This window comes from Sorghum bicolor, chromosome 9 (genome assembly GCF_000003195.3).
Source record: "Sorghum bicolor cultivar BTx623 chromosome 9, Sorghum_bicolor_NCBIv3, whole genome shotgun sequence".
Classification (NCBI taxonomy): domain Eukaryota; kingdom Viridiplantae; phylum Streptophyta; class Magnoliopsida; order Poales; family Poaceae; genus Sorghum; species Sorghum bicolor.
In genome coordinates this window covers 7,080,792-7,152,880 of record NC_012878.2, presented here as the reverse complement: position 1 = coordinate 7,152,880, position 72,089 = coordinate 7,080,792, and the positions used below count along the sequence as shown (strand labels likewise).

At 43.1% G+C, this 72,089-nt stretch overlaps 4 protein-coding genes and 1 pseudogene across 4 annotated transcripts; 3 read left to right on the top strand and 2 right to left on the bottom strand.

The window, feature by feature from the left end:
* LOC8072722 (UDP-glycosyltransferase 75D1) lies at positions 3,868-6,433 on the top strand. The gene has a single exon (XM_002440663.2). The coding sequence runs from the start codon at positions 4,097-4,099 to the stop codon at positions 5,672-5,674; it is 1,578 nt and encodes a 525-aa protein (XP_002440708.1). The 5' UTR covers positions 3,868-4,096; the 3' UTR covers positions 5,675-6,433.
* LOC8080964 (strigolactone esterase D14) lies at positions 13,892-15,878 on the top strand. Its single transcript, XM_002440662.2, has 2 exons — positions 13,892-14,241; positions 15,282-15,878. The coding sequence occupies exons 1-2, from the start codon at positions 13,892-13,894 to the stop codon at positions 15,724-15,726; spliced, it is 795 nt and encodes a 264-aa protein (XP_002440707.1). The 3' UTR covers positions 15,727-15,878.
* Positions 18,268-21,747, bottom strand: LOC8072721 (nucleolin). The gene is made up of 3 exons (XM_002439337.2): positions 21,051-21,747; positions 19,060-19,318; positions 18,268-18,892 (listed from the first exon to the last, which is right to left on the bottom strand). Exons 1-3 carry the CDS (start codon positions 21,405-21,407, stop codon positions 18,528-18,530), a joined length of 981 nt encoding a protein of 326 aa, XP_002439382.1. The 5' UTR covers positions 21,408-21,747; the 3' UTR covers positions 18,268-18,527.
* Positions 42,273-43,067, bottom strand: LOC110430620. Its single transcript, XM_021448457.1, has one exon. The coding sequence runs from the start codon at positions 42,978-42,980 to the stop codon at positions 42,570-42,572; it is 411 nt and encodes a 136-aa protein (XP_021304132.1). The 5' UTR covers positions 42,981-43,067; the 3' UTR covers positions 42,273-42,569.
* On the top strand, positions 54,960-55,652 carry LOC110430619 (annotated as a pseudogene).

Below are 72,089 nucleotides of genomic sequence, written 5' to 3'. Positions count from 1 at the left end.
TTTGTTAGGTGCATGACGTCGATCGCATTCCGGACCTCTAGGACTTGCCAATAGGGTAGCTCCTAAAATATTGACTTCTTCTTCCACATGGGTGCATGACCCGCTGCATCTTTTGGAACTGGTTGGCTGCCTTTTCCCTTACCAAAAACTACTTTCACATCCTTAACCATCTCAAATACATCTTCTCCTGTTCTGTTGCGAGGCTTGCATCGCTGGTCTGCCTTACCTTTAAAATGCTTTTCTTTCTTTCTAACTGGGTGATTCATAGAAAGAAATCAACGATACCCAAGGTACACGACCTTTCTGCATTTTTTCAAATCTATACTATCAAGGTCATCAAAACAATGTGTGCATGCATTATATCCCTTGTTTGTCTGCCCTGAAAGATTACTTAGAGCAGGCCAATCATTGATTGTCACAAACAACAGTGCTCGTAGGTCGAAGTGTTCCTGTTTGTACTCATCCCACACACGAACACCTGTTTCACTCCATAAAAGAAGGAGTTCTTCAATTAATGGCCTTAGATAGACATCAATGTCATTGCCTGGTTGCTTCGGGCATTGGATGAGCACCGACATCATAATGAACTTTCGCTTCATGCATAACCATGGAGGAAGGTTGTAGATACATAGTGTAATAGGCCAAGTGCTATGATTACTGCTTTGCTCACCAAAAGGATTCATACCGTCCGTACTTAAAGCGAACCTTAAGTTTCTTGCGTCTTTTGCAAACTCTGGAAATTCCCTATCTATTGCTCTCCACTAGGACCCATCAGCAGGGTGTCTCAACATGTTGTCTACTTTACTGTCTTCTTTATGCCACCGCAACAATTTTGCATGGTCCTTATTTCTAAAAAGACGTTTCAGACGTGGTATTATAGGAGCATACCACATAACCTTTGCAGGGATTTTTTTTCTAGGACGTTCTTCCCCCTCAACATCGCCAGGGTCATCTCGCCTGATCTTATACCGTGATGCTTTACATACGGGGCATTCATCTAAATTCTCGTAGTCCTTGCCACGGTATAGGATGCAGTCGTTAGGACATGCATGTATCTTCTTGATTTCTAATCCCAAAGGACAGACGATCTGTTTTGCTTCGTACGTAGTAGTGGGCAGTTCATTAGGCTTTGGCAGCATTTTTTTTGGATCTTCAGTAATTGCCCAAATGCCTTATCGGATACACCATTCTGTGCCTTCCATTTTAACAATTCTAGTGTTGTACCCAGTTTTTTTTGCCCATCCTGGGCAGATAGGTATAGTAATTTCTTGTAATCTTCTAACATGTGGTCAAACTTTGTCTTCTCTTTTTCACTTTCGCAATCTTTTTGTGCCTCACGAATGACATCACCAAGAGCATCAGCCTCATCTTCAGCTTCTCCCATTGCTGTATCACCGAAGTCACCGTATTGAGCAATAATGTCGTCAGGCTCCTACTGTTCTTCTTCACCTTCTTCCATCATTATCCCGTTTTCTCCATGCTTGGTCCAACAAATATAGTTTGGCATAAAACCCGACTTCAACAAATGTGAGTGAATATTTCTAGAGCTAGAATATTCCTTCAAATTCTGACATAAGGCACATGGGCAACATATGAATCCATCCCGCTTGTTTTCCTCGGCCACTCTTAAGAAATAATGCACACCATCAATGAATTCTTTGGAGCGGCGATCGGCATTGTACATCCAATGACGTGTCATTGTCTGCATTGCAATGTAAAGTATTATAAGTTTCTAATTTTTTATAAAGAAATTAAAGTAACAAATAATCTAAAATTCTCTATTTCTGGTTTTTCTAAACCAACAAAATTAAAAAGACATAAAAGTTCTCTATTTTCTAACTAATCATGAAATGTGGCATGCATACTAGTTATAATTAACTAATTAACCATGTCGTAAAGTGCAAATTAAAGTATTATAAGTTTCTAATTTTTAATAGAGAAATTAAAGTAACAAAAAACCTAAAATTCTCTATTTCTAATTTTTCTAAACAAGCTAAATTAAAAAAGCACAAAAATTTTCTATTTTCCTAAATAATCATGAAATGTGGTATGTATACTAGTTATAATTAACTAACTAAATCGGTCAAAAATTGCAAATTAAAGTATTATATGTTTTTATTTTTAATAGAGAAATTAAAGTAACAAAAAACCTAAAATTCTCTATTTCTAATTTTTCTAAACAAGCTAAATTAAAAAAGCACATAAATTCTCTATTTTCCTAAATAATCATGAAATGTGGTATGTATACTAGTTATAATTAACTAACTAAATCGGTCAAAAATTGCAAATTAAAGTATTATATGTTTGTATTTTTTTCTAAAATAAATAAAATAAAAAAACATATTACCACTATTTCTCTAAAAAAACGCGTCGCTTTTGAAATGGCGATGAAGCTAATAACCTTTTAAAAAAACCATAAAATAAAAAACAATATACATAACACTAGGAAATGACATACGCCGCTTTCTAAATATTGAGAAGATGAAGCTAGTGACCTCTTAACAAGTCGATGACGGTGTAGAAACGATGAAATGAATCAATAGCCGGAGATGAGAGCAAGGTAGAACAAGCAACTCCAAATGAAGAACACAGCAAAAGAGTGAAGATCGATGGGCTCGGCCACGGAAAGAAGAGTTCAAATATAGGGAGGGACATTTAGTCCCGGTTCCCTTTAAAAACCGGGACTAAATTTCAACACTAGTCCCGGCCGGTGGGACGGACCGGGACAAAAGCTTTTAATCCCGGTTGGTGGTACCAACCGGGACTAAAGGCTAGGCTTTTGTCCCGGTTGGTGAGACCAACCGGGACTAAAAGTCTCCTCTGCCGATGTCTAACATAATAGCCGTTGGGCAGAGGACTTTTAGTTCCGGTTGGTCTCACCAACCGGGACTAAATATGTTTTTGTCCCGGACTCTGTTTTGGTCGAGATTATTGTTTATTTTGGGCAAGTGACCAAAGGCCTGTTCTGTAGTAGTGGGTGGTAAGTGCTGCAATAGAAGGTTATGGTCGTAACCCAGCCGCCGGAGATCTAGAAGATGAGTTGTCTATGGGCACGTTTGGTTGCAGTGGCCGAGCTAGAGAAAATTCAAGGAAAATGCGCTTGGTTTATGGGTGCATAGACTTTTATTTTGAAGGTGCGAATATGGTAAAAATTTAACTATAATTACTTTTTTTTGCATGGGGTGCAGCTGCACCCACTATCTACTATATACATCCGCCCAGGTTTGGTTGGGCTCTCCTTAGTTTTAGCTTCGGTACTATAGCTCACTGTAGTGGGGAACCGAGAAGCCCAGAAAATGTAGCATCGCCTCTGCTGTGTAGGCAAATATAGCAGGGAGCTGGAGCCCTTTCTTCATTGCTACAGGCACACACAATAACAGCAAGAGCTACTCACAAGGAGCCGTACCAAAGACTCCCTATGTGTTCTACATTATGTGTGGAGCTAAATTGGTTAGGTGACTCTAGTAGCACTTCTCATATCCAGAATTCTCAGCGGGAGTGAAGGCCAACATTGAGGTTAAGCTAATGTAGTTGCTCAATCAAGAGAGCGTAGGGTTTCTTCCGTCTCGCTTTCTTCTTACTTCCGAAACTACTTTCGTGTCCTCCATGTCTCATATGTGACCGAAATTTATGATCTTTGAGGTAGACCAACTAACGTCCATCAATGATGTAAAATTCGATTCTAACAAGTGTTAGGTTACATGAAACATATGAGCATGTTTGCTGGTACTAGGCAAAATACACACCACATACTTAGCCCAAAGGACATATCCAATTTATACCCCATTGCCATACATTTTGATTTATAGAACTATATAACTTGTCAAACCAATTTAAATTTGTGTCACTTTCATCGTAATCTCATATCGTATCCTATATAATTAATAAAATGGAGGAAGAGTCGCACATGAAAAATGTACCACTTTGATGGCACGGCAAAGATAGGGCATAGGGGATAAGGAGTCGGAAAAGCAGAGCAAAAAGGAAGAGCACAACAGAAGTAGAATCTTATCGGTTATCGCGCAAACGTGCCCGAGTCGCCTCGCCTCACTTTCATTCTGCGCCCCCGCCGGTGGAGCTCCACGACCCACGCGCCATGGCCGCGAAGCACCAGCAGCAGCACCACTTCCTGATCGTCACGTACCCGGCGCAGGGGCACATCACCCCGGCGCGTCACCTCGCGCGCCGCCTCGCCAGCGCGTGCCCCGGCGGCGCGCGCGTCACCATCTGCGCCCCGCTGTCGGCGTTCCGGAAGATGTTCCCGGGCGCCGCCGCCGCTGTGGCTGTGACGGGGGAGGAGTGTGGCGGCGACGGCGACGGCGACGGCGACGAGAGCGTCGCGTACGTGGCCTACTCGGACGGCTACGACGGCGGGTTCGACGTCGCCGTGGACAGCTACGCGAGGTACATGGAGGAGGCGAGGGCGGCGGGGTCGCGGTCGCTGGCCCGTGTGCTCCGCCGCCTCCGCGACGAGGGGCGCCCCGTCACGTGCGCCGTGTACACGCTGCTCCTGCCCTGGGTAGCCGGCGTGGCCCGGAGCCACGGCGTGGCCGCGACGGCCGTGTTCTGGATCCAGCCAGCCACGGCCCTCGCCGCGTACTACCACTACTTCCGCGGCCACCGGGACGCCGTCGTGGCCGCCGCGGCTTCGGGGGATCCGCGCGCCGAGGTTCGGCTCCCGGGCCTCCCGCCGCTCCGCGTCCGCGACCTCCCGTCGTTCCTCGCCGTCACCTCCGACGACGACCCGTTCGCGTTCGTGCTCCCGGAGTTCCGCGAGCTCGTGGACGCGATCGAACGAGACGACGACGGCGACGGCGACGGGTCCTCGTCGAAGCCCCCGACGTACGTGCTCGCCAACACCTGCGACGCCATGGAGCCCGAAGCGCTGGCGTCGCTGCGCCCACACGTGGACATCTTCGCCGTCGGGCCCGTGCTGTCGTTCCTGCACGACGAGGCGGACGACGACGGCAACGGGAGGCGCGCCCCGTCTCCGTCTCCTCCTCGTGACGTCTTTGAGCACGACAAGAGCGGGTACCTCGGCTGGCTCGACACCAAGCCGGCCAAGTCGGTGGTGTACATCTCCTTCGGCAGCTCGTCGGTGACGAGCAGGAAGCAGGCCGCGGAGATCGCCGACGCCATGGCCCAGGTGAAGAGACCGTTCCTCTGGGTTTTAAGGAAGGACAACTGGAAGGACGACGACGACGACGACGCGGCGATCAAGAAAGCAGCGGCGGCGGCGGTGGATGCGGACAGCGGTGGCGGGATGGTGGTGTCATGGTGCGACCAGGCGCGGGTGCTGTCGCACCCGTCGGTGGCGTGCTTCGTGACGCACTGCGGGTGGAACTCGACGCTGGAGAGCTTGGCGTGCGGCGTGCCGACCGTGGCGGTGCCGCAGTACTCGGACCAGGGCACGGCCGCGTGGCTCGTGGCGGAGCGGATGGGCGCCGGCGTCCGCGTCCGCGTCCGCGCGGACGACGACGGCGGCGTCGTGGTGGAGGCCGACGAGCTGGCGCGGTGCGTGGAGGCCGCCGCGGCGTCGGATGCCGTGGCGGCGCGCGCCGCGGCGTTAATGGGCAAGGCGAGGGCGGCCGTGGCGGACGACGACGGCGGCGGGAGCTCGCACCGCAACCTGACGGAGTTCCTCAGGCAGATCGCCCGCGGTCCCGGCGAATAAACCGTTGCAAGCTTGCCTTGCATTTCTAGCGAAACCATCCATCCATACTGTTGATTGCGATTTGGACGATCGAGAATAACCGGAATCGATCTCTAGTTTTTTTTTTTTCAATTGCGAGCATGAAACAAGAGTGTGACAAGGGTATTTTCTAGCTTGAATGAGGTCGACGTGCATCTCAGATGGCTCCAATCCAAAAAAAAAAAAGTGTCCGTGTGTGCGTACTGGTTTTTGCTTGCATTTGCATGCTCCGGACGTAGTGACGTGCATGCGCCTGGAGCCTCGTCAGGAACCCAAGCGAACGTGTCGACGCGAAAGGCTTGAGGAGAGGAGGACAAGCAGGGCGGGGCGCTACGGGATGAAAAGGGTGAAAAGTGGTGCTGGACCACCGGACGACGACGCGATCCTCATCTCCTCATCGATATCGTGGCCGCGCCGGAGGCCGGAGTCCGGACGCCGACGCGACGCGGAACCACCGCTAGCGGATGCAATGTATCCATCCATCCATCCATCCATCCGAGTCTGTCCTCTCCTCTGCTTCGCTAGCGGTTGGGGACTGACTGGGGTGCCGTCGCCTCACCCGTCCTCTGCGTCGCTGGACGTTGTTCGCTGCTCAACACTAATGCATTGTTGAGCTGTCTACTATCTTTGTATACAAAGCTACAATCTCATCTCGTAGCTAGTTTTTTCGTACATTTTGCTACTTTTGCTTGGCACCATTGTTTGTCCCTACTCGTTGGCAATACACTGTTCCTTGTTCCAGTGTCACGTTGGATTCGTTGCTTTACAGGGTGCATCAGAGCCCCACGGCATCGACGCTCGATCCGGAGACAAACAAATTCGTGACATGTTACCATTTCGTTTGTATGATGATCGATGCCATCCAATCACATGCATAAGAATTGCGTGTTTAGTTTCCGTGGGCAAAGGAATACACGTCAGCACACGCACGCCTAACACAGTGGTTTCACTTGTGACATGCAGGTCCAGCTAGGCTCAAAAGTCACTATGCATGTATAAGGCCTTCCACAGTGTTGTCTTTAGGCTAGTCTCAATACATGTTTCATGAGAGTGTATCGCACATTAAATAGAGTGACTCGCCTTAGTGATGCCAAGAGAGAAAGAGAGTTTGGGTATCACTTAGCCAACTGCATGCAACATGTGGTGCTAATTTAGAGAAGTGCTAGAATAAATAGGAGCGGAGCATATAGAAGCATGGATGCTCCGAAAACAAGAGAGAGAGAAATCGTGTTAGGTGTGTGAGAGAGAAGGTACGAGACTTGTCAGCCTTTTTTGTTTTCTTGTGGTTCCATTCATCACTTTGGGGCCTTGTTTAGTTTCGAAAAGTGAAAAGTTTTCGGTACTGTAGCACTTTCGTTTGTTTGTGACAAATATTATCCAATCAAGGACTAACTAGGATCAAAAGATTTGTCTCGTGATTTACAGCTAAACTGTGTAATTAGTTTTTGTTTTCATCTGTATTTAATGTTTCATGCATGTGCCACAAGATTTGTATTTAATGTTTCATGCATGTGCCACAAGATTCGATGTGACAGGAAATCTTGAAAAGTTTTTGGTTTTCAGAGTCAACTAAACAAGGCCTGAGACATCTGGTGGTCACGGCTACATAAAGATATGCCACACACACCGGAACTATCTGAGCACTAGTGTCTATTTGTTTTTTGTAGGGCTTAATATGATTTAGGCTTCACTCCAATCTATGGAAGACCTAAGAGGAAAGAAGAGGAAGGAGGAATATTATTATCTCAACACCACATAGCAAGCATAATATGGATTTCAATACGTGAATAATAGTCCTAAATATATGCTTCTAAATCGTTTTGCATGAGGCTAAGACTATCTCCAACAATCGTCACCCAAAATACAAGACCCATTTGTCCTTTGGGTAGCGCTACAGGTAAAAGGTTCCATACCTATTTTTAGTCTTCTCCAACAACAAGACCTAAAAGACAACACTCTCTGCAAATGGGTCTCGAGGAGAAAGGATACCCAAATTTGGGTTATGCCTCTCCTGATACCCAAAATAGGTTTTCTGTCTAGGTACTCTGTTGGAGGCTATAGGTATTGTGTTGGAAACCTATTTTAGGTTCCCAAATACATGTCCTATTGGAGACAGCCTAATAACACTCCTACATGCATGCGTTATGCATGGCCTTTTTAGTCCATGGTCTTTTCTGTGTAATGGGATGCACAAGTTAAGTTTGTTACATAATCATTTTAGAGTCGAATAATTCGGGATGCACAAGCTAAGTTTGTCACATAAACTTTTCAGAGTCGAATAATTCCAATAGTACAGAAAAGCTATATGATGGCGATGGAGATTCTTTTTTACAGGCGGTTTTAATTAAAAATTGGGTATGAAAAGAAATCGACGGGCCTGACTTAAGAACCGCTAGTGGAAACATATTTTCACTGACGCCAGTGCAAATGGTGCGTTTCCACTAGCGGTTTTCTTAAGTGAACCACCAGTGAAAATAGATTTGTACAGACCGTTTTCCTACCAAAACTGCCACTAGAAATCATATATTTCTACATACGGTTTTCTTAAGAAACCGTCACTAAAAATCAGATTTCTACTGGCGGTTTCTTAGAAAACTTCCTGTAGAAATAATTTGAAATTAATTTTTTTAAGTTTTTCAAATGACCTCGTATGAAAAAACCACTAAAATAAAAAGTTGTAGATCTCAGAAAGTTATGAAAATTTGTAGTTGATAGCTTTTTTATTTGAAATCATATTGTCATAAAAAATTACGTTCAAATTTGTCAAATTTGAAATTCAAATTTTGTAAATGACATCGGATGGAGAAACTACCAATATAAAAGTTATAGATCTTGAAACTTTATAAAACTTTGTAGTTGACAACCTTTTCATTTGAATTCGTTTATGCCCTCAAAGAATCAATGTATGCTCAGTTTTAGGATAATATGTGGGAACCAAACTCTAATATAGTCACAACTGAGTGATAAGTGGAGTGATAGAGGAGGCTACGCGTGAGGAGGTGGTCACGAGTTAGCACGCTATTTTACGTAAAAAATACGTGACTTGCGACTTCAACACACACGGGCAGACAACTCGCCATAAGTGTTCCCTAGGATTATTTTTTTCTATTTTTGAAACCTGATTTTATATTTTCTAGATAAATATTTCCATTAGCAGTTGGATTAACTGAACTACCTTGAAAATCTTTTTTCACAGATGGTTTCAAATTAACCACAAGTGGAAAGATCTATTTCCATTGACTCTTAACACTGTCGGTTTTGAAAAACGCCGGTATTACGAACTGCCTGTGCAAAGCTTGTTCACCTCCTCTAAGAACATTCGATCCTTTCACATGTTTACAGAAAAAACTCACTATTCAAAACAATCTCTCCTGATATATAACATTCAATATACTCTCTCTGTAAAAAAATGTAAATCTCGCCAACGCAGGTTCTCTTACTTGGTCAAGTAAAGTCACGGGTGACTTTGCCCCTCTCTGATGCCCTCGATTCTTCATCCCACGGCTGACAGGAAGGAGAAGGTTTTGACAGCCAGCCCATTTGATAGCCCAAACAAAGGCCCAACTTGCGAGAATACGAACAGCCGGCCCGGAACCCAAGCTGCCGGGCGGATGCAGATGACGGCCACCGGATCGGAGGCTGCGCCTCGCCGCTACCAACTTTTTTTTTTTTTTTGCAGGGAAACGGTCGGATCGGACACGATGTCTACAACAAGTACGTATACATTTGTTTTGATATAGAGAGAACGTGAATCCATACGAGAAGGCTATTTTTATGGTGAACGTGAGCACTAGCTAAAATTGTTTTGGCTAACGTTTGACAACCAAAATTATCTAAGAAAAGATGAGAACAGGCTTTCACTGGTTTAATTTTCAAAACCGGCTAGGCTGGATTTGTCAAAGTTGTCAAAATGCATAATGGATTTCACCATTATGCTGGCTAAATTAGGTTTGTCTGAGTCTGAGGCTAGCTAGGCTGGGTTGAAACTGGCTAAGCCAAGATTGGAAGTCGACTAGCCGGGTTTTATGGGATTATATCCCAAGATTGAGTTATTTTTTATGTGTTTTGCAAGAGATTTTGACCCCTCATAGGATAAAATCACCCCCTCCCAATACATATAAGAGACATAACCGATTGAGGTGTCCAATATGGCAATACACATAATCGTCAAAAAAATCAATCTACTATATATCTCTCTTTACCCTAATCTCTTTTCCGTATCCATGTTGTTGTCTATCACTTGATTCAATGACCAGTGGCAGGTGAGGCTCGCTGTCCAACCTCGGGACGATGCCCTGAGACATTTCTAGGCAAAACCCGGGGAAATCAGCTAGAGGCCAATTCCCAAAACTGGCTGGTCTTTGAAAAACGTGCTGCCACATTTTATTTGTGACCTATACAATCTAGCACTTGTGGTTGTGATCGATCTTCAAGTCAATAAATGAACTATCCAAATCTGCTGTGATACTCACTTTTCATGGAGATTATAATTAACGGTTGTTTGGAACATCAATGTTTTATAAAATATTTAAATTAAATCATTGTCAAATCTGTACTAAAATACACTGAACTCACTCAGATTGCTACATATTTAATTATTACCTTATTTCCGAACCTGCATCATGGCCTTATTTGGGCCTAGAGAGTTGGTTGTGTCATATTCACAATATATCTATCTTCTTCGTGAGCTGTGCGATGAAGAATGGAGGGCATCGGGGAGTCACATGTGACTTTTCTTCACTAGGTACAGATGAAAATAATGTAGTTCATCAATATGGACATAACATAATTAGATCACTAAACGATGATAAAATAATTATAAATGTAGAGTATTGAGGCTGTTGTATAGGCTCAGCAGACTAGCAATGTATATAACAATGTATTATACATGTACATGTTATTAAAGGATATATATACTAGATGTTTTTCAAGAAATTTTGGGGCAACAGCTGTATCCCCATTGATGATACTGTAGATCCGCCATGTTCCCTAGGAGTAGAACTATCCTAAATTTGACTAGTTTTATAGAAAATAGTATCAATATTATATTTTTTAAATACTCCCTCCATATCATATTTAGAAGTCGTTCTGTGCTTTGAACTAAGTTGAAGAAAAAAAGTCGTTCTCCGGCTGAACATATATTTTAGACGTCGCTGCCCCTAGCGCTTAGGCTCCCGCGCTACGACGCATGCGTTGCGCTCGTACGAGGAGTAATTAGCGCTAGGCTCGATGCATGCGCTGTGCTGGACGCTTGCCCTCCCAGCAGCTGCATGTTCGCCCTCACCAATCCGCTACATACGCTGCTGGCCGCTCACCCTCTCCCTCGCAAAAAGTAGTAGCAGCAAAAAAAATATGTGGATGCCAAGTTTTGAACTATCTTAACTGCAAAAGAATGTTGGATAGAATACACCCACAACCTTATTTAATAGGGGTAGACAAGGAAAAATCCACCATAATTAATGACTCCTTGGTAATCACAGTCATATCCAAAACGTCTTCTAATTACAATATGGAGGGAGTATGTTAATTATGAAAATATATTTCATAATTAATCTAGTAATACTTATTTCAAATTTAAGTTGTTCTAGCTTTTCTAGACACATAGTTTTTACTATATATCTAGCCATAGTGTAAATCTATGTGCATAATAAAAGAAGCTTTGTATCTAGCAAAACATAATAGCTTATAATTAATTTAAAACAGAGGGAGTACATATATTTGGTGAAACTTGAGATTGTGTGACTCTCGGGGAAGTGAGACTTTTATTCTTTTTAGGATGAAGAAAGTACGATACACTGTTCGCTAATTTGTTGTGAGAGAAAAACATTGTTCAATAGTTGATAAGGATAATTCGTTGAATCAGAAATAGAATAATAATACTAATATAATAATATCATGATCTAGCTAACTGACACCTTTTGGTTAGTTTGATCTATGCATGATATTTAGAAGGAACATTCCATTTGGCCTGCTGAAATAGATAGATTCTAGATCTTGCCTGCATGGCTGGCCATTTCCGATACTGTATGCTCGCACTAACACAAAATCTGGCAAACATCAAGTTCGTGTATTGTCCGGCCTGATTTCTCTGGATTTAACTAGCCAGCGTACATGTGTTGACACAGTCCTTTAATTTGATCGATCAGGTGATGATTCAATAGTATGTAAACTAATTGAACCAACATAGAACTTTATGTTTGAGTAAATAACGGCAAGACAATGACATTGTTTTGATTATGATAATCCATTGTTTCCAGACAAGTAGCAGACGGAGATACCATATCATTGGATGCGACAATAACGTCGTTTCAAAAAGTTTGCACTTAGATTTTGGCCGCCCAACAGTTCAGAGATGCTCTGATCTGTTGTTAAAAAGAAAAAAAAAACAATAACTTGCCAATCTGTGTTCCTGTTCGTATATTCGGCTCCTGACACCGAAATGGTCGATGTCATTGGCTTCTCGATTTTACCTATTTTATATTTTTATTTGCTTTCATCATCTCTGAGATTCTATGTCCTTTGAACTATATATTAGGAGATCTCATATATTAGCTAGGCATTTTGTTTATTTCATCAGCTGAAGCTACAAATATACAAATATATATACTGTCAGAGCAAGATGTACTCTTCTCTCTTTTCTTTTTCTGACCGAGTTATTAAAACATGTAGTTTGAGTGCTTCAATTCATTTAGGTATTCAGAATCATAATAAGCTTGATCTGTTCGACCATGGATACCAGCTTCCATCTGAAAATTATAGGCCAGTTTTTTTTTAATGAACGGGCGAGAAAACGCCTATTTGAATTTCATCATTGATAAAGAAGAAGAGATTATCTATAGGCCAGCGCTTTGGTTTGATATACAAAGTTTAGACGGTTGGGATTGTAAATTCTTGTTCTATTCTAAGGCCACTTTGAGCCCAAACTAATGCAAATTAACTAGCTAGCAACACTACACTACACATGATGCTCCTGTAAACTAAACACGCTTTAATTAAGCAGAGAACTTCTCCTTAAAAAACGAATGAACCAAACACACTTCGCCTACGACAAAAGCGGACCATCCGAAGCCCTAGCCCTGGAGCCGATGGGAATCTCCCGTGTCGCAGTCACGCGGCGCAAGGCGCCAAGCAACACCTTTTTCTGCTCGGCGTCATCGCTGATGTGGACACGAGGAGGCCGGTGGCAACATCAGCAGTTGGTGATTAGAGACATGCAGGCTCCTCTTGTGACACCCCTTTGTTGCCACCTCGGTGGCTCATGCAGCTGTCCACGTCCCTCTCCCTCTCCTTATACAATTCCGCCCCCTCAAATTGAGCTCAGTGAATAGTATTTTTAGTCATAACTTTTCAAACAAACGAATATATTTAAGGCCTTGTTTAATTCTCAATTTTTTTTTGTTTTGGAACATTGCAGCATTAATTTTCGTTTTTATTTGACAAACATTATCTAATCATGAACTAACTAGGCTCAAAAATATTCATCTCGCGATTTACAAACAAACTGTGTAATTAGTTTTTATTTTTATCTATATTTAATACTCCATGCATATGCCGCAAGATTTGATATGACGAGGAATCTTAAAAAAATTTGTCCACTTTTTTGAACTAGGCCCTGTTTAGTTGCCCACCCAAAAATTTTTCATCCATTCCATCGAATCTTTGGACACATGCATGGAACATTAAATGTAGATAAAAAATAAACTAATTACACAGTTTAGTTGAGAATCGCGAGACGAATCTTTTAAGCCTAGTTACTCCATGATTAGCCTTAAGTGCTACAGTAACCCACATATGCTAAAGACAGATTACTTATGCTTAATAAATTTGTCTTGCATTTTCCTGACGAGCTATGTAATTTGTTTTTTTATTAGTTTCTAAAACTCCTCCCGACATCCTTCCGACACATCTGATGTGACACCCAAAAAATTTTCGTTCCTAATCTAAACACGCCTTAAAACAAGGCCTAATGTGTGCAACTGTACGGTGCAGCCCGTCATCGCTTCCATCTTCATCTCGCTGTCGATCTCTCCGCCGCTGATCGATCTTATCTAAGTGCCTTCTCTCGCTATAAATTGACATGAAACGTAGCTCACCCATGCCTTCTCATCGATCGCCACACCCGAAGCAGCAAAACTGTGTAGCTGTCGTAGTCGTAGCTAAGCTAAGCTAGCTAAGCTTCCTGCTGTCACTGGGAAGAAGATGAACGCGAGGGTGCTGGGCAAGGACGACGGGGAGACGGTGGTGCTGGCGCACGGGTACGGCGGCACCCGGTTCGTCTGGGACGACGTCGTGCCGGCGCTGGCGGCGAGGTTCCGCGTCGTCGTCTTCGACTGGAGCTTCTCCGGCGCCGCTGCCGGTGGTGGCGGTGGCGAGCGGTACTGCTCCTCGTACTACGAGCTGGCGGATGAGCTCGTGGCGCTCATGGACGAGCTGGGGGTGCGGCGGGCGGCGTTCGTGGGGCACTCCATGGCCGGCATGATCGGATGCATTGCGTCCGTCGCGCGCCGGGACCTGTTCAGCCACCTCGTGCTCGTCGGAGCGTCGCCGAGGTACGCGCGCCGCCGATCGAGCGAGATCACCGTACACTTGGAACGAACGGAAGAAACCATGCATGCATGTTTGCAAGACTTTCATCAAAGCTAGGACCTTGATTGGTTGACCTATATAATAAGCATATATATTATTCATGTTTGTTAACCAAGCACGTAAATCTAACCCGGCCGGCCGGTTTCTACTCAATGGAGCGCGCAGACGGTTTGATCTCATGATCTCATCTAATCCTTATATATATGTCATCATTGGTGAACGTCGACTCTTGTATTTTCTCCATTTAACCCAAAAAATACTTACCCACTAAAACAATTTTTGTTAGTGAAATCTACCCCCTAATAGCAAATTAAACTTCTTTTTTGTTTGTTCACGAGTTGAGTTTTTTTAATAAGTTTGAATTGCGTCTGTGATGATTGAGAGCTATACATCTATGTGAGAGAAATACATCAAAGTTTTATTGTTATTTTTCATAAACTAGCTAGGAGCATACGATATCATGTCCCTATCATATCATTTAGTTAAATTGTGAACTCAACTTGTACATGAAGATTTTTTATGGGAGATTCTCATTAAGGGAAGATTGGACTAATTTGAAATTGTTTAGTAGTAGAGTTGGAATTTTTTTCCAAGTGCAAGCATATATATATATACAAACTGGATTGTTCTGGCTAATAAATGGATCTTTTCCATGTAATACAGTATTAGTTCAGTGGGCAATATAGCTTTCATGAAAGCATCCATTAGTTGGTGACTAAGATTTCTTTAAAAAAAACTAATCTAGCCATATCATTTTGAGCTATATATGCATGTAGTAGGCCAAACAATGTCTCAGCGATAGCTATCTCTCGAAGACTTAATCAGTATTATTTTGAACCCCAAACTTGAGCAATGTCAACGGACCAAACAAGCTGCTATATATAGCTAGGTTTCTCCTAACAAACGGTTACATATATAGTAGGGTTAATAACAGGCTGCACTTTTTGTACTTCTTTTTCAGACCGGGACTTCACCCGTTTTTACTTTTTGTACTTCCCTACAGGTACATCAACGAGGATGGCTACGAGGGCGGCTTCGAGCGCGGGGACGTGGACGCGATGCTGGCCGCCGTCGACGCGGACTTCGCGGCGTGGGCGCCGCGCTTCGCCGAGGCCGTCGTCGGGGCGGACCACCCGGCGGCCGTCGCCACGTTCGCCAAGCAGCTCGGGGCGATGCGCCCGGATGCCGCGCTCCGCGTCCTGCGCGCCGTGCTCACGTCCGACTTCCGAGGCGTGCTCCCGGGCGTCGCGGCGCGCTGCACCATCGTGCACTGCACCCACGACGCCGTGGCGCCGCTCGCCGTCGCGCGGTACATGCAGCGCGCCCTGGCAGGGTGCGGCGGCGGCGGCGCGGACACGGTGGTCATCGAGTCCTCCGGCCACTTCCCTCAGCTCACCGCACCGAAGGAGTTCGTCAAGGTTCTGGAGACCATCCTGGTCGACAAATGATGATCGAGCTTAGCTAGCTAGCTATATAAATACGAGCCACGAGTTTCGATGCAGTTGAAGTTGGTTAATTTATGTATGATGCTTGGTTAGTTGCAATGGGTTTCGATGTACTTATTGAAGTTGTTTATTTTATGTATGATGCTGGTTAGTTTCTTGCTCTCGTATGTACTCATATATACTAATCGCTTTCAATTTAGTTGGTTTGCTCTATACATATTTGTGTAACATATGAAGTTTGAGCTGCGAGGAATGTAGTATCATGGATGTAAATGTAATATAGATATATACAAGAATGGAATAAGTATGTGTGAATTTTTTAAGAAATGGCGGCGGCTGGTGGGCTGGTGTTTATTACACTTTAAACTGTGTTATATTTCGGTCATTGTTTTTTCTTTAAAGGGACGATTTCATTCATTCGTATCTCCATAACGAGTACAAGTTACATATATCTACGACAGCAGCAAAACCCATGTTGTTACTTTCCGATGGAAGCTACTCTCTTTTTCCCAAATTATCTATCGCTTTTAGTTTTTATGCTACAAGTTTGACTCGATTTATAAAAAATACATATAAAATTTATATCTCCAAATAAATGTATTTATTAAAAAACTAGATTAAAAGATCTTTGTAAAGTTATAATTATGTATCATAAATATTAATATTTTTAATATATATTTTGCCAAAGTTGTTTATCGGAAAATGAAAATGATAGATATTTTGGGATGGATGGAGTAGATCCAAAGAATTGAAGCTCAAGCATCCTCAGATGACGAGATACAGTGATGAAGGGCCATCACAATTTTTGAAGTCACTACGACCAGCTCCTCGCCAATTGTGATAGAAAAATCATTTGTCATAGAAAAAACATTCCCTCTTTTGAAGAAATATGGGCAACAGCACCACCGAGTAACCCAAGATATCCAAGCTCAGCTTCGGGCAGCAGAGCATAGATCCAGATCAGCCCATCTCGATTTTTGAATCCTTCAGGCCTGGCTGAACGCTCAATTGCCCAATGATAGCGCACTGTACAGCAACACCATACAAAAAGGGATCCACCTATATTCCTGTGTAAAGAGGATTGACAGAAGAAAACAAAGGTGTAACAGATCTCATTCCCTAAAAATTTCTCTCCATCCCTAAAAATGTTATCCTCTTCATCAAAGCAAGCAAAAAACTAAAGACCTGTTTGACAACCAGAGCAAGTGAGGGACATCACTATGAAAGCGAAAAAAAAACCAAAGGCCTATTTGGCAAGCGAAACTAGCAAGGGGCTTCACCATGAAAGGACAGAAAAAAATTGAAGGCCTATTTGGTAACCAGTGCTAGTGCGGGCTTCACCAAAGAAGCTGCTGGAGCTAAAGGAGAAAGCAATCACGGAAACTCTATTACGCAAGTGACTTGGAGAGCCATTTCTTGCTGCGGAAACTCTATTACGCAAGTGTCCTTCTCTCCCCCCAAACTTCTCCCTCCCCTCCTCCACACACCTACGCCCACGCCTCAGCCTTATTCCCCAACTCTGGCTAGAGTTCCGGCGGACACGCCCCACCCTTCTTTCCAAATCATGTGGGCTTAGAAGGGGCCAACTGAGGGGATCGAGGTAGGCTAGCCAGGCGGTGGGAAAAGGAGGCCGGATAGTTTAGGGGCATTGGCGGCGGTAGAGGCCACTGGGCTAAGAAGGGGTAGGGGTGCCATGGTCAAACCTCGAGCTCATCGACAGCGGCGAGCATGGAATGGCGGAGCTAGAGTTTGTTGGCACCCACGGCATGGGCGGGAAGGGTGGGGCGGAGCAAGGAAGGGGGGAGTTGAGGACGGCTCGCCGCTGGCCAGGGCAGTAAGGGAGGAGGCAGAGGTGGCGCGAGGTGGAAGACAAGGTGAGGAGGAAAGAGCACGGGCTGCAACCAGATCACGAGCTCCCAAAGCAGGCAACCTGTTATGGCATAACCTTCCCTTCTTGTTGTCCTTTAGTAGAGCTGAAAGCCTGAAACTACTCAAAGAACTTGAAGGCCTTTGAGGAGCTCCGTTCCTGGCCCTTCCTATTGAGAGAGAATCCAAACACGCCCACCCTTTCCTTCTTTCTCAAAAAGACAACAGATCTAGTAGAAACTCTAATCTGGACCGCAGGATGTTAATCTAAAGGGGCGCATGAGAAAGGTGGAAGGAGAGATTTGTAAAAGTATGATTAAGAACAGGCGGTTAAGTGCAAAATTACCTAATCTCTTCACGCCCTTCGCGCCCCTTGGATCAACATCCTGTGATTCAAATTAGAGTTTGCACAGTTTGCACCGAAGATAAGTTTGCACTAGATCCGTTGCCTCTCAAAAAATAAATAAATAAATAAATAAGAGAAAAGAATCCCCTTTCCACACACCGCCCCTTTCCAAGCCGCCGGGGCCGGGGGCCGAATCTGTTTCCCCGTAAAACTCCAGTACAACAGCCCTAGATTCTCAGCAAATGGCAACCTCAATGCTCACCAGCCAAGGATATGTAAAACTGTGCAAGGAAAACCAATGCTATAACACAAGAACGAAAAACAATTTCGCAGACAACCAAGCCGGATAGGTATCGAATATCCCATATTTTCCATATAGTCAGCAGGGTTCATATGACGAACAGTTCAGAGCTCATTACACCATCCAGAATCCAGCGACAAGACAGCCCCCCTATGTACCTACTATAATTTTAATTCCCAAAACGAGCATCCACCAAGTCAAAAACAGTCTCAAAAAGTTTATTGCAGGTCCAAAACGAACAAGGGGATATCAGAGCTCAAAAGTTTTCTAGAGATCCAAAACCAGGGGATTTCACCGCACAGGCTGTTGGTTGTAGTGGCTCTTCTCTTTCTTCTTTGCTGCGGCAAGCCTCGCACTCCTTGCTGCGGCCTCGGATGCAGCGATCTTTGCTGCAGCGTCCATCTCTTTGCTCGACTTCTTTTTCTTCATTGAGGCTACCTTCTTTATGCGCTCCTTGACATCCACAGAAGCTGTATCTTCATCAGGTTCTGCAACAGCTGCATCTTCCAATCCATTGGCCTGATCCTGCGCTTCCTTTGGCTCCTTTGAAGACCTGTCTTTCTTAGATTTCTTCTTCTTTGAGTTCTTGCTTTCTAGAGGAGCAGGTGCATCGTCCTTTTTCTCTCCATCTGCAGCTTGATCAGCACCTTTCTTACCTGCAATAGAAGACTCAGCATCACCATAAAGGAAGTGGTAAATCTTGAGCCAACATGCCCAACAAGTAAGGCATCAACACAACCAGATTGAGCTTTTTCAGCTTTCATGGAATTCTTCCTGAAAGGAAATTCTTTGGAGAAAGAGAAGAGCATGTATTAGAACTTACCATTAGATTCATCTTGAGTGGAATTGTTTGATGTCCCAAGGCCCAACTCAGCCAGAACAGCATCAAGTTCAGCAAGTTCTTTTTTCTTCAATTCCTTCTTGGAAAGTTGTCTTTCAGTATCTTTGGGTGGTGCAGGTGGAACTGCAGCATTCTTCACAGTTGGTTCAGCAGGGACAGCATCTTCTGCTTCATGCTCATGGTCCTCATCGGCATCATCATCAACTTCATCATCAAGGCCATCATCTTCACTCTCAATCTCCTGCAATGTGTAAGAGGCATTTAGAGAAACAACATGGTATATTCAGGTAAGAATATTGCATAATATACTTAGATATATACTGACAGCATATAGAGCTAAAATGGAAGACATGGAAAGATACACAAAATAAGCTCAGTCAATGTATGACTTGGGAGGCAAGAGTACTTAACAAATGCAGAACAATATGCACCAACAACATATTTTAACATATAGGAACAACCCAGTAGTGTCTTATTATGATGCTCTAAACCTAACATAGTAGCATGGTAACATATATATAACACCTTACACAACAGAACTTCTGATATTCTGATCCAATCAACAATATCACAATAAGGCAGCAATATTCACAAATGGTCCAAAAATACAGATGAGAGACTATTTCATAACAATAATCAATGTGTACACACTTTTTTACCTCAGCCCTGCTTTATTTCGATTAATCATATGATTTACATTTCTGGAGGTACTAAACTAGTACAAAAGGCATACCAAATCTAGAAACAAAAAGGCAAGAATCAAGGAATCAATATGGCCACATGATAAGATAAATAAAAGTGCATACCCTTGTAAAGATATTTTAGTTGCATATCAAAAATAGGCAGGTGGCAATCCAGCAATCCGATCTATCCATAACTAGAGCTTGACTGCCAAGGACACTGATGTTGCTTTTGTGCCCATGGAGCCCACAAGCCATTGCTTGTTCCCTATCTGATTCTCTAACCTACCCAAGTTTTTACGAGTTATTTATTTGTACCACAACCTTTTCATATGTGTGCAATTCTCAGCAAGCATTACAATGCTACGATAACAACAGCAAGAATTAGAATTTCTCGATTTCTTAGGATACTGAAGTTGCTTTTGTTACCATGGAGCCCACTATGTGTTGTCAATTCCCTATCCGATGACCCTCTAAGTTCTTTTTCCGAAAAGAGGAGCATCCCCATTTCCATTAACGTCATACTTCTGTTTTTTTCTACTTCCCATACGTGTGTAATTATTATTAACTTGTGTTACGATCCTATGGCTGCAACATCAGATAACAAGTCAGTTCGTGTACCATGAAGGCTTATAATTCTTTGAAATCTAGTAACCTGAAACCGCAATCCGTTACTTGCTTACTGTGTAAGGCCTTGTTTAGTTCACCCCAAAAAGCAAAAAGTTTTCAAGATTCACCGTCACATCGAATCTTGCGGCACATGCATGAAGCATTAAATATAGACGAAAGCAAAAACTAATTACACAGTTTAGCTGAAAATCGCGAGACGAATCTTTTAATCCTAGTTAGTCTATAACTGGATAATATTTGTCACAAACAAACGAAAGTGCTACAGTACCAAAATCCGAAATCTTTTCTGAACTAAACAAGGCCTAAACCGTCAATTCAAATGTTCCCAGTATATATAACGGCTAGCAGCGTTTTGATAACCGATAACGACAACTAACAGATTTATGCCCTTATCATTCAGCATCCAACTCAGTGCAAGACTGCAAGATACCTATGACCCACTAGGCAAATTTTATTCCATGAAAGCACTCAAACATGATACTACAATTAGCGCCCGCGAGCAATTTTCTTCCAAGATCACTCTACATACCACCATCAAGTGTGCATATATATAACATAAACATAGACTTAATAACAAACAATAATAATAATAAAAAGGAAATCCACAGAGCACAATAAATAAAAGGGCGAAAGAAAACGGGATGGAATTGAAGCGAGACAGACCTCTTCCAGCACGGGCGCGTCGTGGTGGTCCTTGGCGTCGTCGCGGTGGTTGTCCCCCCAGACGGGCATGGGAGGCGGCGCGGTGGTGGCGAAGTAGTCGTCGTCGTCGTCGTCGTCGACGTCGGCCCAGGACTTGGCGGTGAGCGGCGCGGGCGCCCAGAAGACCTCCGGCTTGGGGTCCTCCCTGTCCCTGGCGGCGGCGGCGGGCTTGTTGGCCGCCGCCCCCTTGTCCGCCGCCGCCGCCGGCTTCTTCTTCTTCTTCTTGAGCGTCTCGAGCGCCGCGAACACGTTGCCGCTGCCGATCTTCGGCTCCTCCGCCGCGCCGCCGCCGCGCCGGCTACCCCCGCCGCCCGCCATCGCCACCCGCAGCGCACAAGGGGGGAAAAGAAAGACAAGAATTCCGATCTCCCGGCGGGCGATGTACGGCCCCGCGATCTGCGGCGCGTGGGCGAGGGACGGAGAGGACGGTGTGGAGCCGAGAGGGAGGCGACGGCGCTAGGGTTTTGCGGGATCGGTCGGATTGGGTTTGAGTTGGATGGATTTGCGGTGCTCGAAGGGAGAGAGAGGCTGACTGCGGCTGCGGGCGTTTGTAGTCGTGTTGTGCTGGTGAGAGTCGGACGGCGAGCAGAGCACAGAGGAGAGGAGAGGAGAGGAGAGGAGAGAGGACGACGCGTTGCGTTGGGTTGGGCTGGGCTGGGCTGGGCGGCGCGTCTCTGTCCGTGCTGCGGTGCGGCCTGCCGCCGCCTGTGTTCGTCTTGTCGGATCTAGAGAGGATCTTGGCGGTGGACACGTGCTCGAAGCAGAGGCCACAGACAAGGTCGGGCACAAGTTTTCAAGATCCCTGTCCCTCACCAAGTATTTATTATTCAGTCATACTCCCAGGCTTTACGAGTAAAAATTAATTACTAGAGGAAAAAATACTCAAAAGAATCTATATCTACTATCACCCATGTTCACTCGAACTTGGGTCTTGTTTACTTGGCAAATTATTTTGGTTTTAGATATTATATCACTTTCGTTTGTATTTAGTTAATTAGGCTTAAAAGATTAGTTTCATAAATTACAGACAAATTATACAATTAGTTATATTTTTTATTTATATTTAATGATCCATACATGTGTCGCAATGTGTCTAGGAATCTTAAAAAGAAAATTGGATTTTTTCAGGTGAACTAAACAAAGCCTTATGAAAAAAGATCAGTTATACTTTTCTAATAAAAAAATAATGTTTTTCTCTAACAATAAACCATCATCAACATCGTATCAACATGTAATAATTTTAAAACAAAGATGTAAAATTTTTGCTTTGCTCTCGCTCTTTCCACCAACGTTTTTTTTTTGTGCAAATCGCTCTCTCCACCATCTGGTCGTCGCTCACTCTCTCATCTTCATTGTCGTCAATTCGTCTCTCTTTGTTCTCCCCTCATTTCATTTATAACTTTCTTGTTTGAGTTCGAAGCTTTGTTACATCACACCACTCATGTCATGATGTCATCATCTAACATCCGTGTTGAATATGTTCCAAATTCAATTACACATTATAGAGGGTGACTTCTGACGCGGCGAAACAGAGACCCGTCGTCGGGGGCTTGTGCTAGAGCGAAGCGGAGGCAGAAGTGGACCATTGGTGTATACCCTTGGCGTCACTAGGGGGTGCGGGGGGCTTGTCCCTGCGGTACGGTACATATACTCAAATTAGGTTTCCACTAAAGATTACGATCTTGTAAGCCGCCGCACGACGTTGTAACCCAACTCTTGATAATAATGAGGAGTGTTTGCTGGCTGGTGTCTATGGTTTTTTCCCTTCGCATTGGAGAGGTTTTCCACGTTAAATCTTGTGTCTCTTCTGTGATTTGATCTTACGGTTCTTCGTTGTTTATCCACGTCATTCACAACAATCCGGACCCATTTGTATCATGGTATGCGTTCAAGCATATAGCCTGTTTTAATGAACTATTTAGCCTGGATAATAGCTAAATGACAAATGACCAACTATTTACTTGCTCTCTACCTTTGAAACTCATATAGTATTGTGTCCACAATTGACACGTATTTTAATTCGATCAATCTCATGTTTGTTCTCGGTCTCTCACTCTCTCCACCGTATCCATATGTTCATCCCTTCACTCCTCTTCTATCATTCCTTACTATCACCGTCCTCTTTCATCCCTCACTTTTGCCATCCTTTTTCGTCCCTTGGTCCATCTCGTCCCTCACTCTTACCTATCTTGATTTGAGTTTGGAGATGTAATTCGTTAGCATTGCACCATGCATGTCATGGGCTAGCCGTTTGAGTCTGTTCGCTTCCTAGCATGTATGTAGTTGTGTAGCTCATCATTTACCTTTCAAACTCAAAACAAGTGTACATGATAGTCACATACATAAATTTGATCAATCTCCTACCACACTACTATGAGAAGGTCATCACAGCTGGTTCTAAACCCCTTTATCATTGCTGGTTTCGGCCCTTGGCGGTGAGGATGGTGATGACATGTGTTATCGTCCAAAATTAGTATGTCCAAAATCCTAAAATTAAGTGTTTTTTGTGTGCACTGTGGTGGTGCGAATCGAGAGATCGATTGCCTTAGTGATCTTGAAGCTTTCTTCCTCGCAAGTGTATGCGGTGTAGACGTTGCCTCTGACGGTTAGGATGCCCTTCTCTGTTGGCATCTTGAGGACCAGGTATGAGTAGTGCGGAACTGCCATGAACTTGGTCAGCGATGGTCGGCCTAGAATTGCGTGATAGGTGCCGTCGAAGTCGGCGACCACAAAATTGACGAACTCTGTGCGGAAGTGATTCGGCGTTCCAAACTGGACGGGCAGCGTTATCTGCCCGAGGGGTACTGAACTTTGGCCTGGTAGGACGCCCCAAAACTGAGCATCATACGACTTTAGTTGTGCCGGGGTTAGCCTGAGGGCAGGCAAGCTGTTGCGGAAAAGGATGTCAATGGAGCTGCCCCCGTCAACGAGCACGTGCTCGAATCTGACGCTGTTGATGCAAGGGTCCAGGATCAGGGGAAAACGTCCTGGTTCTGGGATGGCGGCCCATTGGTCCTTCCTGTTGAAGGAGATCTCCCTGTGCGACCAGGGAGGAAATTTCGGGTCGGTGACCAGGCCGTCTGTGTTGTCCACATTGAGGCAGGCTCTCTTCAGGAGCTTTCTCTCTCGTTTAGACTCGATGGAAACTTTGCCTCCGAAGATGGAGTGCACCACGTCGGTGGGACTGACATACTGGTGTCGTGGGTCCCTATCCTGGTCGTCGTCTTCGTCTTCGTGACCATGTATGTCATGTTTCCCGTTTTTCTTGGCGGAATCCCCTTGAGCAGCCCGCTGTGTGTAGATGCTTTTGAGGACACGACATTCTTCCATCGTGTGATTAGACTTTGGATGGAGTTGGCATGGTCCTTTCAGCGTCTTGTTGTAGTCTTCCTGGTAGTCTCGCCGCCCATTGGGGGGCTTGACTGTGTTCACCTCGTGGTCGTGGTCACGAGGTCGCTTGCCCCTGAAATCGTCGCGGTTGTCGCGTCGCCTATCCCAACCTTCTCGGTGGTCGCGGTTGTCACCGCGGCGAGGGTTCCGGTTCTCGAAGCGTCCGCGACTATCGTCTTGTCGGGGAGGCTGGTCGGCGCCTCTCGCATCTTCTCGGATGAGTTTTTCTGCGTCATCGGCGTCAGCGTAGTTTTTTGTCGTGGCGAGGAGCTCGGCAACCGTGGTCGGCCTTTTGCGGAGTAGCTTATTCCTTAGTGCTTCGTGGAAGCGTAGACCTTTGATGAAGTCTGATATGGCCTCGTCGTGAGAAATTTTTGGAATCTTAAGGCGCATATCCGAGAACCGTCGGATGTAATCGCGCAAGCTCGTTCTTCCTGTCCCTTATTCTCTCGAGATCGTATTTGTTCCCAGGCAGTTCCCATGTAGCGATGAAATTGTCAATAAACGCCTGGCGCAGCTCTTCCCAGGAGTCAAAGGAGTCCTCGGACAGGCCGAGGAGCCACTGATGGCCAGCCTGGTCAAGGACGATTGGGAAGTAATTTGCCATGACGTGCTCGTCTCCTGCTGCTGACCGGACTGCGATCTCGTAGAGAGTGATCCAGTTTTCATGGTTTTCCTTGCCGTCATATTTTTTAAGCTTCTCGAGCTTAAAGTTGCGTGGCCATACGACTTGGCGAAGGTGTGAAGAGAATTGTCTTAGGCTGGGGGGGCCGTGTGCTGCATCGTACTCAATGCGTCGTAGGTTTTCGTGTACCGCTCTTTCCGTAGCGCGCCTGTTGATGCGGTCGCGGGCGTCCTTGGGAGGGATGTTGTAGCGTAGATCCCTGTCCTGGTTTACTTCCTGACCACGCCCACGCCTCTGCTCGCGGTAACCGCCCATGTCCTGACCACGGTTGTCGCGTCCAGCGACCTTCCCGCGACTGTTGGGAGAGCGGCTATGATGGTGAAGTCCAGCTGCGATGAGTCTGGTTGGAAGAAACCTCCATGTAGGAGATGGCTTGGACCCTTTTGAGCAAGGTGGCTGTCTGTCCCATCGCGGCGATCAGATGTGCTCGTATACTGGATCGGACGCCCTGGCACTCTGGGGTGTCAGGGAGTCGGTCCAGGTTTGCCATGGCGACAGCGACGTTAGCGCTTGGCGTCTTGTAGACTGGCTGATCACCGACCATGTCGAAAGCATCACTGAGGTTGTGTGGCGCAAGTTGCCATTCCTCATCCGCGCGCCGCCGAGCACGATCGGCATTGCGCTGCTCGCGGAGTTGCTTCTGCTCATCTGTTTCGCTGACGTTGATGATAAGATCGCCTCGTCGAGGTGGAAAGACGGGGAAACGAGAAAAACCCGGAGGATATGGTGATAAATCCAGGTCGTAATCTTCGTCCTCGGAGTGTAAAACCTTAGTAGGGACAGACCCTGTGCTAGAGTTTGTACTGGTAGCCTTATCGTGTGGCAGGACTCGGATGGATACCATGTTGATGTAATGGCGAGCTGTTTGGCTGCTCTGACCCGGCGACAAGCCTGCCCTGCTGAAAAGAGATTGGGTGTGCCGTGAATACTGGTCGGCCGAGTTGTTTAGACCATAAGGGCAATTCTGGTCTTGAGCTATTTTAGCTTGACAGATCGTCCCGTGGGGGTCGACGTTATTGTCAGGGACGTCTCCAGCTATTCGTGCGTGGTGACACGAGTTGGCCGGCAGGAGTCGAAAAAGCTTGTTGACGCCGCCTGATCAGATTCGCGTGAGATCGAATCCACCAGGTTGGAGGCTTCGAGGAGCCTGAGGTTGGCGTGATCAAGGGCTTGGAGAAGATCCGAGTTGTCGACCATCTTCGCCCTGTAACGAGGGAGTGGAGGTTGGGTGCTCGGAGTCGGTGTGATCGGAGTCGACGCCTCTGCTGCTCCAGATTGGATCTGGGTCTCTTCCGAAGTCGTGGTCGCGTGGCCGCCGCCATGAGTTGTCCACGTGATCTGGCCGATGGTGAACGTGAGGCCTTCAGCCACGGCCGCGGAAGCTGGGACGATGACCATCTTGTTCGTCGGGAGAGCTGTACGCACACCCCCTACCTGGCGCGCCACTGTCGACGAAAGCTAGTCGGCAGTCTACCTTGGGGTATACCCACGGTAGTAGTTTATCGGTAGACGGTGTGCAAGCTACGAACTCGATGGTGACGCAAGACACAAACAAGGTTTTTATCCAGGTTCGGCCGTCGTGTGGGCGTAATACCTACGTCCTGCGTCTGATTGTATTGCCGTGGATTGTGTTGAGTTGAGATGATCTGTCCTAGGGGGGTCCCTTGCCTCTCTTTATATAGTTCAGAGGGCAGGGTTACAGATCCAGAAACTAATCCTAGTCGGTTACAATTGCCATAGATAGTAACAATATCAATTCCTATTCTAACCGACTAGAATCTGGCTTGATCTCCACGCCTTGTTTCCTTGCGTGAAACTCCGAGCAGCTAGATCAAGCTTCGCACTGTCTCGTGATGGGCCAAGCCTCCTGGCCCAAGTCTAGCCGTAAGGGTATAGGGGGTTTATACAACTCACAAAAAGGTCATCCACTATAAAGTTGTAGTTTGCATTAAGATCCACAACTTTGGTTTTGGTTGTTTTGCCATTCGAGATTTGTTTGACAAATATAAATTTTAAATTGTGATAACTTGAGCCATACATTTAGGACCTCAGATGTTTTGAAATGAAAATAGTTGGTCAATCTTCCATCTGAGATTATTTAAAATTTTTGAATTTCAAAATATTAAAACTCTAAATACAAATTTAAGACCACAAATGATTTCTAATAATAAAAGGTTGTCAAATAAAATATTTTTCAGGTCAATTGTCTAGTTCAAAATAAAAATGAGTTTCAAAAATATAAGAAATTCAAAAATATAACACTGTGTGCCTCATATGCATTGAGCTCCTTCAACTCACTAGTTGAGAACTTGCAACATGTATACACCACTTTCCACCATGGCTCTATGTATTACTCGCACTAGTTACCAGTGGAGTAAGTTTGATTCGAAACCTCACAACCGTTATACTATAACTCTGTTGGTTATTAACCACGCACAACTCAATTGACCTTGCCAAAAAGGCTTTCTTGTAAGCGAGTCGAGAACACGAGCAAGAATAAGATGAATCCAATCTAAAATTACAAATAGAAATGAAGTATATGAATCTGATATGAGGTTCAAGTCTTGATTCGAAAGGACTAGTCAATACAAGCGAACAAGAACAAAACACATGGGCCTTGGTTCGCATTAATCAATCTTTGCGACACAAATGCAGTAAACAAAGTCTATTTCACGAGGGAAACAATAATGTAACAAAAACTAAACCCTAACGAGAGCGACGACGGCTAATTATAATGCCTTGTGTGTGCAGACCCTTAGTTGTGCCCCCTAATGATCTACTATTTTCAGCTGAATCCCAATCTAATCCCATATGAGAGCAAGTTTTAAAGGAGCTTCACTTGTGAGGCTATTTACAAAAGACCCGTGGGGCACAAAACAACTTTAAATAGCTCATGAATCGGGTAAAAAAAGTTATGTCAAATATGACCTTATTTATATAAGATTGGTGCTAATAAGGTACACACCAAACACTACACCCAACATATATTGAATAAATCTTATTGAATGCTTTTATTCAGAACAAAAGATCTTGTTCGTCGGTTTCATAGTTCGAGAATTCTACTAATTATTAGATATATTATATTATTGTTACTATTGTATTAAAACAAAATAAAATAAAAAGGTAAAGGCGTGACTATAGGTTCCATTTGTGTTGTCGACCATGAGTTTCACTTGTGTTTCTTTTGAAGTGGCATCATACATTGAGATCCGTTGTTATCCAGGCACATGTTAGATAAACGAACAAGGGTGAAGCTACCTTAGGAGCTGGGTATGGCGGGGCATGCCCCAGCTCCCAATGTGGTGGCTTCATAAGCTCAGACCCCTTCCTCTCTCTTGGCTCCGGCTACCGGTGAGTCCTAAGTGCCGGCCTAGAGCCACTGTGAAGCGCGACACAACGATGAGTGAGCGACGTAGCCAATAGAAGAATATGATTGGTTGCTAGGATACTAGGCCGTTTTTTGTTAGTCCAGCACTGACCTATTGTTAGTCCAGCACTGACCTATTGAAGGGGCACTAGTGGATTACCTCCCCTTTCCAAATCTCAAATCTAAATCGGCAATAGCGCATTCAACATCCATTGGCATCTTCAACCCTAGCATTCATCGGCATCAAGGCCAGCCACTGTGCTAGCTGCTTCCCACTGGCCACACCAGGCCTAGGACCTGAGCTGCTGAGGAGGCGAGGAGCAGGAGCAGTTGTTCATCCATTCTTAATTTTTTTTTGTATTTGACAATGTATGGATTAACTGATCATCAAGAATTATTACTTTATTTTGTAAATTTGAGGTAACATCTTGTGTTGCTCATCCACTTTTGGTTATAATTTGTGTGACTATAGTTTTTTTGCCATGATTTGTGTGATATGTGATTTGGACCGCAAGCCCATTTTCATATTAGTATTCACCCTACCTATAATTTTTTTCAGCTCCGCATTGCGACATGCAAAAAAAACCTTCACCGACCATACGATGACTATGACTTGCACCATTGTTATCACCACACAGGGCATTCCATGGTCTAACATAGGAGGTGAGAGCCACAAGCTGTGCTCAGTACCGAAGTTTCTCAGACAACATGGAAGAACTGATGAAGTGATTTTTCAAAGCTAAATAAATTTAATTAAAGGTGTTCATTAATTCCAATTTTAACATAATTTAGGCTCCATTTTGAAAGAATAGGACACAATTCGTGACCTATCAATAAACATATTAGAGTTTATTCGCCTATAGGAGGCTTGCAGACGCGCTCAGGTCGATGTGTATGCCAACAAGCTAACAAACTCAAAATCAGGTTATATAAAAATGGTAATGCTCCTTATAGAGCGTCCATCCATCCGAATGGACCTCAACTCGATCGAGCCATAAAGGGAAGTGAGGCACAACTCATCCCCGTAAATCCCACACCTGCTCCCTACTCTACTTGCCTACTCTTCCTCTCTACTTCTTCTCACTGTGCACCTGTTGCTGCGCTCACCGCTACTCTTACCGCTGCTGCTCTCACCATTGCTCTCGCTGCTGCTCTCCGGGATGGCTACCATGCTCGCATTTAGCTCGCTGTTGCCTCGCCTCGCACTCCCTTTCTCTCTCCCTTTGTGACCTCCATGCCACCGGAGAGGAGAGTGACGACGGTGGCTTCCGACGGGCTGCCTCTCCCTCCCTACCTGCCTTCGTCTCTCGCTCTATGACCTCCGTGCAACCGGAGAGAAGGGTGACGGTGGTGGCTTACGACAAGGTAGGTCTGGATCTAAACCATCCTTCTCCTTCTTCTCCATATCCTCCTCTAGATCTGAGCTCTTCTCCTTCTTCTTCTCTTTCTCATCCTCCTCTTGCTCCTTTAGATCTGGATCTGAGCGACACCATGGTGGCTAGGGTTCCAGCGAACGCTGTTGCATTAGGCTTGTTTTGTTGTTTCGATAAGTAGCATATCTTTGTTGCATTAGTATTTTTTTATGTTGCATCTCTCATTGCTTTTTTGTTTCTGTTGTTGCAATACTGTTGTTCTGCTTTGCAACTAGTAATTTTTCATTTGTTTCATTACTCTTTTTTTTGATGTTGCATTTCACATTTGCCATTTTATTTTTATTGCAGCAGTAGCATTTTTTTCTGTTGCAACAAGTAATTTTTCTTTGTTGTGTTAGTCTTTTTTGGGTGTTGCACTCTTTTCGCATTTGCTTTTTTGTTATGTTTTTGTTGCAGTAATATTTGTTATGGTATTACAACAAGCAATGTTCCTTTGTTATCTTAGTTTTCTATTTTTCTGTTCTTGCATCTCATGTTGCAGTAGTTTTTGTTCTGTTGTTGCAGTCGTTTTCTTGTGATGTTGTAGTAGAATATGTTCTCTGGTGAAGATGCGATGCACCTAGCAGGACGCGACAAGGGATGGGGTGGCGCAACAGAATGGTAGTGCGATGGGTGGTGGGGTGGGATGGCAGGATGGATGCGCCCTTGCCTTATTCGCTGATGCGGCTTGACTTCCCATCTCACTCTGTTGTGCTCTGCACCTTCCTCCCAACCCACTGTCCTCTGCTCTGCTCTGCTCCGCGTTCCCTCCCATCCCGCTCTGCTATGCTCTGCATTCGTGTGGGGAGGGGGGTTGTTTTGTGCGGGGGGGGGGGGGGGGACGTTCTGTGTGGAGGCGTTCTGTGCGGGAGGAAGAGGACGTTCTGTGTGGGAGTTCCGTATAGGGGGAGAGGGGCGTTCTATATAGAGGCATTTTGTGTGGGAGGCGGACGGATCCTAGATGTGTTCAGACGGACCCCTAGATCCGGACGTCCGGGCGCTAGTAGTGTCGTAAAAAAAATTAACAGTTTTTTCAAAAACTCCGGGGAAAACTTGTCTATACCTATCTATAAAGAGAGAAAATTTCAGTCTGCCCAAAACTTTTCTGTCTGCCCGCCAGTCCGTAATCTGCCCTGATACGTAGTGGAAGAAGAAAAAAAATAAAAGCTTTTCTAGGGTTCCCAATATAAAATTTCCTATACACATCAAAGTACATTAAAAATAAGAAAAATACAGGGACCTAAGTGTAAACCTGTCCCCTCTCCTGCGTCCCAAATCGCCCGGCACGCTGGCCGCTCGGCCTTCGTCCGCAATAGCCCGGGCACGCTGATCCAAGTGTAAAAAAAATGTTTTTTTTGTTGCCAATACAAAATCTCCTATACACATCAGACCACGTCAAAAATAAGAAAAATATAGGAGCTTATATATAAATTGTTTGTCCTATTAGTTTACTTTTTTTTTATTCTTTAAATTGGGTGAAAATTGATAAATGCACAGTAATTTATAGAAACAACAAAAAATTAGAAAACAAATTTTGGTCAGCTCTACATATGTACATCCATGCAGTAAACAAAAAATATCACAAAGTTTAATATATCTTTTTGCTGGAGATGCTTGCTATGCTTTTTAGTGTAAAGTTAAAATTATAGTTATCTTGCTCCAATTATTATCTCACTGATTTAGTAATTTACCTAAATTTATTAAAATTATAGTTATCTTGCTCCAATTATTATCTCAATTTATAGTGATAAAAGTTTTAGCACCATTCGTGCATATCTCACTGATTTACTAATTTACCTAAATTTATGCTTGAGGATCATATTTCATAGGAATCCTAATCTAAATAAAAAAGTTAGCAACAAACTTCTTGTTGGGTATTCTTAACATCATTACTAAAAGTAGACTAAGTTCTCTAAATCTAGCAACGGTGCCAAAAATGCCAAACCTATCCCTCACACCACTTAAACAAAGTTGTCATCCCCAGCATGATATGAGAGACGCGGTATTGAAATATGCAATTGCTCTTCTAAATAAATAATGAATGGGATCTGCAAGCGCACAGATTAATACCGATGTAGCATTTTAACCGGGAAGTATTCCAGGTATCGTTATTTATATTTTTACCACTGGGAAGGGATTAGCAATCATCACTATTGATTACAGAATAGAATATGAGATTGAGCATCTATCATTGCATGTATATTTGAGAACATTATATCTAACTCATCATACAGGGATAAATGTCACATAAAAGATATATGAAATAATAATAGTGACAACGATAACTAATCTGATCTAGCCACATAATAAATATGATAAGCACCTCAATTAGATACTCTAGAAAGTCATTAGCATGGTATTAGAACGAACTACAAGAATATTCCCTAAGTTATTATTAACTATATAGTCTAGTATTATCATAGTTAGTGCAAGCATACTTAGCAATCATTGTGAGACAAGACTACGCCCATGCATAGTGATATTAGCAAGGAATATGAGAAACATAGCAATCACTCTCCTGTAATAATGTTGCTCTGCCAGCCCAATACACGAGAGGGGGACTATATAAGAATCAATGAAGCTGTCACTATCACGAACCACCCCACGATCTGGCATATTGGGTACAATCGCAGATAAATACGGTATAAGCACCACGCCTACACAATATCTATCATTTACCCATGGATCCGATGGATAAACGCTATACGATCCTAAGCATGTATATAGATCGTATCTAACAAAGCCAAGTACATAACTATGATAAACTAAGAACAATATAATCTTGAATATAAGCAAGTAGAGCAAAGTCATAAGCAATATATTGAAGTAGAACAAAGTCATATCCATAATATTGAAGAACAAAGATAATTAGAAAGCAATTAGAAGCACAATTAGAGAATTACCAAGAATCCTCCTGACAGATCCGGAAACCAATCGAAGATTGACTCCTTCTAGTTCTAATCCTATGTAGCTATGCTAATCTAGATATCTAATTGATGTGGTGGCTCTAATCTCGATCAGAGGCTTCTTCTTCCTTGATGGAACAATGAATTAGGGTTGAGAGGCTCTCTCCTCCAGGGGCCAGGGGGTCTGGTTTTATAGTCCCTCCAAGTGAATATGGGCCCTTGGATCAAACCGACATAGATTGTATGGTTTAGATTCATTCTTTAGGTCGGTGGAGATCTCCCGCAAAGCAGAGTCCTGATTGGACTTGGACAGGGGGCGGGTGCCCAGTAGGACAGGGCGGGCGCCCTGCCTCTGGCCCCGTTTCGCCTCCGCTTCGGTCTCGTGGCTTCTGGAGTCTTCTAGATGTAAGATAATTGCGCAGCACGTTAATACCTTTAAGTAATCCTGACATGTGGGCCTTTCTTCCGTATTTCCTGATAACCCCCTGCAGAAATAGACAAACACCAAAACTCGTGGAATTCTGTCAGATAAAACCCTAAGTCTAGATCTTGATTTCATTTGGATCCTTTTCTTTATTTATTTGATAATTAAATTTGATACTTAAGGACCGTCAACAAACTCCCCCAAGCTTACCTCTTGCTCGTCCCTGAGCAAGGATAGACTTAGCTATGGATCATAAGTTGTTGCAAAATTTTAAAAATTTGACGGTACACATGCTTTTAAATAAGATCTCATCTCTGAGTTAGAGTAAACTGTCAAGACATAAAACTTACTTACTTTACCTTCACCATGGGACTTGTAACCGTCACTTCTGTCTTGAGTGGTTAAAAGATAGAACAGTCTAGCCAAGTGCCATGTCTCTCATTCTTGATCAGCTATAGCTCTGGGGTTTTTGCAGATTTTCAAATAAAACTCAGAGATTCCTTGTATGATTCTCTCAGGTCTCTCTTTTGTGGTATTTTTGGATCCTTACCAAGGCATTGATGGTATATGCCTTCTCTCAAGATATGTGGTATTTGTGGTATGAGGCATAGTGATATTGCCTTCTCTCTCACCCTACTCTACTAAGGCTTTAATATCTGGAGCTCATAGGTGGGAGATAAAGTATACATACTTACAAGACATTTATTGCATAGTCAAACCATGGATCCAAAGTAACAAGTCAATAAGTTTAATCAAGATGTGCATGTGTGGCGAATGAATGGTATATGGTGATGATGGTGATAACAATGGTGAAAACAATGGTGGTGGAAGTCTAATTCTACTTTGCTCTTTTGAGGGGATACATACCTTCCTTGCTTTTGAAACTTTATGAGGAGAATGAGATGCTCTTCTTTTTCTTTTCTCTCAGGTGGGTATCTTGCACCCCTAATTCTACTGTCGGACACTTGTCCATTTTTACCTCTCGTCTCACTTTTTTTTTCTTTTCGAGGTTCCGAGCACTTGCTCCTTTTTATTTCCTCGTATTATTTTCTCTTTTTTTTATTAGAGCACTCATCTCTTGAGATAATATAGCAAGTGGTAGTAACAAGATAACTTGAGCATTTATTTCACAAGGGGAAAATAGAAATATTTTTGGTTATTCTCTCTCGGATTAGGAGTAGAATATTTTCAGGTGGTTCTGGAGATGGAATGGAAGGATATATGTGGATGGTACTTCCAGAGTAGAAGTAGCATATATGAGTGAACGTGCAAGTGAAATCTTGATTTAACCACATGACAAGCTCCTAAGGGTCTGCACAGCTTGACCACACTCAATGCTCATAAGCAAGTAAATAGTAAATGTGTGGCTCAAAGTCTAGCAAGCATGTATATATGGCTGTGGTAGGAATTTAAACTCTCATCATACAGGAACTCATCATGCAACATTTTAAAAATTTTCAAGATAAAATTCTCCAGAATTCTAGCATCTCTAGGAACAGATAAACAGTAGCTTAGCCTTCCCATATCTTATCCGTTAACAACTTAAACTTCAGATCAAGTTTTCATCCCACAAGTTTAGGTCTAGAGCAAGCTTTAAATTATAACAGTTATGTCTAAACTTGAGAGAGAACTTAAAATTTGCAAATTAGGCAGAGCAACTTTTCATCATATCCATGCTTAAGTTTTATTTAGATACAGATTAGCATAGCCACTTTATTTATTTATTAAACACACTAAGCAAAAGACATATATATATAAGCATAAAATCTTTATTTGGTTTTCCCATAGTTATGTATTTTAATATTCTAAAATAATATAAGTATAAAGATAGATAGAAATACTTATCGAGATAAATGGGGGTGCTCTCCCCCAAGCTGAATTTTGACGTAATTTCTCTTGATGTAGCTAGCAGGTGACAGAGGTGTAGTTGAAAGTCAGCAGCATTCTGACAGCGATTAGAATGTCCTCCGTCTGCTAGTCTTCTTGAATTCTGTGGAGCTCAAATAGACAACAAAGCTTGTGGAACTAATTAAGTGTTAGCATAAATATATAGCCTTCATCATCTTGAGACTCCTTAATAATTATTACTCCCTGTTTTTATATTTTTATTTTATAAAGCAGAAAAAATATTTATTTTATTTTTATGCCACCACAGTGAATGTACGTATGGGTTTTATGCCACTCGTATACTCTCATGGGGCTTACTGTTTTTTCATATTTTTTTATTTTCTTTTTAGGATAGCATGAACATGTTTAACTAAGTAAACTATTTGAAGTAACTGAAAGAAAGGATAACTACCAAGTTTACCTCTTGGCAAGGCGTTCGGTGTTTTTTAAGTCCTCCGAACGGGACTCTCCAATTTCTTAATCGTCCTGAGGTTCGTTGGGTGGCGTAGTCGGTACTTCCGGCAGCGCCTCCTCTTCTTGTATAGTTATCTTCATTTTCCATACCTGACTCGGTGCTTCAATCTCCTCTGGATAATTCTGTTTAAACTCAACGTCTTCTGACCTTACAACTTCTCCTTCATAGTCTGCCCATCCGTCCTTGATGATCTGCCTCCTCTGGTTGCGGTTGCGTCTCTTTCTGACCTGCTTAGATTCTTCAACGATATAGTTAGGGTCAATAAAATAACGGCGTACCTTCTCTGAGGGGAAGTGCATATGGACTTCTCCGGTTCCAATGTAGATAATTGCTTTAACGGTGCTGAGGAACGGCCTTCCAAGGATGATGGGTGGATCATACTCGTCTTCTCCCATGTCAACAACTTGAAAGTCTGTGTAGACAAAGTGATCGTCTATTTTGACTGGGACATCAGATACTATTTTTTTAACTTCTCGAAATGTCTGATCTGCCATCTGGAGCTGAATGTATGTTGGTCTTAGTGGCATGGTCCCGAACAAGAGCCGATAGGTGACTGCGGCCATTATGTTGACGCCTGATCCGGTGTCGCAAATCGTCTTGTAGAAGTTATATCCATTTATGGAGCAGTAAATGCTTGGCATTCCTGGGTCATCCTTCTTGGTCAAAAACGGTGACTTCAGTTGGTGATCTTGGCCTCCATGGACTACAGTGACCATCTTAGCTGACTCGGTCCACACTTGCTTGTTCCTGTTTCTTCTGTTGGTCCTCTTCCTTGATTCACGTCTGGATTGATTTGGAATTTGTGTAGTCTTATTCTTGAAGAAAAATGTCTCCTTCTTCCCTTTGACATAGAAACTGATCTTGGCAGCACTGGCGTAGATGATAGCTCCTGTGGTGTTCAAGAATGGCCTCCCTAAGATGATAGGTGCTCTCTCATCATTTCCGATCTCTACCACTACGAAGTCTGCTGGGGCATACAAGGTACCAACTCGGACACAAAGGTTCCTCACTATTCCTTTTGGAAAAGTTATTGTCTGATCTGCAAACTACAAACACATGGTTGTCTCTAATAAAGGATATGTAAAGAATTTCTCATAGAGTACCCTGGGTATAATGTTGACACTGGAGCCAAAGTCACAGAGTGCTTCTGGGAAGTCCACCATGCCGATGGAGATCGGGATGACGGGGCGTCCTGGATCGCCTCTCTTGACCGGCAGATGGTCAGTAGAAAATTCAGTGACGGGGTTACTCCAATTACCTGCATCAAACGTGTCTACAAGATTTGCAGATTCTAATCCTTCCGGTTGTGATGGTATACCGGGGTTAGTAGTAGGAACAGCAGCAGCTATTTGATTTAACTGAGATTCAATCATTTTATTAAAGCTAATTTGATTCTTGATGGCAGTAGAAAAATTATCCATTCTATTATTTATATTTTCTAGCATTTTATCATTAGATGCCAATTTCTTAGATAGGTTATCCATTAGCTTTCCTTGATTAGACACTAACTCTCTCAAAGGTGGAAAATTATTATTATTGTTGTAAGAATTGTTACCTTGATAATTACTTGAGTAGTTAGGCCTCTGTTGATTCCAACCTTGATTTTGTTGAGGACGGTTGTAGTAGTAGTAGTTGTTGTTGTTGATGTAGTTCACATCCTCAAGTATCTCAGGGCAGTGGTTGCCTGAGTGTCCAGTGTCTCCACACTCCTCACAAGTCATGTGAGAGTCATAGATGTGCATAACTTCTTTCTTGTCTCTAGCTCTATCGTCGAGCTTCTTCATGAGTAGGTCTAGCTTTGCAGACAACATGTCTACCTCCTTCAGCTGATGCATACCTCCACCTCTCTTGCGTGTCTGGGTCCTCTCTTCATTCCAGCTTTGATTGGACGCCATCTTCTCCACAAGAGCTGTGGCTTGTGGTATAGTAAGTGATAAGAATGCTCCTCCAGCTGCAGCATCCATGGTCTCTCGGGCACTGTTGCTGAGCCCATGATAGAATGTCTACATCAATAGCCAACTCTCCATTCCATGATGGGGACATTCTAGGATGTAGTCTTGAAAGCGCTCCCATGCTTCTGGAACAGATTCATCATTTTGTTGCTGAAAACTTGTAATCTTCCCACGGAGAGCATTGGTCATGCCCATGGGAAAGAACTTTGCCAGAAAGTTTGTTGAGCAGAGTGCCCACGTAGTATTCTTCTCCTTTGTAGCGTAGAACCACTGCTTCGCTCTTCCTAACAGTGAGAATGGGAATAGGCGAAGTAGTATAGCGTCTTTGGAAACTCCTGCTATGGTGAATGTGTTGCAAATCTCCAGGAAGTGTTGTAAATGAGCACTAGCATCTTCGTGTGCCTTCCCACAGAACTGGTTGGATTGCACCATGTTGATAAGTCCAGGCTTGAGCTCAAAGTTGCCATCGATCTCTGCAGCAGGTCCAGTGCGGATGTTGTCTGTAGTGGGAGCTGAGAACTCGCAGATTGATTTGTTCGCCATGGCTTCGAACTCTGAAGACAAGTTCCGGTGATCTTCTTGATTGGATGAAGCTTCTTGCTGAAGTGTTGATGATTTCTTTAGCTTGGCCCTCGTCTTCTTGAATAATGCTTCAGGATCGTCAACAAAATTCCCTGGAAGATGTCTTCTATTCATACATTCCCCTGCATAAGATAAAATAGAAAAATATCGGGGTAAAACTGTATGAGAGAATAGATAAGCTCAATCATATTAGTGATGCGAATGATAACTCAAAATCTTTTATTCCATTCCTGATTGGTAATCAACCTTCCCCGGCAACGGCGCCAAAAATGCTTGTTGGGTATTCTTAACATCATTACTAAAAGTAGACTAAGTTCTCTAAATCTACAAACGGTGCCAAAAATGCCAAACCTATCCCTCACACCACTTAAGCCAAGTTGTCATCCCCAGCATGATATGAGAGGCGCGGTATTGAAATATGCAATTGCTCTTCTAAATAAATAATGAATGGGATCTGCAAGCGCACAGATTAATACCGATGTAGCATTTTAACCGGGAAGTATTCCAGGTATCGTTATTTATATTTTTACCACTGGGAAGGGATTAGCAATCATCACTATTGATTACAGAATAGAATATGAGATTGAGCATCTATCATTGCATGTATAATTGAGAACATTATATCTAACTCATCATACAGGGATAAATGTCACATAAAAGATATATAAAATAATAATAGTGACAAGGATAACTAATCTGATCTAGCCACATAATAAATATGATAAGCACCCCAATTAGATACTCTAGAAAGTCATTAGCATGGTATTAGAACGAACTACAAGAATATTCCCTAAGTTATTCTTAACTATATAGTCTAGCATTATCATAGTTAGTGCAAGCATACTTAGCAATCATTGTGAGACAAGACTACACCCACGCATAGTGATATTAGCAAGGAATATGAGAAACATAGCAATCACTCCCCTGTAATAATGTTGCTCTGCCAGCCCAATACACGAGAGGGGGACTATATAAGAATCAATGAAGCTGTCACTATCACAAACCACCCCACGATCTGGCATATTGGGTACAATCGCAGATAAATACGGTATAAGCACCACGCCTACACAATATCTATCATTTACCCATGGATCCGATGGATAAACGCTATACGATCCTAAGCATGTATATAGATCGTATCTAACTAAGCCAAGTACATAACTATGATAAACTAAGAACAATATAATCTTGAATATAAGCAAGTAGAGCAAAGTCATAAGCAATATATTGAAGTAGAACAAAGTCATATCCATAATATTGAAGAACAAAGATAATTAGAAAGCAATTAGAAGCACAATTAGAGAATTACCAAGAATCCTCATGACAGATCCGGAAACCAATCGAAGATTGACTCCTTCTAGTTCTAATCCTATGTAGCTATGCTAATCTAGATATCTAATTGATGTGGTGGCTCTAATCTCGATCAGAGGCTTCTTCTCCCTTGATGGAACAATAAATTAGGGTTGAGAGGCTCTCTCCTCCAGGGGCCAGGGGGTCTGGTTTTATAGTCCCTCCAAGTGAATATGGGCCCTTGGATCAAACCGACATAGATTGTATGGTTTAGATTCATCCTTTAGGTCGGTGGAGATCTCCCGCAAAGCAGAGTCCTGATTGGACTTGGACATGGGGCGGGCGCCCAGTAGGACAGGGCGGGCGCCCTGCCTCTGGCCCCGTTTCGCCTCCGCTTCGGTCTCGTGGCTTCTGGAGTCTTCTAGATGTAAGATAATTGCGCAGCACGTTAATACCTTTAAGTAATCCTGACATGTGAGCCTTTCTTCCGTATTTCCTGATAACCCCCTGCAGAAATAGACAAACACCAAAACTCGTGGAATTCTGTCAGATAAAACCCTAAGTCTAGATCTTGATTTCATTTGGATCCTTTTCTTTATTTATTTGATAATTAAATTTGATACTTAAGGACCGTCAACACTTCTCATATTTTAATATAATACTAAGGTATATTAAGAGATAATTTTAGAGTAAGATAAGGTTTGACTAATTTATATTATTATTATTAAATAAATATGTCTTTAAGCTATATATTATTGTAAATAATAACTATCTAATACAACAGATATCATGGTTATCAATAAAATAAATTATGAGCTTTAAGTTTTATAAAAAAGATAAATATAACTAGATATATAACATTATGTCATCACTTTCTATGGTTATTTGATGTTTTTCTCCCGTTGCAATGCACGGGCATATTTGCTACAGTTCAAATATATGCCCGGGTATTTTGTAAGCAACTCGTTGATAGTTAAGAAGCATGCGCATGACAAGCACTATGGGTCTTGGGTTATGGTGGCACGGGCACAATTTGGTGCAGGCCGTGTGCTGGCCCATGGGCCTTATTCCTTTTAGCGACTATAGTCTTCAGGAGTGGCTACCTACCGATGACAAAAATGGATTGGCGATAAGTAAAATGTCCAATTTACCTCCTCAAACTACCACAGTCATTCGATTTTGCTTCGTAAATTATCAAATCAGTTTTTAACCAACTTTTAATTCTTAAAATTATTTGCTTTTGCATCTTTGGTGATTTTGATAGTCGTTTTACTGACATGATGTCATGTTAGAGAGAGTAAATCAGACTAAGCTAAAGGTTCAAAGAGGTAAATCAAACTAGAAATATTTTTATAAAAAATCCATAAATCCATAATCCATAAATTCAAGTTATACCCACTTACAGAAATCGATCCCCCCACAAAAAAATCTAAATATCTTTACGTGGGAAAAATAATGTAATTAAAAATTCTAAAATCTAGTTTAATTTTAGACAATTCATAGAAAAAAATTTACCCCCCAAAAATTATGGAACTAGTTTCAGATTAATTTCAAAACCATGCTATATCTTATGGTGCCTAGCTTAAATTGTATAAATCCTGATGGACTCATTTTGGTGTTTATTTTTTAGTGGAAGCGCTCATTATTTGTTATAATTGGTCGAGGTTGATCTTCTACGCCAATGTCAGGACTGTAGTCAGCATAGATAAGTTTTCAAAGTACCTGTGTTAGCCTGTGTAGCTACATGCACCTTGACAAATAATGTTCTCATTGTGTATTATAATTGGTCCACGTTGACGACCAAGTGACTTTAATGACAACAGAATTGTCATGTAACCATATCATACTTAATACTATTAAGTACAAACATATATAAATATGTACCAATCATGTTCATGTAACTTGATTCTATCTGTACAAACATTATAAATTGTATGCTGCATTGCTGCCATCTAGATTTTCCAGTCGCCTATGCTCCATAATTTATTGTATTAGAATTTAATTAAATTTAATAGTTTAGAAAACATAACGAAGGGTGCATGCATATGTGTGGCCAGGTACATACAACCACCCAGGTTAACATATTTAGGCTTTGTTTGGATGTTGTTGGATTCACCTCAATCCACATGTGTTCGAGTGGATCGAGGTAGAATTTAGTTCAAGTTCCACTCTAATCCACCCCAACACATGTGGATTGATGCGAATCCGACTACATCCAAACAAGGCATGACTGGGAACCAACACCACATATGGTCCTAACAAAGCACCATTGACGCTTCTACATTGTCCAGATGATTAACATATACTAATTATAATAGATAACAAGCAGCTTCTACTAGCAAATAGGCACAATGACTCAATGACTCAGATTCAAACAATTTCAAGCTAGACACCATAAGGTAGAGCATGATTTTAGGGGAAAAACTGAAACTAGTTTCATAATTTTCCGTGGTAAAACAAATTTTCCAAGATTAAACCTAGTTTTATGATTTTTTTATTACATTATTTTTCATTTTGAAAAATATATATATTTTTATTAATTTCTAGGTTTTTTTAAAAAAAGTATTTTTGGTCCAATGTACTTCCTTGAATTTTCAACCTAGTCTGATTATCTCCCTCTAACATGGCACAACAAACCACCAAAGGTGTAAAAACAAATGGTTTTAAAAGTTGAGGGGTCAAAAAACTGATTTTTATAGTTTAGAGAGTAAAACTTGGGTGACTCAATAGTTGAGGAAGATAAACTAACTTTTTTTCATGTATCCAAGAGCACCAAATAAGTCAATGGACACAGGCTGGGCATGGCCGCATGGGCAAGGCCAGACGCCCACACAGGCCGAGATGAGACCATTGATTACAAAAATCAAGAAAATATTTAATTAATAATTTGTTTGCTTTGAGATCCATGCATATTGTTCGAGGGCTACGCATGCAAATTTTCATATAAAGTACTGAACTAGTACACTGCAAAGGTGCTTTATTCATTGTAGACATATCCCAGAGACCTAGAGATTCAAGGGGCTTCAATTCATGACTACAGCCACTCAATACATGCACGAAGTGATGCTGACCAACAACAGAGAAAATGAGACCAAGCTTGGATGAAACCCTCAGCATCCATGGTCTTTCTTCACGCAGGTGCTGTTGCAGTTGCTGTTGCAGGTGGGAATGCAGTACTGGAGTACACCGCCCCTGCAAGACTGGCAATCGATAGTGGTGTCGTGGACATGGCAGCCATTTTGGGCTTCCAAGTCGCAATCACGGCTGCAGTTGCCGTTGCAGCAGAAGGACAGCGTGCACGCCTGAAAGACCTGCCTCTGGCAATACTGCCTACCAGCCGAGGGGTTCTCACAGTAACTTCTGCATTTGGTGGCGATCTCTGTTGTGCAGTTCATAGTGCACAGCAACCCACAGTCGCTGCATAACGGCCCTGTCTCTGGGTGCCCCAGGGAAGACAGGACCATGATGGCGAAAACCGCAACGGCGGCAGCGTAAGCAGCGGCAGCGGCACCAAAAGCCATTGCTGCAGATGGACGCACACGGCAAGGTTTGCTAATTAACCTAGCTAGAGAAATCAGGAGATAGGGTGTCAACGAGATTATTAGTTGGTGCTCATATGATTGAGCGCCTGATGATATTTATAGGCTCCAACTAAGGGAACATGTAGCCTAAATTATATAGATGGGGTATCTAATGTGTAGATCATACCATGTTATTATACATGCAAGTTGACTTGAAGTCGTTGAAGAGGAAAAATATCATATTCACCTTTCACTGGGTTTCATTAAATAATTAACCCCTACGTAAACATTTTTTTTATTAGTCAGACAATCACAACGCACATATACACCCACACTTACAAACGCATATACGTAAACTCAATCCCTATGAGCACTTTTAAAAACTGAATTGGCAAATCCTCGAGACAAGATTTACAAAGTCAACAAATGCACATTACCGTTGTCAGAAATGTTGCCTAACATTGAAAGCACAAAGTCGTTAAATCTTACAATATTCGCCTTCACGCGGAGTCAAACTAAGGACCTCAGATATTACAATATGAGATAAAACTAAAGTTGATCGGTCACAATTAATTCAGTAGTTCCAAAAATGTGCACTTATAGTAGGATCATCACAATTCGCATCAACCACTCACAATGAAATTTTCATTTTTATTAAATAGAGTACCATTCCAGTTTTTTATTATGTGGCCAGAATAATATAGTTAAGATAGATGCAAGGGGTTTCATTTATCAACATGTAATTTTTTCCTGGTGCAGAAACAAAAAACGAGATCCAACCTAGGAGCAAATAGGTGTTTTTTCATTAGAAGAGAAACTAGGCGAATTCCCCGTGCGTTGCTGCGGGATTTTTTTAAAAAATAAATCATTATATACATAGTACTACTATATGGTATTCAGTCTACTATGTATGTATATATATGAATTTGACTTGCATGTATTTTATGTATTAGATCTAGTAAAAAATTGCTAAGCTAATAGAACAAAAACTAATATTTGGTTATATCATAGAGGAATTAATTGGTGATGAAACAAATAGTGTATGTACATGACTTGTATGTTAATAGATTAAAGATTTAAAGCATTTCACATGATATATATGATATGGTCATTTTTTGTAATTAATATGGGATGACAGGGATTTAGTGGGGAATGATGTGGACACCTTGCATGAAGAGATAGAATATTTAGTGGGTCACTTAGTGGGGAATGATGTGGACATCTTGCATAAAGAGATAATTCATCTAGTAGGGTTTAACTTTATAATTAAGAGTTATAGATAGCCATCCAAATTCGGTCCAAGAGAGAACTTGAAATCTGAGTGGTTGTGTTATACTAAGTCATGATACAAACTAGTTGTGATTATTACAGTTCAGCGGCTAAAGTTACATCGAGAACTGATTGTGGTGCTTGGGTGACCATCGCAATTGGTTTGTAACACGACCTAGTTTTAAAGACTTTGCTTATATGTATTATAACAACCAATTGTTATTCCAAATTGCTGTTGTCACCTATATGCAGGATTTTCCGTTAACTACTTCCTCCGTCCTAGTATATAAGGCGTAACTACTTTTTGTTCATGTCCTATGATATAAGGCGTGCTCTCTCACAAACATAAATACAGTAGTACAGGTGCTATGAGAGAATTAAATATGATCTTGGTCTTTGAACCGGAGGTGGTTACGTCATATGTATTGGGACGGAGGGAGTATAAGTTATGCTCTTTTCTATAGATCTCTAATGTGAGACTAAATCTAACAATGAATTGACTAAACTACTCTTCTACTTCAACGACTATAAATGTGACTAGTCTTCAACTAAGGATGTCCCCAAGAAAGACTAAAATAGCTTGCACTATTAACGTCTCTCAGGCGATAAAAATTCACTTTGAGTGATTGACAACTTAACTAGTTTGTACGATCGAGAAAAGAGCTGAAATTGAGGAGCCCATCACAATGTTACTGACAATCAATTGTCTGACAGAGCACTAATTTCTGACCAAGTCAGAGCCAATAGAGCTACTCCCTCCGTACCTTTTTAATTATTGCTTGCGCTTCTCGAAAAACAACTGCCGACAATTATATATTAAAAAATATTAATATTTATAATACATAATTAGTATCATTCGAAAGATCTTTGAATCTAGTTTTTTAACAAATTTATTTGAAGATACAAATGTTGCATGTATTTTCTATAAATCGAGTCAAACTTGTGGCACGTACACCAACGGCGATAATTAAAAAGGAACAGAGGGAGCAATTCTTAAAAATAGAAAATTCACGTGGAGTAACATGCCGTGCTTAGGAGTTAGGACGCTCAGTTTACTTGATGGTCAACTTGCTTTTAGTCAACTGTCCATTGTTCATATATACAGTAGCATGAACTGACTTTGAGTTGGTCATTGTACAGATGGTGCATCTGGATGAGATCATCCCATCCTGTCGTTGGTTTTCCCCATCTTGATAAATATTTTAGGCGAGCTGGCTCCAAGATAGCAGATGCACAGGCAGTCGGGCACTGAAGCGGCGTCCATGCCGAGTGGCGGCTGGCGAGTGCCATCTCTTGCTTGTCCACTTTCTGTACCGTCCTATCAATAAAAAAAAACTTTGTGTACCGTCCATAGTTAGCAATTATCAAGTTTAGGGTCCTGCTACAAGAAGTGGCGCTGACAAGATTAATATGAATCAAGATGGGGAAAACTAACGACACGATGGGATCGCATCCAGATGCACACTGGGCCGTACCGATGACCAACTCGAAGTCAGTTCATGCAACTGTATGAACAATGGACAGTTGACTAAAAGCAAGTTGGCCATCAAGTAAACTGAGCTACTCATCACTGCATGTTACTCCACGTGAATCTTCTATTTTTAAGAATTAGCTTCTTTTTCTTTAGACTGAGTAAATGTTGTAATTATTATCTAGCCGACGCGAAGCACCCTTGCACCCTAACCCCTAGCCGCCCCGCCCTCACCACCGCTGGCTGCACCACCGGCCTCCCCAGCTCCAATGCCCACATCCCCCTCCCCTATCCTTCCTCCTCCCTCTTTCCCCCCACAAGTCTAATTCCCTCGGCCATGCGTGAGTTCGTAGCACGCCTCCCCGTCTTCGAGCCCACCAGTCACCCTTGCCTCCGCCCCTCATCCCCAATGCTCCCCTACCCCTCCTTCCCCACGACACAGCCCTGACGCCGGTGCCCATGATAGTGGGGGCCCATTGTTGCGTCATGTCAACATCCCCATGCATGAGATGGTGCCGGCGAGCAGGATAGCCCTGCTCCCCTCCGGATATGGGTCCCAGACACGCTTGCTACCGACCGTGAAGGTTGGGGTTGGTTGCATCACACCTTCACCTCCGCCTGTGGTCATTCTTCTCGGATCGCATCTGCAGGGCCTAGGTAGGCCCATGGGACTTGGTGGTGATCACATCACGTCGCAGTCGCCGCCGCCATTGGTCCAGCCGGCGACGCTGAGTCGCTGATGCCCGTTGACCCATCCATGCCGTCCAACCCTAAGTTTAGGCCTTTTGGGCCCATCGTTTCGCCACCTGCTACGCCCAATTCTTCCTCACTCTCATTGGCCCCGACTCCATTTTACCCAACCTCGAGAGGATGCATGAGTTGATGGTGGGCGGATGAGGATGACGACAGCGAGGACTCCGATGGTCCCCCAGCAACCCACTTGGATGTTAGTCACCCGGCCAAGTTGCTCATTGCATTCTTGTCGCGTGTCCAAAATCGTTTGATCATGGTTTTGGGCCGTGGTGAAGAGGACGCGGGGTCGGCAAGGGCCTAAGTGAAAGCGGAGGAGAGATAGTCGGCCACGTCCCAAGCTGGTACATGACTTGCTTGCTTGCTTGGCATGTGCAATGCCACGTCCCCGCCCGCCAATGCCACGGTCGTCGCAAACGGTTTTCTGCCCCCAATGCCGACGGGTGGCGAGAGATCCTCCAATGGCAGGAGACATGACCGGCGGCTGCCTCGCCTGAGAAGTAGCTTCCATAGGCTAGAAAGATCCTCTCAGAGCTTCACCGCAGATGTTTCAATTGTCTTTTCTACCCGCATGGAGTAGCAACTCGCCAGTTGCCATGATGTTATTTGTGCTACCACGGCCTCAGGCACCTTACTAGGGGCTGCAAGTGACCTAGGCATTTTACTATTTCAATGGCGAAGGGTGGAGACTTGCCATGTCACTCTGCTTGAGGTGACACCTCACTGCCTCGTCCCATGGTGGCATGCTGAGCTTTGATAGGGACACGTAGGGTGTCGCAGAAGGTGCCGAGGAATCGAACGATGACGCTACAGATGCCAGAGTAAGCTGGTGAGGGGGCACTAACATGGCCTTGCCTGCTGACACCAACAACGGCGCCCTCCCTCGAGTGTAACACCCGACTTTAAGAACAAAACCGAATATGCACCATATGTGAGTTTTAGAAGACAAACCTCACATATAGCTATAAATAAGGGGTAATATCAAAGTACAATGCGTAAATTATATAGCGTACATAATAAATCAGAAACAACCTTAGGCAGCAAATCGCGGAAGATAACTCCAAACGTCGGGCGTTAACTTCACTCTACAGGATCCAACTGACTGGTTGATCACAAGCCCAATACTTCTCCTGAGGTGTGGGGGAGATAGCAAGAGTGAGTCCAAGACGAACTCAGCAAGTATAGCAACTAGATTGTATAGATCCCACGGTCTCATGATCAATGTGACATAAATAATATAGAGCATTAAACAATAATCAATGAGCATATTTACACAACAAGAATCATCATTCTCAATGTAAGAATCCCCAAGGCCGCTCGTGACCGTGAGCACGGCTAGTATACCAGTTTTTAACACTCCGCAGAGGTTGTACATCTTTACCCATGAGTCATGATTTACCCTTTCGCCCGAGGTGATCAGCCTCTTAACCCTCTACCAAGGAAGGTCGGCAGGGATCACTATGAAGTCTTTCAAAGGTTCGTCTAACAAGTTAGGGCCGCTTGGTTTCAGTAGTCAGTCCGTGTGATTCTACCCCGCAGGGGATCCACGGTCTGCTATCCCTCATTTGCGCCACACGGGTAACCTCTAACAAGCTAGAAAAGTTACTCATACTTGACTAAAGCCAGAGCCATCATAGCCCTCATGGTTGCACTTTCATCCCAGTTATCACTTACGAATAAATCCTCAAGTTGCTAAAAAGTCATTATTATCATTTGTTGCTTTATATTAATCTAGTCACAAGATCATGGTCATAGAATTAAAACCCAAATGCTATACTTACCTTGATCTAATTGCTCCTGCTAGTCCTGCTGATCTTACTTGCTTCCAAGACTCTGATCTTGATCACCGAAGTAATGCCCACTGACTAAACTCGATCACCAATCATCAACACACAAGCATTCGAGGCCACACATACACAAAGCAAACAAAGCTAGAATTAGAACATTACACCAGCAGTAAATAAATTTAAATAAAAGTTTTCTAAAATCATCTACACGCTGCTACGGTCAAGTCAACGCAAAAATCACGCAAAACGGAGTTACGACGTGAAATCTATGCATTAAACAAGACTGCAAAGGCTATCTACGGACTTGTATTTATCTAAGAAACCTAACAGTGGTGGATCTAGACAACAATGGTACCAACGCGAAACTTATGAAATTATGAAACTAACATAACTTGAACGGATCAAATCGGAACTAAAACGGAGAAGATATGAATTTTCAAAGATTTTCTTTAGAAAAGTAATTAATTAAATAGGGTCACAAAATTAAAAAGTTTCAAATTGGTGAAACAATTAGACTAACATGAAAAGCTCATGATTACGAATCTAACGCAATTTGAACGGGTCAAATCGAAGTTAAAACAAATATTTTATGGCCAAAACAAACTCAGTGACAGTTTAGTAATTATCTGAAAACGTATTTTCATATCAAACCGTGTGTTTTACGTTTTCAGAGGGGCAAAGCGTATTTTAACAAAGGCGCTTCAGGACTGCGGGTTGAATCCCAGAAAGCTGAAGGACTCTTTAGAAAAAATTTACCCCGAAGGGGTATGTTTTATTTTCAGCCGTAGATCTTGAGATGAATGACTGTGGGCGATCCAGGGGAGCTGGGCGGTGGCCGCCGGCGTTCTCCACGGTGGAGCTCCATTGCCGGCATCAAGAGCTCGCCGGAGTTCAGAGAAAAAACGCGCTAGAGGCCACTAATCGATGCACCGAGAGCATGAGGAGATAGAGGGGGTCAACGCGAGCTTACCAAGGGGATTTTGGAGGTCCGGGGAAGGCTTGAAGGTGGTCGGCCACACGATCTAGCGGACAATGGGGCCTTGCACAAGATCGGCGTCGGTGTGAGAGCTGTGTGATGCGAAAGAGAGTAAGAGGAGAGTCTCAGCACCTGTGTCAACTCGTTGCAGAGCTCGGCATCCACTCAATTTCGATAGAACGGGCGCAAAACGCGAGAACCACGGCGGCGGTCGAGAGGAGCTCGTTGGCGAGATCCAAGACGCGGCGGGGCACTGGGGCTTGGGCTCAAACAAGTCGAGGAGGGGGGAAAGGGAAGAGAGAGGGCGCGGGGCTGGGCCGTGAGGATAAGGAGATCGTGGGAGCGGGGGGCGCGGCTCGGGCGGTTGCGCTAAGCGAAGTGAGTGGAGAGGAAGTCAGTGGAAAGGAGAGAGGGAGGGAAGAGGGTGGTCGGTTGGGCCTCGGCCCAGGAAGAGAAAGGGGGAGGCGCGGGGAGGGTTGGGCCTAACAGGCCGAGAGCAGGGAGAGGAGGGGAATTCCCTTTTCTTTTTCAAACAAATTTTTAAATGCATTTACAACTTGAATTTTGAACAAATTTTCTTTTACAGAAATTCACACATCACAAAATAAAAGTGCTGCAGCATGAATGCATCAAAAAGTTTTCTAAACTTATATTGAATTTTAGTTTCCCAAAAATTATTATTTTTCCTATATTTTGATGCTCACAAAATTGACTCAATAAATCAAATTCAACTATTTTAACAACAAGCAAATTTTAGGGTGTTACACCGAGCATGACCCACTACTGTTGGAGCTATATGCGAGCACGGGGTCTCATGCATGGGTCGATCAGATGCTAGAGGAGCTCATCGCCTTGTTCATCGTGAGTCGGCCAGTTGAAGCACCAATAACTAGGTGCCCGCCGGATCTAGCAACTGCCTCCCAAGAAGCCAAAGAATCATTGGTGGACACCTATTCTATGGCGAAGACTGCCCAAGGGGATCTTGGACTCACCTCCGTTATCACCTATGCGGAGGCAGCCACCATGGGATATCATGGATGTCGAGGCATGCTGAAGGATCGAGATGGCGAACTAGAGGGGGGTGAATAGTCCTTTACAAAAAAATATCGCACCGGCTAACCGAAACAAATGCGGACTTAAATCTATCGGCCTAGCCAAGACTACACCCCTCTATCTAAGTTCTCTAGCACCTTGTAAAAGATCCTAAACAAGAAAACAAGGTGCTACCTTAGTAAGAGCTCACCAAACCAATTCTAGAAGCAAGGTCACACAAACCTATGCAACTAGTACTTTGCAAACCGGGGGAGCTCCTACACAAACTAGTGAGGCAAAGCGCACAAAGCCTAAGCTCACTAGCAAGCTCAATAACAAGGCAACTAATGCCAAATTAGAGAGCGCAACTTACTTAGCTACACAAACTAAGCAATGTGACTAACAAGGTTACACAAACCGAATTAGCCACGCAAGGGAACTACTTCTAGCTACACAAGCAAGAAGGTAACTAGCAAGCTACACAAGCTTAACTAATTACAAAAGCAACTACACAAGCACAAGTATATAAAGAATGTAAATACAAGCTCGTGTATAGCGAATGCAAACCACCGAGAAGAGTAGACAATGTGACACGGTGATTTTTACCGAGGTTCACTTGGTTGCCACCAAGCTACGTCCTCGTTGTGGCGATACACTCACTTGATGGATCACGAGCTAATTGGCATTCCAAAGCCAAACCCTCAGCGGGTGCCACACATCCACTCTCAAGATGGGGATCCTCCAAGCCACAAGCAATCCACTAGAGTTGCTCTTCGCGATCCCCGTGGGGTGAGCACCGTACCCCTCACAATCTCTTCTTCGGAGCACCGCACAATCTCCTTGCATGCTTCGACGGAGTCACAAGCCACCAAGCCGTCTAGGAGGTGGCAACCTCCATGAGTAACAAGCACCACCGGCTTGCAACACGAACACCTAGTGCCACTCGATGCAATCTCTCAATGCAACGCACTAGAATCACTCACTCACACAATCGGATGATCACTATCAAGCATATGTGAGTTAGAGGCTTTACTACCACTCCCCAGCATGGACACTAAGTCCCAAGGGGTGCTCAGCACCAGCCAAGGCTGGCCACCACTTCTATTTATAGCCCCAAGGGCTAAACTAGCTGTTGCCCCTTCACTGGGCAAAACACGAGGGCACCAGACGCTCACAGGGAGCCACCGGATGCTCAACTCCCAGCGTTCGGTGCTCAGGCGTCAGCCACGTGTCACTAGCCGTTTGAACTCGACCATTGCCGCCAACAGCTATTGCGCACGCGCGCCTGCACAGCACCACCGGACGCTCTACTGCGTCACACCGGACGCGTCCGGTGTACACCGGACTCATGCACAGAGAGCTCCGCAGACCTGCAGGGTCACCGGACGCTAAGCACCGGTAGCGTCCGGTGCTCACCGGACCCATGCGCAGAGAGGGTCACAAAACGTCCTCACACCTGACGCACTCAGAAAGCGTCCGGTGCTCAACCCTAGCAGGGTCAAGCACACCGGACTCTGAAGCCAGTGTCCGGTGCTTCCGCACTCAGCGTCCGGTGAGTGTTTCTCAGCAAGAAACACTCCCGCGACTTCTCCAAATTTCCCACCGGCGCAATAGAAAATATACACTTAATTTTCTCAAAAGCGCCGAATCCCGCCTCGCAAGCTCGGCGGGAGGGAGAGAGGAACCCACACCCCTCTCAACCCTAGGAACTTCACCTCCTTTGTAAATGTGCCAACACCACCAAGTGTACACCACCATGTGCATGTGTGTTAGCATTTTCACAAACATTTTCTTAAAGGAGTTAGCCTCTCAAACTTGCCACGCCACTCGATCCTAACACGTATGCAAAGTTAGATCGCTCAAGTGGCACTAGATGACCGATATGCAAACAAGTTTGCCCCTCTTGATAGTACGACCATCTATCCTAAATCCGGTCATAAACTTCTCTACACACCTATGACCGGTGAAATGGAAATGCCCTAGGTTATACCTTTGCCTTGCGCATTCCATTTCATCTCCTTCGATGTTGATGCAACACATGCACCAACCAATCACCAAATGATATGATCCACTTCATATCATCACGTGACCGTATTGGTTCATCGATCTTGACCTCACTTGCTCTTCACCGTTGCCTCGGTCCATCGGCGCCAAGTCTTGCTCAAGCTTCACCGTCACATGCGGTCCCTCGCTTCAAAGCCTCTGACTTGCCCTTCACTCTTGCAACCGGTCCATCAAGCCAAGCCTCATCTTGATCTTCTCCACCTTGGTCACATGACTCCATGTCATGTCTCATATGCAATGAGCTCCTCCATCATATCATAATCACCTGTAGACTAATCTCCTGTGTATCTCACATAAATACTATTAGTCCACCTAAGTTGTCACTCAATTACCAAAACCAAACAAGGACCTTTCACATGCCTAGAGAGGTCTAATGCCACCACTCTAGGCGTGGATGCAGACACCCCTCCTCGACATATGATCGTGGCTGTGAAGGATGACATCTATGGCACCCCTTTGCCTCCGAAAACCTCGGCTGAGAGACGCCTCAAGCGCTTCACCGAGTGAGTTACAAAGGCGAGATATCTGCCACTTCTCGATATGCCCAGAGATGAGGCGGCCCTCAGTGGAAATGAATTGCTCTCGCTTCCCAAGCAAAGCAAACAGATAAAGGCTATGGTTAGAGCTCATATCCTGATAACTAAGCGAGGTAGTTCCTTGTCATGAAGCGCCTAGGACTCTCCAGTGGGATGCCGCCTCCGTCGACGATGACGTACGATGAGGTATTCAATGGTGACCCTACTCATATACATGTGTTGCTTGAGTTGTTCCCTCCGGTTGGTGACGTAAGCACGCGCAAGCGGCGCCGCCGCCCACAGCTAGGGAATAGGCCTCTTTGCCAACGTTGCAAATTTGGATTGATCTTAGTCTAATGTAACAACTTAGCTTACAGTACACTAGAAAGGGCCGAGCTTTCATGTAAATCTTTATTGACCCCTTAGGGCATCCGAAGACTTGTTGTATTGAATTTTTTCTCTAACTTAATATAAAGATGCGTAAACTTTTTGCGTGATCGAGAAAAAAAGCTCTATTAGCTCTGACTTAGTCAAAATTTAGTGCTCAATTAGATATTTGATTGTCAGTAACATTGTGAAGTCCTCAATTTCAGTTCTTAGTTTCTCGCGTACAAGCTTTTTTTGTTTTTTGAGGTCACCATACAAGCTAGTTAAGCTGTCAGTCGCTTAAACCGTTTGTTACCGCCCGAGACAAAGGTGTCAATAGTACAAACCATTTTGTTTTATGTAATAAATGAAACCCCTTGCATGTGTCTCGACTATATTAATCTTACCACATAGTAAAAAAAGTTTGACATAGTACTCTATTTAATAAGAATGAAATTTTTATTGTGAGTGGCTAATGTGAATTGTGATGATTCTACTGTACATAAGGCCACTCTCAGTGAAATGTTTTATCCTAGTTTTCAAGACTTAATATGTTAAAAATAACGTAGATGAGTTTCATCCCCATAAAATTTATTTTATCTTATAAAACTTTCATCTATTACATGTCATGTTAGCCTATTTAATAACATAAAATTGTCATAGAACTTCTATAAACTAGCCGAAGTGCACATTTGGAATTATGATGGAGGTCGGGGGCCAAGGATGGGACTCATGGATCCCATGAGCCTGGGGCTCAGGTGAGCGGATGCGAAGGGCATGCTCAGGCTTTGCACGGTCCTTGGCCCGAAGGTGCATGCGAGCGTAAGCCCCCGGGCGATTCTAAAGGGATTGGTCAGAGGTTCAGGAACCTCTTATATTAGAACTTAATATATCAGTTATTAGCTTATTAGGATCGTTCTAGGACAGAACTAGCGTGGAAACCATTCTCTATTCGGTGTAAATAAATGCACTTATGCAAGATCTAGGAGATCCGGGGAAAAAGGGGAAGCAGTGGGGTTCATACCATCGGAGGAGGTAGGAGCAGCCGAGCAGGCGCGGTGGAAGATCCAGATCCGGAGGCCGCCATGTCTTCAGTGATGGATCTACGCTAGGCAGCGACGGTCGATGAAGTCTCGGTGGTGCAGTGGCGACCGGCTGGGAAGAAACGGTGGTGCAGTGCAGTGGCGGCGCAGAGGGCTTCCCGTCACTGGCTGCGCCCCTACTCGGTAGGGTGTGGCGGCTCACGGTGAACCTCATACTGAGAGCCAACGGCCCCCACCTATATTTATAGCGCAGTGTGACAGGGGCCCTCCAGCCATAGATGGGCTGGACGACCCCGATTAGGGCGCAGGTCAAGGCCCGATTAGGCCTTTGGGCCTAATCGGTGGGAGATCATTGCAACATCAGTATGTTATGATCTCGTTACTGGCTCAATTTTCGAAGTTGTTTATAGTGGTAGGATTTACGTACGTATATTTATAGGGATAGATGTGTATCTGTTGTGACTGTCTACGTTGTACTGTATATAAAAAAAAATATATGTACCATGGAGGTGAATGAATGAAACCAGTGAAATGTGAATATGGTATTTTCCCTCTTCAACGACTTCCAGTCAACTTGTATGTATAATAACATGGTGTGATCTACGCATTAGATACCCCACTATATAATTTAAGCTACATGTTCCCTCAGTTGGAGCCTATAAATAGCATCAGCCGCTCAATCATATGAGCACCAACTAATCTCGTTGACACCCTATCTGATCCCTCTAGCTAGCTAGGTTAATTAGCAAACCTTTCCATCTGCAGCAATGGCTTCTGGTGCCGCTGCCACTGCCGCCGTTGCTGTTTTCGCCATTCTGGTCCTGTCTTCCCTGGGGCGCCCAGAGACAGGGCCGTTATGCAGCGACTGTGCATTGCTGTGCACTGTGAACTGCACGACACAGATCGACACCACCTGCAGAAGCTACTGTGAGAACCCCTTGGCTGCTAGGCAGTCGTGCGAGAAGCAGGTCTTTCAGGCGTGCACGGTGTCCTCCTGCTGCAACGGCAACTGCAGCCGTGATTGCATCTCAGTAGCCAAAGATGCCTGCCAATTCGTTCACGACAACAGTATCGATTGCGAGTCTTGCAGGGGCGGCATACTCCAGTCCTGCCCTCTCGCCTGCAACAGCGACTGCAACAGCACCTGCGTGAAGAAATAACATGGATGCTGAGCACTTCATCCAAAGCTTGGTCTCATTCTTTGTTGTTGGTCAGCATCTCTTTATCCAATGTATGTGTGGCTGTAGTATGCATGAAGCCCCTTGAATCTCTAGGTCTGGGATATGTCAATAAAGCACCTCTGCAGTGTAATTTTTCAGAATTTTACATGGAGTTTTGCTTGTGTGGCCTTGGAACGACATGCATGGATCTCAAAGCAAACAAATTATTAATAATAAATATTTCCTTGACTTTTTCTAATCAATGGTCTCATCTAGGCCTGGGCCTGGCCTTGGCCTAATTGCCCATGCCAGCTTGTCCATTGACTTATTCAGTACTCTCGGTTATATGGAAAAACTCTAAACTATTGCGGTCGTCTGAGTTTACTCCATGAATTATAATTAGTATTTGCTAATAGAATATGTTGATCATTTAATTTGGACAATGTGGAAGCGCTAGTGGAGTGTCGTTAGGATCGTATCGGGTGTTGGCCCCTTGTCCTAATTAATTTTCAATGGGATTTAGGGTTTATGAGAGTGTTTGACACAGCTTCTCTTGGGCAGCCGGAGCCGTTTTGGCTTTTCTATTCTTCACTGAAAAATGGCTTCTTGAGGAAAACATTTGGCAATGCTCCTCTAGAGGAGTCAGAGCCAAAGCTGGAGGAGTCCTGCCAAATAGGGTCATAGTTATTTTAGCCTGCTTGGTTATATGTACCCTGCCTCACATATGCATGCACCCTTCACTCAATATATTTATTATGTTTTATATTAAATTTAATTAAATTCTAATATAACAAATTATGGGCGCATAGCAAGGCTGAAAAACCTAGATGGTAGAACACGATTTATAATGTTTATACTGACATAATCAAGTGATACAACGACATTTAAGTTCATACTAGTAAATAATATTAAGTTTGATATGGTTACACGACACTTGTGTTGTCATCAAAGTCACCTCGTGTAATACCCGATTTTAAGGACAAAATCAGATACGCACCATATGGGAGTTTTAGAAGTCAAATCCCACACATAGCTACAAATAAAGGGTAATATCAAAAGACAATGCATAAATATATAACGTACTTAATATAAAAGATATAACCTTTGATAGCAAACAGCGGATAGACAACTCCGAACTTCGGGTATTAACTTCTCTCTACAGGATCCAACTGACTGGTTGATCACAAGCCTAAAACATCTCCTGAAGTGTGGGGGAAATAGCAAGAGTGAGTCCATGTCGAACTCAACAAGTATAGCAACTAGATTGTATATATCCCACAATCTCATGATCAATGTGACATAAATAATGTAGAGCATTAAACAATAAACAATGAGTATACTTAACACACAAGATTCATCGCCCTTAATGTAGATGTCCCCAAGGCCGCTCTTGACCGTGAGCTCGGCTAGTATACTAGTTTTAACACTCTGCAGAGGTTGTACATCTTTACCCATGAGTCATGATTTACCCTTTCGCCCGAGGCCCGTCGACCTCTTAACCCACTACCAAGGAAGGTCGGCAGGGATCACTATGAAGCCTTTCAAAAGTTCGTCTAACATGTTAGGGCCACAAGGTTTCCTTTGCGCGTAGATATAGAGCCCCCCTTCCGATGGCACAATGACGCGCAACTATACCCAAAATGGTTCAGCCCCTCCGCCCTTTCGGGTAACCTCTAACAAGCTAGAAAAGGTCTTCATACTGAGCTAAAGCCAGAGCCATTATAGCCCTCATGGTTGCACTGTTGTCCCGGGTGATCACGTACAGACAAATCATCAAGTTGCTAAAAAGTCATTTTTATCGTTTATTACTAAACATTAATCTAGTCACAGGATCATGGTCACAGAAATAAAATCCAAATACTATACTTGCCTTGATCCAAATGCTCTTGCTTATCCCTTTTGGTTCTGCTGGTCTCACTTATCCAAGGCTCTGATCTTGATCACTAAAGCACTCTTGATTACCACGAATTGTTTACCGGCTAAACTCGATCATCGATCACACAAACAAACGGAGAAAACATACACGAAGCAAACAAGGCTACAATTAGAACAGTACACAAATCATATAAAAACAGTATGAAAAGTTTATAAAATGATTCTACGCATCGCTACGATTTCATAGACGTAAAGATCGCGAAAATCAAAGTTAAAACGTAGAAGTTATGAATTTTCTAAGTTTTCCTATAGAAGAATAATTAATTAATTAAGGTCACAAAAATAAAAAGGTTTCAAACTGAGTAAACAATTTTACTAGCATATAAAGCTCATTAATACGAACCTAATGCAATTTGAATGGGTCAAAACGGACTTAAAACGAACATTTTATGGCTAAAACAGTCCTAGTGGCAAAACTGTAAATTCAGAAAACGTATTTTGAAACTAAAATGAGCGGTTTACGCTTTCAAAAGGACAAAGCGTACTTCCGGAAACGCGTCATGGACCGCGGGCTCTAATCTCAGAAAACTGAGGGGCTCTTTAGAAAGATTGACCCCGAAGGGGTATCTTTCTTTCCTGTCCCTTGATCTCGGATCCGACGGCTGAGAAACATTGCACGGAGAGGGAGAGAGAGTGCCGGCCGGCCGCAGTAGCTCCGGCCGGTGGCGCCATGGCCGGAAAGCTCGGAGCCTCGCCGGAGTTCGTCGGACGGCGTTCTAGAGCACCAATCTCAAATCTGAGAGCATGGGGAGCAAGAGAGGGGCGTTTCGATCTCACCAAGACCAAGATAAAGGACGGGGACAGCTCGGAGAGATGAGACCACGCGGGGTGGCAACTCAGTGCGCCTGCAGAGGGTTCGGCGCTCAAATTAGATTAAACCAAAGCAAAGAATGAGGGGGAAAGGGGTCCGGGGGCTTCGCAAAGTCGATGTGAAGCTCGACCGAGGACTCACGGGTTCAAAGAAGCGACGAGATGACCTAGCGGCGTTGTACTCCTCGGCGTGATCCAAAAGACGATGTCGGCGCCCTACAAGCAAGGTTGTGGCACACTTGGGTTTCATAGGGCACCAGTGGACGTGTGCGGAAAGCTCATAAAGGGGCTCAGCGCAAGGCACAAACCCAAAACGCAAGGAATCGAGACTGAGATACTCTCCCCAGAGTTCGGCTCGTATGCGAGTTAGGGAGGAAGAAGGAAAGAAGGGAGATGACACTGACGGGTGGGGCCAACCTGTCGGTGACTGGTGGCGTGGACCCGCTCGTCAGCCAGGGGAGAGAGGGACGTGCGCTCTGGGCTGGGGAAAAGTGGGCCGTGCCGCGCTAGGGAGGAGTTGGGCCGCGGGGAAACTGGGCCGAGCGCGGGGGGGGGGGGGGCAGGGGAAGAGGAGAGAGGGGGGATTTGGTTGGGCCTCTCGGGCCAAAAACAAATGGAGGGAGATGATTCCTTTTTTCTCTTTGTTTTCCTTTTGTTTTGTTTTCTTTTATATAAAAGCCATTTCAAACTTATTTCAAAATCCTTTTTAGATCTGTTTGAAATGTTTTGATCTTTAGTTAAATCCACACCAAACAATAAAACAAATGCCCCAAAAATGAATGCACAAACAAGTTGCTAAATCCTATAATAAATTTTAATTTAATGAAAAAAATATTATTTCTATATATTCCATGAACATAAAAATACAAAATTAAATCATTTTAGCTCTATTTCCGAGAAAACAATTTTTAGGGTGTTACAAATCTACCCCCCTTAAAATGAATCTCGTCCTCGAGATTCGGAAGAGGCTCGGATTCCAGAAGAGAAAACAAGAACAAGATATTGATCACTATTTCAACTTCACAACTTGTATTCCAAATGCAAGCACTTATGTCTCGAGATCACAACTTGTGAATCAAGGTTTCCATAGAATGTCTATTATTCGTATTTGATCAAGGTCCATCTTGACTACCAACTTTCTGACTTATACAACTCAAAGACATGATAAGTTAGCATGGATGTGCCTCCTTAGGTAGGAGTGGACCACCCTGCTACTCAATTCTTTTCCCTGATGTGCAGTTAAGAAAATTTTTCCACTGGGTAGCATAGATCACTCCTTTATGTGCACATAACCATCCATTGCCAAGAACCAAGGGAATATCGAGTGACTCTAGCATAATGAGGTTTACAGTGAAGTTTTCCTTGCTTATGACAAGACTGATATTTGAGCAAACCTGATCTGCCTGTATTTTCTCCCATTGGGGTTTGAACTATCAAAGGCCTCCTCGTTGTGGATTCTGATTTGATTCAATGTCAACTTGCTCTTCTGTATTATTATTTTGATAACACTCAACTTGTCATACTCATAACATCTTTCCTCAAAGACAAGAAGATCATACTCTTCCCACCTATCCATGGGACACTACACTCCCTGTCATCGATTGACCAATGTTAGTAACATGGCAAGGATAGTTGATCATAACAATAGAATATCTCGAGACGACAATTATCACTTCAAGATAGTTTTATAATGCATCATTCCGTAATATCAAGGTGCTACCCCCCTTAGAATGAGATTGATTGGGGGACACCAAGGACTAGTTCTCCTATCCTTTTTGGACGCTACACATCATAGTCTTTTACATTCGTTGTATCGAGTCTCTTGATCCAAGGTTAGTTTCATCACTAAGTTCCAATTATCGGTACATTTATCACGGTTAAGTTGTTTCACTCTCATACTGTACATATCACTTCATAACCTTTTGTGTCATCTGATCCTCATAACCATAACTCTCAATCCATGAGTATCAGCAATGACATATATCTCCATTAATATTCTCTGAATGGGATGATATCTTGAATCAAAACCAATTTACCAAGCGCTGTGATCCTCACATATGATCCAACACTAGCCAATCCGTCTCATTGTAACTCCTTTAATTGGGCTACCCCCTTAAAAGGGTCAACTAGGGGACACAAGAAAGTTAGCTTGCATATTTTCCAGACAAGTTAACTAACATTGAGAACCTCTGACATTCCAAAGAACTTATGTACAATAGAGCAAACAGGTATCCTGAAATTTCCTCGCGATATGAAAAACACCAGCGTAGTAAAATGGACATAACTCTTATTCTATGAATTCAATAGAGTTGTGGCTTATACCGTTAGAAAAATTATGAAATTCCCAGAAACTTTCCTGTAGAAGACCTCCTTAGATTCTGTCTTTAAGCTTAGGTAAAACAACCAAACTTAATATCCATCCTCAAAATGTCTCAGCAAAGGTGCAGCAGCTTCTAGAAGTTATATCCCGAGCTACTTAACTCATCTGGAGATGATCCTTACATATTTGAAAATCTTAGAAAATCCTCTACAACTTTTGTATACAACTTTTTCCCAGATTCTGACGTTAAGGTATCTGAAAATAGGGAATACCAGATCTGTCCAGATTTTGAAATAGAACAGAAACATCCAGATGTAAATATCATATCTCAGGTTCTACTTATCCAAATAAGTTTCAGCTTATACCGTTGGAAAGATTAGCAAATCGTCTACAACTTTTCTATAGAATATTTTTCCAAATTATATAGTTATATATGTCTAAACAGTAAGCAACCGAAACTGGTCCAGATTCTTGACAGCCCATCTGTATCATATTGTGATTTTTGTAACTTCCGAATCATAATAGCTATGAGGGTGATTCTTGCGGTCATAGAAAGATATTGAAGTCTAGTTGTTTCTAGAAAAAGTTGATAGACTTTGCATGAACAAAACTTGAGATACACTAGAAGCATCACAGACTGTTCCAGAAATCAGCAAGGGATATAAACAAGAGATAGCCAAACCCAACTACGTATTTCATTAATCCTTATGCCTTAGGCCTATAAACTAAATGAAATTATGAAGAAAATCCACAAGTTCATTGCAATCATTACAAAGATCGAAATCAAGCATAAACATAATAACAAACCAATTAAGCATTGAGGGTTCACACTTCACTCAACTTGCGATACTATCGTTTTCTTCATAATAAGGGTAAAGATCCTAAAATTATTTTTCAACTACGTAAGCAGGTGGTAAGAGAAGACTCTAAAAGCTTATCAAATCAAGGAGTGAAGATGAGAACAAGTATACTTTTAAAATAAGCAACAAGGTAGAGAGGAATAGCAAGGGTAGAGATATAGTATAGAGGAAAATACCAAGGTTTATAGAGCAAGGGTGCTATAATAATTTCTAAAACCTTAAGACGACCAATTTCTAACTAGGCTTGCGTCCTACAGCCAGCATTGCTTTGATACCACTTTGTAATACCCGATTTTAAGGATAAAATCAGATACGCACCATATGTGAGTTTTAGAAGTCAAATCCCACATATAGCTACAAATAAAGGGTAATATCAAAAGACAATGCATAAATATATAACGTACTTAATATAAAAGATATAACCTTTGATACCAAACAACGGATAGACAACTCCGAACTTCGGGTATTAACTTCTCTCTACAGGATCCAACTGACTGGTTGATCACAAGCCTAAAACATCTCCTGAAGTGTGGGGGAAATAGCAAGAGTGAGTCCATGTCGAACTCAACAAGTATAGCAACTAGATTGTATATATCCCACAATCTCATGATCAATGTGACATAAATAATGTAGAGCATTAAACAATAAACAATGAGTATACTTAACACACAAGATTCATCGCCCTTAATGTAGATGTCCCCAAGGCCGCTCCTGACCGTGAGCTCGGCTAGTATACTAGTTTTAACACTCTGCAGAGGTTGTACATCTTTACCCATGAGTCATGATTTACCCTTTCGCCCGAGGCCCGTCGACCTCTTAACCCACTACCAAGGAAGGTCGGCAGGGATCACTATGAAGCCTTTCAAAAGTTCGTCTAACATGTTAGGGCCACTGTTGACGGTCCTTAAAGCCCATATTTAACCGTCAACTAATCATGAAAAAGGATCCAAATGCAACCGACACCTAGACTTAGGGTTTCATCTGACAGATTTCCACGAGTTTTGGTGTTTGTCTATTTCTGCAGGGGGTTATCAGGAAATACGAAGGAAAGGCCCACACATCGGGTTTACATAGAGAATTAGTGTGTGCGGTAATTCTCCATAATCAGGAAGACTCTAGAAGCAACTCGACCGAAGCGGAGCCGAGACGGGCCTGGGACCAGGGCGCCCGCCCTTGATCCTAGGGCGCCCAGCCTGGTACAAGCACCAATCACAGAATGGAGTACACCATTACAAAGATCTCGTCGAGCTGATCGAAATGCATATATTATTTGCTATATTTGGAGTTCGGAATCAAGAGATATTAATAAAAGAAGGACTCCACATAAAAGAGCTGTGGGATTAATTGGGCCCAAATCAGATTTTGGTCCATTAAGGCCTATGTTCATTTTAATGAGATATGGTGGAAAGTTTAGTACCACATCGCCTGCTGAACCAAAAACGCACAAAGGAGGAGGACTATATAAGCAAGGCCCCTGGCCCCTGGAGGAGAACATATCATTATAGAGTTGAGAGGTGCCCTCGAAGGATAACATTTCCTCTATAGAGAATTAGGGCTAGACATTCCAATGTAGTAGATGGGTTCTAGTCGGGAGTTAGGGAGAGCGGAGCTGCGCTCTGGTTCTGGAGAAGTCTTCAGAGTTTTGATATGTCTTTATATTTATTGTAAGACTTATGCTTTAATATATTTATCTTCTCTATTTACTTTTATGACTTTATTATTATCGAGTAGTGTAGTTGTTATATTTTGGCATAGGATCTCCGTTCGCATCGAGTGCTCTAGTTATTCATGGTAATTAGAGTAGTAATCGTTAGTGTAGACGTGGTGTCTATACTAGAGGTTACCTGAGGTTGCACCCAGTACTACGGATTGTTGTGGTAGCCCTAGGGTAGTGACAGCCCTAAAGGTCGACGTATTCCACCTCGTTCGGATCGGTGTTTGTAGGACCGTAGTCAGAGCTTCCCAGCCCCCTTCTCATCTCTTTCTGTGGTTGGTGTTCTGATGTCCCAAAGTGCTAATATGTGATTGTTATATCTATTCATTCTTTGTTATCATAGAACTGAAGTAATAGAGAAGTATACAGGAACCTAGGTCTCTCCCGTTGTCCTACCGCTATGGCTATCTACGCATTTATCGTAGCCCCTACTTTAGTCTAGTTGGTTTATTAAATTAGTAGATGCATGATAGTAAGTTATCAAATTCTTTGACCTTAGCTTCCCAGTGGTAAAATATAAATAACGATACCTGGAATACTCCCGGTAAAATGCTACGATAATGTTCTGTGCGCTTGCGGAATTTTTCTTATTCTTATTGCACTTAACGAATGTCAACATCCGCAAGGTTTCCTTTGCGCGCAGATATAGAGCCCCCTTCCGATGGCACAATGACGCGCAGCCTATACACATACAGACAGAGGCCACACTATACCCAAAACGGTTCAGCCCCTCCGCCCTTTCGGGTAACCTCTAACAAGCTAGTCAAGGTCTTCATACTGAGCTAAAGCCAGAGCCATTATAGCCCTCATGGTTGCACTGTTGTCCCGGGTGATCACGTACAGACAAATCATCAAGTTGCTAAAAAGTCATTTTTATCGTTTATTACTTAATATTAATCTAGTCACAGGATCATGGTCACAGAAATAAAATCCAAATGCTATACTTGCCATGATCCAAATGCTCTTGCTTATCCCTTTTGGTTCTGTTGGTCTCACTTGTCCAAGGCTCTGATCTTGATCACTGAAGCACTCTTGATCACCACGAATTGTTTACCGGCTAAACTCGATCATCGATCACACAAACAAACAGAGAAAACATACACTAAGCAAACAAGGCTACAATTAGAACAGTACACCAATCATATAAAAACAGTATGAAAAGTTTATAAAATAACTACGCATCGCTACGATTTCATAGACGCAAAGATCGCGAAAATCAAAGTTAAAACGTAGAAGTTATGAATTTTCTAAATTTTCCTATAGAAGAATAATTAATTAATTAAGGTCACAAAATTAAAAAGGTTTCAAACTGAGTAAACAATTTTACTAACATGTAAAGGTCATTAATACGAACCTAACGCAATTTGAATGGGTCAAAACGGAATTAAAACGAACATTTTATGGCTAAAATAATACTAGTGGCAAAACTGTAAATTCAGAAAACGTATTTTGAACCTAAACTGAACGGTTTACGCTTTCAAAAGGACAAAGCGTACTTTCGGAAACGCGTCATGGACCGCGGGCTCTAATCTCAAGAAAACTGAGGGGTATCTTTCTTTCCTGTCCCTTGATCTCGGATCCGACGGCTGAGAAACGTTGCACGGAGAGGGAGAGAGAGTGCCGGCCGGCCGCAGTAGCTCCGGCCGGTGGTGCCATGGCCGGAAAGCTCGGAGCCTCACTAGAGTTCGTTGGGACGGCATTCTAGAGCACCAATCTCAAATCTGAGAGCATGGGGAGCAAGAGAGGGGCGTCTCGAACTCACCAAGACCAAGATAAAGGACGGGGACAGCTCAAAGAGATGAGACCACGCGGGGTGGCGGCTCAGTGCGCCTGCAGAGGGTTCGGCGCTCAAATTAGATTAAACCAAAGCAAAGAATGAGGGGGAAAGGGGTCCGGGGGCTTCGCAAAGTCGATGTGAAGCTCGACCGAGGACTCACGGGTTCAAAGAAGCGACGAGATGACCTAGCGGCGTTGTACTCCTCGGCGTGATCCAAAAGACGATGTCGGCGCCCTACAAGCAAGGTGGTGGCACACTTGGGTTTCATAGGGCACCAGTGGACGTGTGCGGAAAGCTCATAAAGGGGCTCAGCGCAAGGCACAAACCCAAAACACAAGGAATCGAGACCGAGATACTCTCCCCAGAGTCCGGCTCGTATGCGAGATAGGGAGGAAGAAGGAAAGAAGGGAGATGACACTGACGGGTGGGGCCAACCTGTCGGTGACTGGTGGCGTGGACCCGCTCGTCAGCCAGGGGAGAGAGGGATGTGCGCTCTGGGCTGGGGAAAAGTGGGTCGTGCCGCGCTGGGGAGGAGTTGAGCCGCGGGGAAACTGGGCGGGGGGGGGGGCAAGGGAAGAGGAGAGAGGGGGGGATTTGGTTGGGCCTCTCGGGCCAAAAACAAATGGAGGGAGATGTTTCCTTTTTTCTCTTTTTTTTCTTTTCTTTTGTTTTATTTTATATAAAAGCCATTTCAAACTTATTTCAAAATCCTTTTTAAATCTGTTTGAAATGTTTTGATCTTTAGTTAAATCCACACCAAACAATAAAACAAATGCCCCAAAAATGATTGCACAAACAAGTTGCTAAATCCTATAATAAATTTTAATTTAATGAAAAAATATTATTTCTATATATTCCATGAACACAAAAATACAAAATTAAATCGTTTTAGCTCTATTTCCGAGGAAACAATTTTTGGGGTGTTACACCTCGTCCTTAACATATAGACCAACTATAATAAACCATGAGAGCATGCATATATGTGGCAGGGTGCATGCAACCGCATAGGTTAAACACAAGTACATTGAAATTTAGAGAACATTGCAAATTTGCCATTGCTAATGATAGGCTTTGCTAATTTACCATTTCTATCATAGACTTCGCAAAATTGCTCATTTAGTATTTTTAATCAATATAAATCTAATATATTTGTTGTTGCAAATCATTAATGCTTTATTTAATTTTATCTAACGATATAAATTATTTCATATAATTTATATTTCCACGATAAATATTTAATAAATAGTGATTTATAAATTTAAATTTATATATTTAGTTATTCAATCTTTATTGATGAGCTATCCTTGTCGATGATGCCCACATATTTTAATCTCTATTTATAGTAAAATTCTATTCATGTATGTTAAATCTAACAATATATACTTTAAGTTGAATTGAGTAAATATCTTAAAGGACCAAGAATGGTGACCAAAGGAGAGTGAATAGTAGCCGTAAATTTTCTTTCGACTTTTCAACCGTTGTCCCAAATTCAAACCCTAAAAGCAAATACACGTAAGAACGACAGATACACGAGCCAATGGGTGGTAAGAGTACCTAGAAGGTTTCTCGGATCGATGGAAAACAAATTTAAAAGTTGGAACTCAAATCGGATCTCAAATGCGAAATCCAGAGACGAAATAGCGAGCTCGGGAATTATAGACTCGAAATTGCTGAGGCTCGAGCCAGAAGTTCTAAGCAGGTGAACGAAACCGAAGTAAGGCCGTGTTTAGTTGGTGAAGAGAAAAATTTCACGACACTGTAGCACTTTCGTTTGTTTGTGGTAATTATTGTCCAATTATGGACTAACTAGGCTCAAAAGATTCGTCTCGTATATTTCGACCAAATTATGCAATTAGTTTTTATTTTTTTCTATATTTAATACACCATGCATATGTATAAAGATTCGATGTGACGAGGAATTTTAAAAAATTTTGAGTTTTAGTGTGGAAATAACCAAGTCCTAACTGAGCAGGCGACGAATTGTGGCGCAGGGACGGACTAGACGCAACACAGTGGCACAGCCTGACGAGCTGACCGACAATCCAGTCGAGTTCACGAACACAACAGGGGCGCCCACGAAAATCGATGGAAACACCACGATCCGTTCCCAAATTTCTTTAAGAGGAAATTCAACTTGCTACTAATCTATTCATGAGAAATCATCATCTAGGATTGATCCAAACTCTAAAAAAGTTAAATCGTAGCCAAGCATGAAAATAGTGAAAAAATAAAAAATACAGTTTCAACAAAAATCGCAAAGATAAATGATAAATCTCGGAGGACGAGAGGAAGATTCGGGCTACTGTATTACACATTCGTAGAGGTGCTCCTAGATACCTTGAGCCAAATCACTTAATCCGAGAACGCTATATTCCAGCCCCAGATAGATGCATCCGACTGCCACATGTTCTTCATGAGATATTTTCATCTCGACGCGAACTCCCCACCTCTGATTTCTGCCGAAACCGCACCTAAAATTTGAGGCCTAAATCCTAAAATCGTCCACCTGGTGGTTTCTCCATGCGCATCCTAAGTCATTCGACGTGTGTCACCATCCGGCCGCCAAGTCTTTGAGAGCCTTGACTCGGTCAACATAATCACTCCTATGTACACTTATATTTATTAGTGTCCCCAAGTGTCAGCCACCGCGGTTGGACACTCGGCTTCCAGGCCCCTTGGTCTAAGCCTCACGTCCGTCCTTCCCTGCTCTGAGTTCATCAGCACGACACGTCTCTACTTGATCTTCATCTTATTGTCGACCACAGTCTTCAAACTCCACATATGCACATCACAAGCCCAGATATATATCACACAACCTAATTCACGCCATGGTTAGTTTACAAATTCAACACAAGACGTAAATTACATTGAATAATCACTCATCATAAATCGAACTACAAAGGCATATATTAACTTTATGTTTGCATATCTGAGTATAGAAATTCTAATCGAAGACATTTGTTTTATGTTCGCATTCGAAACTATCTGTACCCAAGGAGTCGTTGGATATCTCGTGCTAAAAACTTGGGTCTCTACAGAAATGCCGATTTTCTCGCGAGGTTCTAGCTAGGCTGTTTGCTCGGGCTGAGCTAGTCAGCATGATGCAGAAACCCAGCACAAACGGGGCCGACGAGAGACGAGACCAAACACCACGATGCACGCCGCCAGCAACACGTGGGCCTTAGGGAGTCCATTTAATCTAACGAGTTAATAAGGCCGCCAAAATTTGGCCCAATAAGTTGTTACTGTCCATCTCCCTCGGTTCAACATAATCCTACTGTACAAGACCTATTCGAAATTCGATTATATGGAAAAGTCAAATATGATATTTTCTATATAAAAACTAGCTGGCTAAGTTCAAATTACAAAATGTTTTCACAATATACAACTCCCATGGATTCTTTTGGGACATCTTAAGATTTTAACAGTTACCAAAACCAACCATATTCCTCTTAAACTATATTATCAATCCCTACAAAATAGATACCCAAGTTAAAAGATTCATGATGATAATGTGCAAATATATTGCACAAAGTGATATTAATGTAGTTAAAATATTCATGATGATAATGTACAAATATATTGCACAAAGTGATATTAATGTAGTTTAAGCGCAATTATAAGATTTGAATATGATCGACCAAGTCGAAACAAAATATACACCCTAGTACTTTCGATTGTTGAACAAAGAGATGGGAGTAGGTCCTAAGAAAGTAGCAAGGGTGCGAACTGATCATAGATCAGCTGATTGAGTTTCTTATGGTGGAACCTGACCAAGGGTTTGAGTTCTCGACTTGGTACGGGTGTTTGTATTTTTTAGATTTAATATTTTAGGATTTAATGGCGCTATGCTTTTCAGTTGTAGGTGACGTCCCTATCGACATCGAGACGCTTGTGGTAACTTCGTGAATCTCGTGATCTGCCGGCTCAGTCCTTCGGAGATGCTCATAGAGGTAGGGTTTACGTACTCGTGTTCATAGGGGTGAGTATGCGTACATTGCGAGTGTCTGCGTTGTAGTGTATAATTTTCAAAAAAAAAATAAATTAGCAAGGGTGATAGTACTGCCCGTATATGCAGGCTATGCAGCTAGATTTAGAACATAGTGAGAAACCAATACATGCGCTTATTTACACGTTTAATTTTTTTTTCTTTGGCCGGAAAGATTGCTAGAAATAGATATGATGGTTCAATTCATTTTATTACTAGAAATGAAGCGTACATATGGTATCTTTTTCTATAAAAGAGTACATATGGTATTCTTAAAGTTTATACAATAATGAGTCATTTTTACTAAACTCATGTGAGGTCATGAGTTTATGGTTCCTGATTAGTGGGAAAGCACTAGCTAGAGATGAATGAACTTCTCTGTTTCGTGATGTCATGGGGCACACTGAACTGAACTCCACTTCGAATCTATATATATATCTTGCACACTGAAGCGTCACTGCGTCACATATCAAGAGGTCTGCATAGCTAAGTTGTTAGGGAAGCTATTTTACTAAATATATTTAAAAAAACAGTTAAGATTCACGGAGAAAGCTGCTTATGAAACTGTTTAAAAATAACTTCACTGCACTGGGTGAAGCTGAGCCGAGTCAAATGATGCGATTGCAGCTGATTAATGCAGGCGAGAATCTGCGTGCGGCACGTCGATTGATCACACTAGCTAGCAGGTTGTCGATCGTATGAAAACAAAGTATCCGTTTGAGGAAAAATGAAGCAGCTGAAGGCCGACGCGGCATTGGTTAGGCACGAGTCGCATCCGACAGCACTGAGAATACCAAGTGGTGCTGCCTGGATACATCGGCCAGATACTTTTGCCCATGTTCGCATGCACAAAGCATATAAAACCTTATCTCTTGCTGTAAAGCCAGCCGAATCGACAATCACCAACAAAATCATGCATGCATCATCACATCTATCAATGTCTCGGAGGTGTCGGCGCAACTCATGCGTTATTACATCAATATACGTCAAATTCCACCTTTGTTCACGTGCATATATTTTTGCATCCTAGTAGCTAAGCACTGGACTTGTAAATTTGTCTCTCATCACGATGAAAAGGTAAACACAACAAATGGGCAGCTTTTGCAAAGATACCATAGTGTGGCGTCAAATATCTATCAGCCGAAAAGTGGAAACTAGCATATTATATTGGGCGGCATGCTCTCACCGCATTTTTTGATACCACCTTCATGCAAAAAAAAAAAATCTTAATGGCCTAATATTACAAAAGTTAAATAATGTATATGCTAGTTTATATATTAAGAAATTTTATAATACTTAAGAATAATGAGAGCCCTTTCTTTGATTAAATCAAATGGATAAAAAATATGAGAAACCAATTTAGAGGAATTTAAGTTGTGGACCGAAACCAAAAACTAGTAGCCCAAGAACTATGTCTAAATTGAAGTTGAAAGAATCAAATTGTACTCCACAGGTGGTGTTTCCTGGCTCGCCCAGATCACCACGATCCAGAGTTCCAGACTAGCCGGCGAACACAAAATTCAGCAACCCACGTCCCACGATGTAGAATGAACGTGATTCTATTCATCTACGGCGGCTAACGAATCGACACCAGCGGCTGATAAATCAATGCCGGCTGCGAATGCGATGCCCTGTCTCGACGAAGCTTGTTCCCTGCACACAGTGTCACAGTCGGCGGCGAGCCCCTTGGTCAGGTAGTCAATGGCAGTACATGCTGGCGGTCGGCGTCGAGCCCCGTAATGGCGGGTGGCTGCTGCCGATCCTTACAGCAGGTCGACTTGCAGCCCTTGCAATTGCAAGCGATGCAGCGAGCCCCTGCAGAAGGTCTGCGTTGAGGCCATGCAGGCGACCATCAATCAGAAACGTACAAGCTGCTGGCAGCGGAGTTATCCGTGGAGGCGGCTGGTGGTGTGTTTGTTAATTCGTGCGGTAGAATAAAAGAGATGGATGTTGGTTAAAATTTATGTGTACAGTAAAACAACTAGAGTATCCTTAACTATATATAATTTTTTTTGACAAGAAACATATTTATTACTAGCAGCATCGAGCTGTGATAATTGTTACATAAGGCAAGTCTACTGATTGTAAAGCTTGCATTACAGAGCACTGGGAGTCACAGGTTACATGAGTACAAAGATTGTGGAAATCTAAAATTGTGGAGTTGTAAGCTTGGCGCGCCAGAGTGTGGGCGCTGTTGTGTTTAGACGTCTGTTGATTTTGATAATCCTAGAAGTCATAGTTGCTGAGTTGTTGAAGAAAACCTGAGTAAAAGGCTTGATCCTCCATTCTAGTGGGTTGGCGAGGTCCTGCATGTTGAGGAACTGCACTAGTTGCTGACAATCTCAGAAGTAGCTGAAGTTTGCAATGTTTAATGCCTTGATTATTGAGGACGCAAGGGCAAGGCTAGCCGCCTCAGCCTTGATCACTGATGTGCAATTTTGCATTATAGCTTTGATGTAGATCGTCTGGGTAGGGTGTGCCTGAAAATTAGAGACAACGACACCAAGGCCAGCAATCCTCGGTTCCAAACCTAGATGGTCTGGTGTGATAGAAACATCAACATAGCACTTGTTGCCAGGAAGCAGCGCCAGAGCTGAAGTCAATTGCCTGATTATCATTTGCTCCTGTACAGGTGAAAATGGTATACCTGGAGAGGTAGATGCCGCTTGGCTTGCCTCTTGCAACGTGATGGTGCAGTTGTTGGTCATGGGAGAGAATGTTAGCAGGGCCTGGGAGTGAGTATTAATGTGTGCTACAGTTGCATTGTGTAGCTGCAGTGGAGTCCAATATTTTTGATTGAAATGGTGATCATTTCTTGCCTTCCAAATGTACCATAAAGTGAAAAATATTTTGGTGAAGAGACTGTCAGAGGTGGCATCAGTTATAAGGTTCTGGAGAATCAACTGTATACCATCCTGTTCATCAGGGAGGTTGTTAGTAGTAATAGTTGGGGTAAAGGAACACCATACCGCCCGTGGAAGATTGCATTTGAAGAAGAGGAGTGCGTCATTCTCCACTGCTCCACAAGCAGAGCAGAGGTTGTCGCTGTGAGTGGAGTACCTGGCAGCTCCGTCAGCAGTGGCGAGTGCATGACGAATCAACCTCCAAGTGAAAGCTTTGATTAAAGGTGGTAGGGTTTTAGCTTTCCAAGCACGCTTGAGGATCTGGTTGGCTTGAGGGGTTATGCTTCTGGATTCATGTTGTGGCAGTTGGATGTTGTTGAGTTGGGAGAGGTGCTTGTAAATTTGTTTGGTTGTGCAAACACTATTTCT

Bases quoted from the DNA above. Each gene is read 5' to 3' on its own strand.
- LOC8072721 (XM_002439337.2), bottom strand. From the start codon at position 21,407: ATGGCGGGCGGCGGGGGTAGCCGGCGCGGCGGCGGCGCGGCGGAGGAG. The intron at 19,319-21,050 runs GTCTGTCTCGCT...TACACATTGCAG, and splicing joins ACGCGCCCGTGCTGGAAGAG to GAGATTGAGAGTGAAGATGA. The intron at 18,893-19,059 runs GTAAGTTCTAAT...CTTCTATTGCAG, and splicing joins CACTCAAGATGAATCTAATG to GTAAGAAAGGTGCTGATCAA.
- LOC8080964 (XM_002440662.2), top strand. From the start codon at position 13,892: ATGAACGCGAGGGTGCTGGGCAAGGACGACGGGGAGACGGTGGTGCTG. The intron at 14,242-15,281 runs GTACGCGCGCCG...ACTTCCCTACAG, and splicing joins CTCGTCGGAGCGTCGCCGAG to GTACATCAACGAGGATGGCT.
- LOC8072722 (XM_002440663.2), top strand. From the start codon at position 4,097: ATGGCCGCGAAGCACCAGCAGCAGCACCACTTCCTGATCGTCACGTAC.
- LOC110430620 (XM_021448457.1), bottom strand. From the start codon at position 42,980: ATGGCTTTTGGTGCCGCTGCCGCTGCTTACGCTGCCGCCGTTGCGGTT.